Source organism: Condylostylus longicornis, unplaced genomic scaffold, assembly GCF_029603195.1.
Source record: "Condylostylus longicornis isolate FDR11 unplaced genomic scaffold, ASM2960319v2 ptg000013l, whole genome shotgun sequence".
Lineage (NCBI taxonomy): Eukaryota > Metazoa > Arthropoda > Insecta > Diptera > Dolichopodidae > Condylostylus > Condylostylus longicornis.
Window position 1 is genome coordinate 16148308 of NW_026577982.1, and position 60948 is coordinate 16209255.

Genomic DNA, 60948 nt, shown 5'->3' on the forward strand with positions numbered 1-60948 from the left:
AAATAACAATAAAATTGAGCTTCTAACGTATTTCAAAAATTTTACAGAAAACACTGGAATTAAATAGGCAATCACTCACATTGAGAATACTCGTATTAATAGAAATAATAATAAAGTTAAAAACAAATGGAGCAGAAGAAATCCGAAACGTGCCACTTATACTATTGAAAGCTAGAAATGTTGTCCCTGCTCATCAGTCACAAAACAAATACGGTAAAACAAAGAAATCACAAGAAATTGGAAAGTGGAAGCAAAGGATAGTCCACAGAGTGCCTAGGGTAGATGAAAAATTTTAATCAAAGAAAAACAGGCAAGTTTTTAAAAGAATTGAGTGTGCACCGAACATACAAACTCATTCAAATTGAAAATCGAACAGTCATTAAAATATTGCATATAATAGATTCAACTAAGCGGCGCATCACGTATGGCCTGGATCACATAAGATTAAGATAAAATCTCTATAAAAATCACTTCAATCGTGACAACGATTCGAGATAGACAAGAATAGTCCATATCTTGATCGCTGAAGGTACTGGACAAATGTCTGAAAGCAATAGGAGTACACAAAAGGGAAATAACATGCCAGCTCAGACAGAAGCTTCATAGCATGAAATATGCGAAACCTACGAAAATTTTGAATACTCGGGCAGCGTGCTAGGAATTAATAGTGAAATCAAATGAAAGTATTAAATAGAGAATATCGAAAATGGGAAGTATTTTTGGAGGGCTATAACTGGTATAGCCGTCTAAAACAAAAATTTTCTTTCAAAAACTAAAATTGGACCAAATAAAAATTTTAAGAAACATTCATTGGTAATCATTGGTCTCATTCGTTTGAAAAACGTCGTTCAGTTATTTTTATATTTGACAAGGCTTCTGTTAACAGCACCTGCTTTTGTTTAGCTTTTTCAATCAGCTATATGATTTTGGAAAAAAATGATAAAACTGATGTCAATCAAAATTTTTATTAAAAAAGCCATGTAACTGATGAATTTCGGATAATCACCAATATCGTTCAAATTATTTTCAATTGAAGCCCATAAGTGTAGATAAGAAAAAATTAATCATTTCTCAAACCCAAACAAATGACTTGTCAAAAAAACAAGCAAAAACAAAGACGCTTTCTCAGACGAATTGAGGCAATTATTACATACTTATATTTCCAATTATAATTTTAGTATAAATGTTCACCATAGACACAAATATTTTATATCATCCTCCTTTTAAACTGGTATCCTTGTGAGACTTGTTGAACCAATTTTTAATATTTCTTTCTTTTTGTTTTTTATTTAAAAACTAAAATGAAATATTCGAAAAGCATCTAAATTATTTTTGTAGACAAGAAAATTGGTCAATATATCTATCTTATGGGCAGAATAATTGCTTTCGGTTTATTATTCTTTTACATACGTATATACAAACGTAAGAGGAAAAATATTAAGAATAATCATAGAGTGTGTAATTGTTGAGAGTTTAATGAAAAAAATCCGGAACACATGTCATTCTGATAATTTACTTGGACTACAGACTACAGATTTAAATGCTCGGAGATTTTTCTCATGCTTTCACGCGAAAGACTCCTTTTTAGAACTTTTCCAAAAAATTTTTGAAAAAAGTGCTTATTAGTTTCACTCTGTCCGTCCGTCCGTCCGTCTGTCCGTGTGTCTGTTTACAAAACTTCTACACCCTTGAAGATAGAAAGCTCAAATTTTGTATGTACATACATCTTTACTAGAAACTTATTTCTGTAGAACAAAATTTTTACCTATCTCCCTCGCTCTAGAAGTTATACCCCCCAAAACCCTAAAAATGGTCTTTTTTAACTATTTGTTGCAATGAAACCATAAGCATTTTTGAAATTTTGCAAATGCAGAAAGGCAGCGGCTTGCTTCCCCTAGCGCGGTATACTATAGTTAAACTTTAGAAAAACAAAATGGCCGTTCAAATTTACCGTTATCTAAAGTCCTTTTTTTTCAAATTTTTGATTTCGTTTTTCTTTTAGACTCCAGACTGTAGAAATTTGAAATTTTAGGGGCTTTTAGACATTAACAAAGAGTTCATTTCGTCAGATTTTTTTCCATCTCCACCCCCTCTCAAGTTATCGCCTCTTGAAATTTGTAAAATTTGAGTTTTTGACACCTCAAAAAAGAGTTGAGTCAACCACCGGAATTAATTTAATAAAAAGCTATTAAATTGTAAGCATATTGCTAATCCCTACTTGAATCTAATACAATTAAAAAAAATAATTATAGTTTTAAAGACAAAAATGAAACACCTTGTAAAAACAACTTTGATTCTTAGGCGTTTATGCTCTTACATTGAAGTTGAAAAATCCATCAGAATTTTGTTCCTTTTTTTTCATTCTCCTTCTTTTTCAGTTTTCTTTATCTTATTGTTATTTGGAGGAACACTTTTATTTCAGAACTAAATCATAATCGTCGTCATCGTATCGTAAGCCTCGTCGTCGTTATCATCATTAACCCCATATCACTTACATCAATATCAACAGACATATCTACATACATACATATATACTTCTTCATAATACGCAATATGTATATAGGAAACAAGGATCATCAATGAATGCAATTTCATTCGCATTCGATAATTACCCCGCCAATGTGAATCAATAAATCTTCAAAATTCATTATTTTCTTTTTTTTTTTCATTTTTAATTTATTTACAAAATTATGAGAAATAAATTTTTTTTGGATAAAACCTATTTAAAGTCATTAGGAAATGAAACTCAAGAAATCCAAAGGGAAAAAATGAAAATCAAATATTTTTACCTTAAAGGCTTTTCCAAAATTCTTTGTGACTTAAAAAAAGACATCGTCTAAAATGAAATGTAGGAGAATTCGAAAACGATTTTTGAAACCTGTAATTAAAATGAAATTATTTATTTTATTAAAATTTTTCTATTTAATTTTTTTTTCTTAATAAATTTTAAAATATTTTATAACAGCAATGAAAAAAAAATTAAAAAAAAACATTCTTTACAATATCGTAAAATACTTTTTTATTGCTATGTTATTTTGTTGCATACAGCTAGGAGAAAATAGTATAAATTAAATGAGAAATTGGCATTATTGCCGAATTAGACGACTGTTTATGTGAATTAAAATTAATAATTGTAATAAATCATTTACCCGATATTTTAAGCTTTTCGAAAGTTTTGAAAGCTCAGACTTTAAAAAATAATTTTTCAAATTTCAAATGTTGTTGTATTTCAGACACTTTTGTAATTATGGCACAAATTATGTGAAAAAATCAAAAGACAAAAAAAAGGGATGTAAGACAACGATTGATTTGAAAGGCTGTTTTTTCACCGTATCGATCCTCTAGGCCTTACATAAACTAGATGGTTGTTTGCAAATTTAAAACATATTTATGTTGGTTCTAATACGATGAGTCAAAAGGTAGAATTTTTAAAAAATTGGAGAGGCAATAACTTTTAAAGAATGAAAATAGGTAAAAATTTTAGTATTAAAGAGGCTTGGTAATTCATTCATTCTGGCGTATTAAATTTTCGGTTCGTGTGAAAACTTATTGGAAATGCGCTAAAAGCCAACCATATTTTTCAAAAAATATTCAAAATTAAACCACAAATAATAAAAAATTCTGTGATAACTGCAAAGCTTGAATCACTTAAGCATTTTCTAATCGCCTCCACACCACATTAAAAAATGCGATAGACCAGGACCATAAATAATCTTTTAATATGAAATATTACAATTTGTATGAACAAATCCTCTCACATTTTTCATAAATCGCCAACTTTAAGCCATAATTTTGATGACGATTTTAATTACCTACATATATGTATTTCTTTCGAAACTCTTCAACAAAATTTATGCAAAAAATTCTTGTTCATTCGAAAAAATTATTAAAATTTACCCATCAAAATAGTAAAAAAAAATCATTGAAGATAAGAAACTATTTTCAAAGAACATTAACATTTTTATTTTATTGATTTTTAACGTGACTACAATGTATTTTTCTTATCATCAGACTAATAAATAAATTAAAAATAAAAACGACAAAAAGTCAAACAAAAACAATTCTAAATTTAAAACTATTTATTTTTACATCGATCGCCATTTTCATATTTACAATTTTCAAATTGTAAAAATATTCACCACACGAATATCTCATGAGATCTAGACGAATATAAAAATTTAAGTAATTCATAAAACATAAGAGTCCAGCGATAGAAAATTATATGTAAAGTAAAAGAACCAAAGAACAGAAAACTAAATGCGTAAGTCATAGGAACGCCTTTAATCCATAAATTAGCTTTATTGACCAACCCAATTACGTGTATACAAGTGTAATATATACATACATATATACTTTGCACTAGGGCATCGGACAGTAAATGTAAAAAATTCATACACAATAAATTCAATTCTTTGTCTAAAAGTAATTGTGGTCGCAATGACTTCAAAAAACATAAAAGTGATATGAAAGAATGATTTTTTTTTAGAAATTCAACTAAACCTTAGGATATGAACAAACAGAGATCAACTATTAAAAATAGGTTCTGTAAATTTTGAGTAAAAACTTTGCATCATGTACAAATCCGTGCCTGAGTCTATGTTTTCCTGACTGCATTTTCTATTCCAATCCTGGAAGTTGAGCAAAATACACAAAATAGTCTTTTATATAATTTTTACCTCAAACCTCATGTAAAACTCATGTAAACTTGAAAACAAAACATGAAGTCAAGTAAACTCTTGCTGCCTTTTTGGCATTTCCACAACAAAAATACAAAAACAAATGTCAGGACAAGGCAAAAAAAAAAACAAGAAACAATTTTTCTTTATAGCGGGAGAACCCCTTTCTGAACTTTACTTTATTTTATACTGTATACTAATATTGCTCCTTACTCTTTGCTTCTTTCTATTTTTTTAGGAAGATATCAATGTTTCAATAGTAAAATCTTAGCGCCATACACTCAAATACACTACAATTAAAGTGTAATGTACACTTATGTGTGTACACTTTCTGACTATATACGTTTATTTATGTCTGTAAGTAAGTACATATTTTGACTGGCGGTCAGCAATAACTAATAGCAATAACAACAATAATGTAATAATGCAAAAGAAACAAAAATAGCAAAAATGTAACAGAAAACTTGAAAAAAACAAGGAATATGACGATATCAAAAATTATGAGATTCATTTTATGAGCCTTAGAGCGGTTATACATTTGTGTTTTAAATTTATGGCCAAATGTACACAAATGTGAGTATATGATATTGCTTAATATACAAAAGGTTTTTCAATAAGCACTTTGTGAATTTTAAATTTCTCCCATTAGTTATTTGAAAAGCTGGTAATTTTTGCGGCACAATTGACTAAGGACACCCTCAAAATACAATTGTGTTCAATCTTTGATTAATTTTAATAAATTGTTCGAATTAATTTTCCTACCAGATTTATGTTGAATTTTTGAAAAATTTATCCGAACGGAAACGAAGAAAAAGGCTAAACAGCAATTTAATGAACATACTTGATTTAAAGAAAGTCTTGCGTAAATCGGGATCATATTTACCTGATTGACAGTTCAAGTGTAGATTCCATTAAATAACTGCCTACACAAAAATCACTAGAAATTCAAATGCGTCTCAATTTTCATTCACCCTGCTAAATAATTCACTGTTCAAATCATGTACTCGTAATATGTACCACTAGCAAAAGCAATTTTGCGTCAATTTTACAATCAAAACTTGAATAGACCGTTCCTGCTAACCTTATACATAAACATTACAATTTTCATAAAAATTAACATTTTCCGAGGTTAAAAACGAAAAACAAATATAAATGGGCTTGACTTCAAGAAAAAAAAAGAAAAAAATCATATTTTTTAGAATTACATATAGTAGATTGTAGATTGTAGATTCTAAGGGAACCGAGTGGGACAGGAGTAACCCCCCAAGTCACCGCAGCCATTTCTGACTTATTGTAGCCCCCCAACTCTCCCGTCTATAATATCCCCGTCCCAATCACAAAGCCGGAGATATCCCTAAGGGAGTTGGACAACAGTTCCCGAACACTTAGGGACCCATGTCCAAGATAATTGCGGCGCCGAACAGCCAGTGCCGGACAGTCGCAGAGAATGTGCACGGCGCTCTCATCGACACCCCCACAAAATCTGCACAGGAGGGAGCCCGACTTCCCCAGCCTATTCCTGCACAAAGTCAGCTACAGATCCCCTCTGCGCCAGCTCATCGGCAACTTCGTTGCCCGCATGGCCACTATGGCCCGGTACCCAAATGAGCGTCACTCTGTTCTCTGATGCCAATTCCATAAGTGCAGCAAGGCAGCTCCAGACCAGCTTGGATGTAACCTGAGCTGAACGAAGCGCCAGCAGTGCAGCCCTGCTGTCTGAGAACACATAGATGGTGCGGTTTCTATACCCCCTTTCCAAATTGATTCTCAGACAGATCTCTATTGCATGTATTTCGGCCTGGAACACTGTGCAATACGGGTCAAGGGTTGCAAATACACGCGTGTCCGGGCGGACACCGTATACGCCCGAACCCACACCCGACTCCGTTTTGGACCCGTCCGCATACCACACGCTCGAACCCGACCTAAGTACCGGACCACCCCGATCCCACGTCCATCGATCGGGAAACAGAACCCTGTACCTGTGGTCGAAGTTGTACCGCGGCAGACAGGTACGCAACATAGTTATTCTTAGAATCGCATCGCTCTCAATGAAGTCTCTGTGAGTTCTGTGGGCCAACTTTAGCCCTGTCCCATCCCCGCCAGAGAGAAGTCGGTAAGTCACTAGCTGAGCTTCCTTCAATATATGGAGGTACAGTGGCGGCAATCCGATCATCACTTCCAATGCAACGGTGGGAGCCGTTCGCATTGCCCCGGTCACTCCCAGGCAGGCCAGCCTCTGTAGCTTTTCCAGCTTGGCCCGCACACCCGCCCGCTGAGCTCTGTGGCACCATACAATCGACGCATAGGTGACGATGGGCCTAGCAAGGGCCGTATATAGCCACAGTGCTATTCTGGGACTAATTCCCCAGGTCCCCACGATGAAGCTCCTACACGTCCACAAGGCCGCCGTAGCTCTCCCGATAACTCTATCTATATGGGTATTCCAAGAGAGACGATCATCCAGGGTTACCCCCAGATACTTCACCTCCCTAGAATAACTAATACGTTCACCAAACAGAATTGTGCTCGTTAATCTATCCCTGCTTCTGCGTCTGGTGAAAGCGATTAAAGTGCTCCTGCTTGGATTTATATTTAACTCAACGCCTTTGCACTACCTTTCCACAACACGTAAATTTTGCTGTAGAAAATCAGAAATAGTGCTCTCAAATTTTCCCCGCACGACGAAGGCCACATCGTCGGCGTATCCCCAGACACGTGCCCCGGAGCCCCTGAGAACAGCGATTAGATCATCCACTACAATGGACCACAGGAGGGGCGAAAGAACCCCGCCCTGCGGACATCCTTTTACAGCGGAGATGAAGAGTATATCGTCAGCTATGGTGGACTTAATAATCCTATCCTGTAACATCCGATTAACTCATCTACTAGTCGTCGCATCAATCCCTCGTTTGTGCAACGACTCACAGATGACATGATATGGGGTGTTGTCAAAAGCTCCCTCTATATCAAGGAAGCAGCCAACTGCCACCTCCCGCACCTCCAGTGAGTTTTCGAGGACCCCCACCAGACTCTGCAAAGCGAGTACAGTAGACCTTCCCGACTGATAGGCGTACTGTGATTCATGCAAGGGATTGCTTCCCAGTGCATCGTCCCGTATAAATCTATCAATCACTTTTTCCATTGCTTTCAATAGAAAAGAAGTAAAGCTGATTAGACGGAAAGACCTTGGGTGGTTGCTTGGTCGCTTATCCACCTTCGGAATATACGTCACTTTAGCCACCCTCCATGCCTGAGGGATGTAACTCCACGCATAGCTGGCACGAAAAATTTCCAACAGTGCTCTGGGGATATGTTGGAAACCCCTCTACAAAAATGCGCCCCGTCATCACCTGGATATTTGAAGGACCTGAAAGAGAAAACAGCCCATCTAATCCTGCCCATCGTGAAGACTAGACGGGACCGTTGCCAGTCATCCCTCCTGGGCAGGATGCCCTCGGTTCAATGACCGCATTTGAGTGATTCCGAAGAATCTCCGAGTCAGGAAAGTGCGTTGACGCCATAAGCTCCAACGTCTGCTTTCCGTTCTCAGTCATGGAGCGTTCCATGAGGCCCAACCCGCTAGCGTACTTTTTGGAAAGCACCCTGTGAAGACGCGCACTGCTGGAGAGTTCATCAATGCCCTTGCAGAACGCCCTCGACGAGATTCTCTTCGCTTTCCTAATTTCTTTATTGTATTTTGTTAGTAAGTCTTTATACTCTTCCCACGAACTCGACGCCTTGGCCTTATTGAATAGCTTTCTGGTCTTTAGTCTAAGCCTTGAAAGCTCTTCAGCTTTCGCGGCAGCTCCCGTGGTAGGCATTAGTAATAGCCGCCGTCAGGGCCTCGTTGGCCAGTTCGATATCCATCATCGTTCTGACATAAGCAGGAACGGATCCAATCCCGTCCATGAGGAGCATTTCGAATTGACTCCAATCTGTGGATTGGGGTACCCGATATATTTCTTCTGCCAGGCCCCCGGAGACCATGATAGCAAACCTAATCTGCCTATGATCGGACATTGATGTCTCATTTGAGACATGCCATCCACCAACCCTACTGCCGATAAATTCAGTGCAAAGGGTGATGTCAAGGACCTCTTCCCTAATTGCATTTATGAATGTCGGCCTATTGCCCTCATTCATAACCATTAATTTATTGCTATATATAAATTCAAGTAGGCACTCACCTCTTTTGTTTATATTGCTGCTTCCCCAGACGGTGTGGTGGGCATTGGCATCACTTCCTATTATAAGTTGGAAGTTCCTCCTTCCACAAAAGTCCACTAGATCCTTCATTGGCTCGTCTGGGTGGGCACAGTCCCCCGGGAGGTAGGATGAGCACACAATGAATTCTGTCCAGCCCCCGGAGGACTTCACCTTCACCAACGCAGCTACCCTATCCTTAGAACAGTAATCTGGAATGGGAAAATACGTTAGCCTTATACTAAACAAAATGCAAGCCCTAGGCCTGCCCGTCCTTTGGTACGTAGGTGACAGACATGCTGTTTGGGCATGTCGTTGCCATCCAAGGCTTTATCTTCCTGTAGACACTGGTTATCCACTCCCTGGTGTTTTGGTTGTTGCATGTTACGGATATCCATCCGTCCCTTTGTAACGCTGCAGTGAATTGTGGATGAGAGTCCACAACTTTATCCATTGATTTTCCCCATCTGAACTTCGGATAGCCTTTCCTCTGGATGCAGTCTATCAGGGATGGCTATCTTGACCTGTGCTACTGCATCCCTATAAGAAGTCATTTTCGGGTTTTGTTGAGGAATGTTCCCAGGGACCTTTTCCTCAACATTGCCCTTCATCGACCTCTTTTTTGAGGGCCCTGCATCAGGGGTGTTGCTTTCCGACCTTTGCTTCTTCTGGGGATGGTTGGCCACAACACCCGATCCGCAGGCCTTCAGCTTTTCCAGCCTTTCCTTCTCATATCTGCGAGCTTCCTCTGGGGACATGCCATCCCTGATATAAGCCGCGATACGCCGCTTGGATGCACCAGAGAAATATTGTTTTTTTCCCCTGATGTCCAACCTTTTCAGGTTCTCCTCAGTTTGTTGGGTAATAGGTCTAAGAGGATCCTGATTATCCGTCCCCATCGGAGGCGCCGCCTTTTCCTCTACTGGCGTGAGAAGGAGTTCGTCCTCTGCGTCAGTCGAGAGAAGCTCTGGTTCCGAAGACCCTTGAGCACTAACTGGGTTTATGTTGTCCTTAGTATTGTTGTTGTTGTTGTTGTTGTTGTAATTTTCACTGTTGTTATTGTTGTTGTTGTTGTTGTTGTTGTTGCAGTTGTTGTGTTTGTCACAGTTGTTGTTCTTGTTGTTGCTGTTTTTTCTGTTATTGTTTATGTTTTCCATTTTTTGGTCCCACGAATAGCACGGGAAAGTAAAGTCACCCATGGCGGAGCCCGGCATACCATGGGAAGGCCCGTTTAAACTGGAGGGCGCCTGGTATTCAGAGTCCGCATACTAACGGCTAAGCTCCCCCTTAGCCACGCAGTCATCGGCATATGCTGTTTCACCTTGACTTGGGACGCCTGTCGTCAGCTGACGTATAGATATAGGGCTGAAACTCACAAAGTAAGAGGCTCGCCGCGAGACATGACCACGACACGAACGTAACTTTGATCGTTTCAATCACCTCTTTATCCTCCGCCATTACCAGGGCCAACCACTAGGAAATGACAGTGCTGTTTTGGGGCTCAATACATATAAAGTAATTACATATAGTAAAAATTTCTTTAACTTAAAATAAAAACCGGAAAAACGCATATTCTACTCATCCACCATAGCGAAAATAGACTAAACATAAAGTACTCCTTCAACCTACATTGCACACACTACGACATATCATGTTAAGAATGTTTGTCCAATAATAATTTTTATAAATAGAAGACCACCAAATAACTTGATTGCGTTTGAACTTCCACAAATTTGATGATCGAATTATAATAAAAATCTTAAATGGAATTGTGTGTCTAATTTGACGCTTAAAAGATAAATAGATTTCAGGAACTATTAAGAAAACAACCAACAACAGACTGGTTTGAAAGGTTTTAGTAAACATCCAGAACTTCAATACGCTGATGTACCCGATATTTCAATTAATGCAAAATAAGTAAGGTAATCTACTCTTATATATTGTATCGCCTTTCCTTTTAGGTATTTTAATCACACTTATATATCATATACGTTACTCTATTTATGGCTTATATATGAGTTTGTAAAGTACAACAATTAAAACTTTATTGCTTATTAAGTTAACTTCAACTTACAAATGCATTAGCACAGAATGACTGCCAAATATTTTTTAAAAATTAAAATATTTTCAACTCTGTTTCAAAGTATTAAAAAATTTGTTCTCTTTCTCTTCAAGTATTTGTTCTCTTGACATTTTCAAAATTGAAATAAACCATAAAACCATAAAAAAATAACAAAAATTCAAAGACTCACCAATGATTTATAGATTTAATTACTAAATATTGGCCAAAAAGTAGCCGACAAAAAAATTAAAGCAAAAACTCTCTTTAATTTTCAATAATAATTTTTATGTAATTAAAGAAAAAAAAAGGCTAAACGGCACTAAACTTTTTATCCCCACCCTAAATCAATTAAAACTCAATCACTTTTTTTTGAAAAACAATTAAATAAAAACTCATAACTTTATAAAAAAACAACAAAAAATTAATAATATTTACTTAAAAAATACCAAAGTTTTACTAAAATGAGAAAAACCCCATAATTTCGAGAAATTTTTATTATTTTTATATTTTCTTTTTTCCAAAAATATTTGAGAGTTTTGTGACCCCCCCTTCATCTCTTTAAATGGAATTCTCATTTTACCTATCAATCACCCCAAACAAATTATTGCTGAAATCAAATCATAAAAAAGTGTGATCAAATCCCTGCCTTCAATTAAATAACTAATAATTTATCATCCCAAAAAAAAACTTTTATGACTTATAATAATTTTATATTTTTGAAAATAATATTTCTGTCTCAGTCTTACCGTATCGCAGTGCAATATGTGGGTTGTTTTCTTTTTCGTTCAATTTCGCTCTTCATTTCAATTTTTCATTTTTAACTCTTCAATCATAAATCAAATATTTTTAAACCCCTTTAGCAATAATTTTTTTTTATTTTCTTACTTAAATTTTTTCTTCAATCATCTATCCATCCATCCGACCATCTATTCAACCATTCGTTCATTCGCCAATCTATCTTAAATCTGGTAACTCTCTTTAATTTTCAATAAATAATTATAACGATTGGTGCTGCAATCTAATTCATTGGAATGTGTCTATCCTCATAGTAATCTAAAAATACCTTATAGCAGATGCTCCATTCAATTCAAGTGAAATTTAAAATGTTTGTACATCACAAACTTACATGTTATAAAAGAAAATTGTATACATACTTTCATATACCTGTTTATCCACATGGATGAAAAAGAATTTAACAGTAAATCAAAGATTATTATACGTTGAAGAATTGAAGGCTTTTAAAGTGTAGTAGCCATCTGTTGGTAAATATCATAAAATTTATATTTTTCTCTTTTAACAATGGAAATAATAATAGATCGCAAAATTTTAAATAAAAACTTTATAACGAACGAAGTTTTAGCTATAATTCAAGGAAGAAAAGTAAAAGCAAAAAAGAAAAAATTGGAACCTGATGCACAATTACTGTTATTCAAATACAAAATTTACAGTTATTTATAGGATTATTAATTTATAATCCGAAACCATCTTGTATTTAAAACTGAATGATTTTCAAACTGTCAGAACTTTATAAATAACTTTAAATTAGATTCAAATTGTGGGGTTTTTAAATGAATATCCAGTTATAAATTTAAAATTAAATGCTAAATAATTAATCTATAGAAGTTATTGCTTTTGCGCTAATTTGAATTGAAAATCAACCCAAATATTGGGATTTGCAAATCCCAAAATGCGGGATTTGCATACAAAAAAAAAAGCAAACTAATAAACAAAAGGGAAAAGTTTATTAGAATTGCAAAACTGAAAGCTCAGAATTTTCATAAAAACTTTCTTCCCTAATAATTACTTGGAAAGCGTTATTGATTTCATTAATGATCGGGTTCTTTTCAAAGGCTCATAAGAACGTCTCTTGAATCATAGGAAGTAGTTTACCAATGTTTATGGTTGCTAATTAATTTTTGCTTTCATAAAGCACGACTGCAATAAAACATATTGCACTCGATTTACAAACCATTGGTCAGTATTATAGGCCTTAACAAGTGCATAAGCACAATTACAAATATAGCCCTATAAACTACTATACCAATCACATTTTTTCATGGAATTATCCTGTTTTCAGGTTTATACGACATTCTTCTACATTGAAAACCACTGAATTTGCATTTGTTAGCTTAGAATTTGCACAAAATTATTAGCTGAAATCCAGAAGTTAAATAAAAAGGACACTCAAATATCCTGTTAAAAAATTATAGTATAGATTGCACTAATCTTAATATTTTTCTGATACTTTTAAAAATTTCTAAAAAAATATTCAGTTTCCTCCATTTTCCGTTTTTCCTCGTATTTTTCTTCTTGATATTAAATCATATATGACTGTCATGTTGACTAAATTAATTCAATGAAACCATACTATTTTCCTTTCTACTTCAAACATCTTGATGATTTTAGGTTGTCAGAAAGCATAAAAATTTGTGATCGGTTAAAAACTGTGTACGACAAAAAGTGAAATATGGCTGATAAATTTACCGATCGAATTCAGAATACCAAAAATAAAAAATCGACAAATAAAAAATTTTTTTTTTTGCCAAAAGCAAAACAAAATATTTTGGTTTTTTTTTTTGAAAAATATTCTCACAGGATATTTTGTTAGTACCACGGTTGCTCCTTAGATAAGTGTACATGGACGAATCCGTATCTATTTTACGATCTTATAAAATTTTTTTATTTTTTAAAGCATCCCAGATCGAAATTATTTTCATAAAACATTTTATATGATTATCAATAAATTGCCATAATTTTCTGAATGAAAGATTATCTCCAGTCAAGATATTAAAAATCATGAGTTTCCTACATGAGGAATATGCACATACATGTATCATACTTACTGGATATTTTGCAACGATCTTTAAGTGTAATTCCACTACGGGCATTTCAACGATGATGATTTAGAAACAATGATGAAAAAGAACAACGAAAACAAACTTTTTTTTTTGCGAAGGAGACTTATACGATACACGAATAAAATATTTTTAAGACTACAAAATTTCATTCTATGCCTAAGGCTGTTTCTTATAAAAGTTTCCACTTTTTGGTGAATCTTACAGAAAAATGTTTAAACGAAGAAACGAAAAAAGAAAAGATTTTAAGAAAAATTTATTTTGTTTTTAAAGTTGACTTGTCATTAGATATGTAATAAAATGATCATCATAGTGTTGATGTTGATTAAATGATGATCAGAATGATAATGATGATGATGGTATATGTAATGGTGTATGATGTTTCTTTTCTTCCTCTTCTTTTTTGATTTATGTCTGAGCTGAAGTTTGTAGATTTCTTTTGTCTGATGGATGAATTTCCCAGGAGGTCTATTAAATACACCAATAATATTTTACGTTATGACTCTATATGTATAATAAGAGAAGTTCATTCTAAATTATTTTCGAACTAATGCAGGAAAATTTGTCTGTATGACTAATTGTGTATGATTAACTTTAACACTAAATATTATTCAATTGACAACACTACAATGGCAAACCAGTATGGTATTATAGCTTACGTTTGGAAGAATAAGTGAAAAAAAAAATAATAACCAACGAATTAACTCTTTCATTAGTAAAAAAGTGTTACAGGAACCCTTTTTTTAGAAAAACTTCCAAGATCTTATTGGATGTAATTTACCGTTTTCATTTTGCTCATAAATGAAAATTTTAGTTGTAAAAATTTCTAAGAGAAACCTGCCTTTTTAAGTACTTTTTAATATTTCTTCACAATTAAAAAGAAAATATATCGATAGTAACAGAATTTCGTAACTGACCACAGCCAAACTAAGTTTTTTCTTGTACAACACGATCAGATAAAATAAATGTAAATTTAACAAATACACTGCCGATACTCTCAATTTCATTCTACCTGCATTCGAAATATTATATGGCTAAACTGTTTCATAATCATTTAGGCAACCGAAGTTACAAATTATTAATTAGTTTAGAATAATTTTGTTTGAAAGCAAATATTAGGAACGTTATTAGTTTATCACTTGTTTATGCATACTAGAAAGAAACAAGTAAAAACGTTTCACTCGGTATAAACCGATTGAATTATACCCTGCACCTTTCGTTATTGTATAGCAATTACTCTAACCTGTGAAATCAGTCTATAGAAACTTCACGGATATGTCTGACCTATAATTGTACATCCGACTACCAAGTTTCATGAATCTGACTTTATAATTTTTCCAAATATTTAAAATTAGCTTTTGGAGTTGTATGGCACGTACCTGAACCCGTCAAGCAATTCCATCAAAAATTCAGAAATATGTCTGACCTATAATTGGACACATGACTGCCAAGTTTCATGAATCTGACTTTATTATTTTTCGGAATATAAAAAATTTGCTTTTGAAGTTGTATGTCAGCCACCCGAACCGGTGCAGCTATCCCATTATAATTTTTAGAGCATGTGTAGAATATAATTGGACACATGTATACAAAATTTTATATTTATAGCTTTATTAGTTTTTGAAATATTTAAAATAAACTCTTTGAGTTGTATGGCAGCTACCCGAACCCGTTGTCCGAATTAGTCCAATAACAATAGGGCTCGTCCTTGGCACAAAAGAAAAAACTTGTGAAAGTTTGGTGTCGATTGCATTATTCGTTTTTGAGTTATCGTGCGATCGGACGGACGGACGGACGGACGGACGGACGAACGGACGGACGGACGAACGGACGGACGGACGAACGGACGGACGGACGGACAGACGAACATGTCTAAATCGACGCAGAATTTTACGCTGAGCAAGAATATATATATATGTCCATACCGCAGATGACTCCTTGAAGTAGTTACAAACTCCATACCAAAGTTAATATACCCTTCACGAAGTGCATGGTATAAAAATCCAAACAAAACCATTAAAGCTTCATACTTGTTTAAGTATAATTACAGAGCAATTTTTATATTAGCCTTGATATTAACAATTACGGGAGAACGTAATATGCTATTAACGTTTTATATGAGATCATAATAGGTTAGATCAGGTTAGTCTAATGCGGTTATCAGAGAAAACACTTAAGCCAGATAGGCCCGTTATGATACCGTTGGAACTTCTCCATCCTTATCCTAACTTGAATCGCCCCGAGTACTTTATCATTTGGTTTACACCATTTTGCCACCAGCTGTTACTATTACTAATATTTTTTTTACAAAATATTTTATTTTATCCTTTAAATTTAAAATTTTTCTACACAAGTTTACCAATTCACAGAGCGTAATTTTTTTTGCATTCATCTGACCAAAATGTTTTACACAGCATCAACTTTGTTTTAAATGTAGAAAATTACTTATTCATATTGCAATACCTCACACCACATACTAATTGAAATAAATAAAGGAAAATTTGGCGACCAAAATGATAACAAAACAAAAAAAAACAGCCAAGCATGATGTCAAGTGCACAAAATGTTATAAAAATGCTAAAAAAAAACTGTTTAAAATTCATGAAAATGTTGAAATTCCAAAAAATCTAATGGAAGAGAAAATTCAAAATAGCTACTTACCTTAAAACATATTTTGACTAACGGAATAAAATGTTTTACATTTTGCACTGTCAAAACAAACGTATTCTATCACCACCAATTCAACTAAACAAAAAAAAAATATAAACAGTCTTGGATGTTATAAACAAAAATATAAACATAAAAAATTTAAATGAGAAAAATTTCATGTGCACAAATTTTTATTCTTTAGGGTCAGAACAAAAGTTTTCCGGATTTTTCATAAAATTACAAGATATCTCTGCACTCTTTCTTTTAATTCTCGAATAACTCCAGTTATCTCCGTATATGGACTCTGAAAATTTGAATGTTTTTTTGAATGAAAACATTAGAAATAAACAATTATGACACAACATTAAAGCCGCAGATCAGATTGATTAAATCAACTAAAAATTTACTGCTTCATACTTTAGTTTCTTCGGAAAAATGTTTTTTATAATTTGACACAGTGCATATGCTCATTGCTTCATAATACTTCTGCATTCGTCAAGAAAACAAGCTAAAATTATCCAAATAAGTTTCAGTCAGCAAATATTTTCTTAAATAGATTTTCCCTAATTGAAAGGTATGAAAATGTTAGTTTTCTTCTAATTATTATGCCTAAACTATCATTAAATTTCGATGACAGCTTACAAATTTCTAATTAGGAACATATGTGTATATACATTTGAAAATTTGTTTAAGATAACTGCAAGAAAGTATACAATCGACCCTGTTCTTAGAAAAATTAAAAAAAAAGAATATCTGAATATTTCATTTTTTTGACTACGAACAAGTCTTAATTTGAAACTTGCATTATCATCACAATGCAAACTTCTCAAGTGGAAATGTACGCTATATAGCCCCATACACATCTACTTACATATGTATATATCCTCTTTTTTGCTGAATAAACTGATTACTTATTATATTCTTGAATAAATATTAGAATTTTTCTCTGAAACTCTAAAGATTTCTCTATATTAAATCTCATAGGGACTTTTATCATCTTTTCGATTATCCTTATTTTTTAACATTTATGATGACAACAAAAAAAAATTTTCCTGCGTATACAATGACAAATACAAATGAATAGATTCACAAAAAAAGAAGAAAAAATCGCATAGATGTCCTTTTTTATCAGATATTTGAAACTTTTAAGAATTCATTATTTTATTTTGATACATTCATTTAAAAGGATATCCTTTCGAGAGTGTATCCTGTCTCTTGTTCATATTGTTGTATTCGAATTTTTCTTTTTTCAAATTTTCAATACAGCAGCAATTTCCAATACCGTATTTTTTATTATTTTTTAGCCAATATACACCTATAAATACAAAAAAAATTGAATAATAAAATAAAAATATTTCGATTTTGATCAGCAAACACAATTTTTCTATTAATAAATAAAATTTATTCGCTCTTCTTTTTTCATCATTTTTTTTTGTAATTTTGTTTATATTTTTTTGCTAAATTTTTAGTCCTTTTTCTTGTTACTTTGTTAATATTATTTTTAAAAATGTATTTAATCTCTATAATACAGCAGAACCCTATATAAATTTTATTTTAGTGGAAAGGAAGAGTGCTTCAAATTTCATGCTTTGTTATTAGAAAACGATGATGATACAATATTGCCATCGAATCGAATTGTGACAGGTTTTTTTTTATTTTGTATTCCGGTTGAAAGGAAATGCAAAGATTGTAATATGATACTCGTTATTAATATTTATGATGAACCTTCAATATAAAAGTATGGTGACTAATGAAACTGAACGAAATGTATTAAAAGTACTAAACAAAACTGCGGGAATCTTTGCGTCAATGAATGTAATATTGTACCATTTACGGGAATTTTATTTTAAATTAAAATGAGAATAAATAGAGTTGATTATACGAGCGCTTTGATACGCGGCCGAACTTGTTGTTGACGATTTTTTTTTTTCTACTAGGTGAAAAAATTTTCTCTATATTTATTTTCTAATTCTATGTGTTTCTTCTTTATATGCTCTTTCCACTTTAGCTTGACATCTAAAGTCATCCCTAGGTATTTTGCTGAGTTATGGATCGCTACGTTCGTTCCATTTACGTTAATTTGTGGTGGATTCACTATTTTCCGATTGGTGAAGTTTATGTGAACCGATTTTGCTTCATTCAACTTCTCCTTCCAATCTCTAGTCCACTGGCTTATTTTGTTAATTGCCTCCTGTTAATTTTTTTGTCGAATCGTCAATGTTCGCTCCTACTGCCAATATTGCAGTATCGTCAGCAAAAGTGGCTATCGTAGAATTTTCTATTTGTGGCAAATCACTCGTGTAAAGCAGGAACAACGTTGGGCCCAATATACTGCCTTGAGGCACACCTGCCCTTATTTCTCTTAGCGTGGAGTATTCAGCATCTTTTTAATTCTATTTAATTCTAAATAATCTATCAGCTAAGTAAGATTTCAAAATTTCTACAAATGACGATGATAACATTTGCTCTAACTTAAGTATAAGGCCCTTGTGCCACAACCCGCCGAATGCCTGTGCTACGTCTAGAAACATAGAAGAGCAGATTTCTTTATTTTCCAAGCTTTTTTCTATAATATTAGTTATTCTATGGACCTGGTCTATTGTAGAATGATTTCTTCTAAAACCAAATTGATGGTTCGGTATTAGGCCCCTGTTTTCTATTATTGGCTTCAATCTCCTTAATAGCAGCTTTTCAAAAAGCTTAGACATCATTGGTAACAGTGAAATGGGTCTGTAAGACTTCGTTTCCCTTAAGGATTTCCCGCGTTTGGGCACCATAATTACCTCCGCGGCTTTCCAAGCACAAGGAACATACCCAAAATCCATAGCTGCATTCATGATTTTCGTTAGATGTTCCAATGCCTCGTCTCTCTTCAAGGGATCTTATCTCTTCCGTAACCTCTTATTGAGTAAGTGGAGCTATGCTGTCTGCTTTATTTGCGATAGATTCTACCAAACCCACATCTGAGGTTATTCCGTTTGGCGTGAATATACTTTCCAAGTGATCAGCAAACAATTCGGCCTTCTCTATATTGCTCCTCGCCCAACTGCCTAATCGGTCTCCTTTTGCTCCTTGCCGCCTTCCATAAGGAATAATTCGTTTCCCTCGTAGCTGACAAGTTCTTTATATAATTTTCGTATGTTGCCGATTTAAATTCTTGGATTTTTCTTTTAAGCACCTGAGAAAGTCCGTTTAAAACAGTTTTATCATCTGACGCGAACGTTGCCATCTACGTCTGGCCCTTCTCTTTTCACCTACTAAATCAGTTATTTCTCGAGGATAGCTATTTGCTGTCGGTTTGTACTTTGACATTTTTGTATTGTTCCATGCAGCTCTTTGATTTTAATAAATCCTTCTAACTCCACATCTAATTGCTCTCTTGATTGTATATTAATATTTACGTCAATATTGTTTATTATTTCGTATCTAAAACTCACCCAATCTGTAGTGCTATTTGTTAAATTGGGCCTAAATAATGTTTTAGTTATTTTTTCACTTAGTTTAATATGACAGCGGAGTGATCCGAATTAAAATCATAGTTATCTTCATAGCTTAGAAAGTTTTCTGATATTTTTTTGGTTATAAAAAAGTTAATAACATCTTGTTAGTGTCAGTAGGCCAATAAGTAGGAGTGCCAGTGGAGTGATAGCAACAACTTAGCTCTTGAATAGCTTTTCTTAGCTCTCTTCCTCTAGTTGAGGTGATTCTAGAACCCCAATCTGTATGTTTGTTATTATAGTCACCTCCTATTATATATCTGTGTCCAAGCTTATACAGGAGATCTTTAAAAGTATTTTTCTTAATGCTGCAATTTGGTGGACAGTATACAGCACCAACACTAAAGTCCTGTTTAGTCGATTGAATATTTATCGAAATAAGCTGAATTTCAGCCGTTTCTATCTTGAATTCTCCATTATGTTCTATACTTTCTTTTATTAGTATTGCACTACCTCCTCTTGGCTGATTGCTGGGATGTACCGCTTTATAGCAATCATAGCCTTTATTTTAAGACTCGTATACTCGTAATATGTCAAATGAGCCTCCGAGAGCAAACAAATACCTATATTTCTGGTTTTGAGAAAGACCTCCAATTCTTGTTTCTTATTAAGAATACCATTAGCATTCCAAGTTACTATACGTACCTCATTTACGTACATCTTTTCTTAACTTCTTTGGTGTCCCCGTATACATCTCAGTGTATGCATTTTCTATTTTTAATAATCTTTTAGAGATCTCGTCAATTCTAATCAGCATACTATGCATTATTTGCATAATGTCTGCGTCAGTTCTTTTTATTTGTGGGGTTTTGTTCTCAGGTTCCTTCATTTTCCTTTTTTGTGGAGTTTTGCTTTGAAGCGCTTGTGAATAAGATACTCCCTTTAACACCTTACTAGGTGCCGCCATTCTGTCTATTTTTGGAGTTCTTTGTTCATTAAATTTAACTTGGTTTTGGTTTTATTCTTTTTCAATCTTCTTTTTTGCAATTGTTTTGCAACCAAACAGCCTCGATAGCTATCAGGGTGTGCCTCATTGCAGTTCGCACATTTGAGCTGAAAATTATCCTTCTTGTTGCACTCCGCTGTCATATGATTACCAGCACATTTTACACATCTAGCCTCTCTTTGGCAACAAAGAGAACTTTTGTGTGTGTCCAAATCTCTGGCATCTCTTGCATTGAGGAATGGATTTGCTGCTTCTAAGAGCTTCAATTTTTACTCTCATGTGCTGTAAGTATTCTGTTTTATAGATCTTGGTTATCTCTTCCGAATAGTCAAAAGATAACATAAAGAGCGGAAGTTTTACTGAAATATATTTTCCATTTTCCTTCTTCCTTTTGATTTTATTTACAACTTCTAGACATTTAAAGCCTTTGCTAATAAGCTCTTTTTTTATATCCTCTGGCTCACACGATGGATGGAGATTTCTAGCCATAACTTTAACTAGCCTCGTCAGTTTATTATCATACGTGTGCCACTCCAGTCTAGCCTTATTTATAGCTTTTGTTAGTAATCTGTATTCATTTTCATTTTCCACATTTATTTTTAATTACTCATTATTCATCATATTGACCTTAACGTTTATTCTTTCTTCTTTTAATATCTTAACTATGTGGGAGTAGTTCTTAATGTTGTTCAATATAACCGGAGGAGGCTTGTACTTTTTTGGATTTTCACCAATTTCCGGTATTTACTATCATAAATCATTTGTAAAAAGTTAGTGAGCTTAGCATAATTAGTTTTTGAGCTATCGTTTAGACGGACTTACAGACATGGTTAAATCGAGTCTCAGACAAATTTATGATACTTTTCCAACATTTGTTCAATTGGGTATAAATATGGGATATCATAATTTTAGTTTATGAAATGTGTATGGTGCATGTAAGACGTGCGGAAATTATTTTTGAAATCTCATAAATTTTAAAAATTTCTGAATATTTTTTGCAGAAAAAGAATGGGGCCAGTATGTCTCATGACCGGGGCCCAAAACCGCACTGTCACCTCCTAGTGGTGGGCCCCGGTAATGGCGGAGGATAAAGGGGTGATTGAAACGATCAAAGTTACGTTCGTGTCGTGGTCATGTCTCGCGGCGAGCCTCTTGCTTTGTGAGTTTCAGCCCTATATCTATACGTCAGCTGACGACAGGCGTCCCAAGTCAAGGTGGAACAGCATATGCCGATGACTGCGTGGCTAAGGGGGAGCTTAGTCGTTAGTATGCGGACTCTGGATACCAGGCGCCCTCCAGTTTAAATGAGCCTTCCCATGGTATGCCGGGCTCTGCCATGGGTGACTTTACTTTCCCGCGCTACTCGTGGGACAGAAATGGAAAGCAACAACAACAACAACAAGACAAATAACAACAGTGACAACAACAACAACGACACTAAGGACAACATACAACCACTTAGTGCTCAAGGGTCTTCGGAACCAGAGCTTCTCTCAACTGACGCAGAGGAGGAACTCCTTCTCACGCCAGTGGAGGAAAAGGCGTCGCCTCCGATGGAGACGGATAATCAGGATCCTCTTGGACCTATTATCCAAAAAACTGAGGAGGACCTGAAGGGGTTGGACATCAGGGGAAAAAAACAATATTTCTCTGGTGCATCCAAGCGGCGTATCGCGGCTTATATCAGGGATGGCATGTCCCCAGAGGAAGCTCGCAGATACGAGAAGGAAAGGCTGGAAAAGCTGAAGGCCTGCGGATCGGTTGTTGTGGCCGACCATCCCCAAAAGAGGGAAAGGTCGGAAAGCAACACCCCTGATGCAGGGCCCTCAAAGAAGAGGTCGATGAAGGGCAATGTTGAGGAAAAGGTCCCTGGGAACATTCCTCAACAAAACCCGAAAATGACTTCTTATCGGGATGCAGTAGCACAGGTCAAGGTGGCCATCACTCATAGACTGCATCCAGAGGAAAGGCTATCCGAAGTCCAGATGGGGAAAATCAAACTAGCCATCATGGATGAAATGGATAGGGTTGTGGACTCTCATCCACAATTCACTGCAGCGTTGCAAAGGGACGGATGGATATCCGTAACATGCAACAATCAAGACACCAGGGAGTGGATAACCAGTGTCTGCAGGAAGATAAAGCCTTGGGACGGTTGCGATGTCGTGGTACTGGATGGCGACAGCATGCCCAAACAGCATGTCTGCGTTACCTACGTACCAAAGGACGAGACAACCGTCAGTCTCTCCAGGGACAAATTTCTAAGTAGGATAGGGAAGCAAAATCCCAGCCTCAAGATAAGTTCCTGGAGGGTGCTGAGGATGGATAAGGAAAAGGACGGGGGCTGCTCCATCACCTTTTCCGTGGATGATTCCGGATTGGAAGATCTACGGAAAGCGGAGTTCCGACTTTTCCTGAATTTCTTCCGTGTTACCGTTCGGGTTAAAGGAAGAAAATCCTCTCAAGGTGCTGGCGGCAGGGCAGGACAAAATAAAAAACCAGTGCCCACCGCGACAACGACAACGACGAGCACTTCAGGCCAACCAAAAGAGCCAAAACTCATTGGAAAGTCTGAAGTCGCTCCGAAAATGGCGGCAAGGGAAACGGAAGGACCATCGACCAGCACGCCAAATACAAGCGTCCCGGGGGAACCAAAAGGGCTCAAGCCCATTGGGAAGCCCGGAAATGCTTCGGTATTTGCTGTTGGAGGGGCTAGCGTGGCACCTGGGGCGGCAAAAGAGGCTGTGGCAGGGCAGGCGCCCACCAAGATGTGTAAAAAGGCGAAAATGGGAGGTAAGGCTCATGTAAAGCCTTTGTCTAAAGGGCCAAAGCCCATAGACAAGAGCCGGAGGAAATAATATGGCTGTGAGGTGCATCCAAATAAATCTACAGCATGCTAGGGCATCTACTGATGTTCTGGCTCATAGATTTATGAAGGATCACCTCGATATCGCCCTTATCCAAGAGCCTTACATAGTGAAGGATCAGGTTAAGGGCCTAACAGGTGAGCTATTGTATGATAATACAACTGGGGGCAGGCCTAGGGCTTGCATCTTGTTTAGTAAAAAGCTAACGTATTTTCCCATTCCAGATTACTGTTCTAAGGATCAGGTAGCTGCGTTGGTGAAGGTGAAGTCCTCCGGGGGCTGGACAGAGTTCATTGTGTGCTCATCCTACCTCCCGGGGGACTGTGCCCACCCGGACGAGCAACTGAAGGATCTAGTGGACTTTTGTGGAAGGAGGAACTTCCAACTTATAATAGGAAGTGATGCCAATGCCCACCACACCGTCTGGGGAAGCAGCAATATAAACAAAAGAGGTGAGTGCCTACTTGAATTTATATATAGCAATAAATTAATGATTATGAATGAAGGCAATAGGCCGACATTCATAAATGCAATTAGGGAAGAGGTCCTTGACATCACCCTTTGCACTGAATTTATCGGCAGTAGGGTTGGTGGATGGCATGTCTCAAATGAGACATCCATGTCCGATCATAGGCAGATTAGGTTTGATATCATGGTCTCCGGGGGCCTGGCAGAAGAAATATATCGGGTGCCCCAATCCACAGATTGGAGTCAATTCGAAACGCTCCTCATGGATGGGATTAGATCCGTTCCTGCTTCTGTCAGAACGGTGATGGATATCGAACTGGCCAGCGAGGCCCTGACGGCGGCTATTACTAATGCCTATCACGGGAGCTGCCGTGCTAAGCCGAGGCGGAGCAATAGGAAGTGCCCGTGGTGGAATGAGGAGCTTTCAAGGCTTAGACTAAAGACCAGGAAGCTATTCAATAGGGCCAAAGCGTCAGGTTCGTGGGAAGAGTATAAGGACTCACTCACAAAATACAATAAAGAAATTAGGAAAGCGAAGAGAATCTCGTGGAGGGCGTTCTGCAAGGGCATTGATGAACTCCCCAGCAGTGCGCGTCTTCACAGGGTGCTTTCCAAAAAGTATGCTAGTAGGTTGGGCCTAATGGAACGTCCTGATGGCTCCATGACTGAGAACGGAAGGCAGACGTTGGAGCTTATGGCGTCAACGCACTTTCCTGACTCGGAGATTCTTCGGAATCACTCAAATGCAGTCATCGAACCGGGGGCACCCTGGCCCAGGAGGGATGACTGGCAACGATCCCGTCTAGTCTTCACGATGGGCAGGATTAGATGGGCTGTTTTCTCTTTCAGGCCCTTCAAATCTCCAGGTGATGACGGGATATATCCTGCATTTTTGCAGAGGGGTTTCCAACATATCGCTAGAGCACTGTTGGGAATTTTTCGCGCCAGCTATGCGTGGGGTTACATCCCTCAGGCATGGAGGGTGGCTAAAGTGACGTATATTCCGAAGGTGGGTAAGCGACCAAGCAACCACCCAAGGTCTTTCCGTCCAATCAGCCTTACTTCTTTTCTATTGAAAGCAATGGAAAAAGTGATTGATAGATTTATACGGGACGGTGCACTGGGAAGCAATCCCTTGCATGAATCTCAATACGCCTATCAGTCGGGAAGGTCTACTGTACTCGCTCTGCAGAGTCTGGTGGGGGTCCTTGAAAACTCACTGGAAGTGCGGGAGGTAGCAGTTGGCTGCTTCCTTGATATAGAGGGAGCTTTTGACAACACCCCATATCATGTCATCTGTGAGTCGTTGCACAAACGAGGGATTGATGCGACGACTAGCAGATGGGTCAATCGGATGCTACAGGATAGGATTATTAAGTCCACCATAGCTGACGATATACTCTTCATCTCCGCTGCAAAAGGATGTCCGCAGGGCGGGGTTCTTTCGCCCCTCCTGTGGTCCATTGTAGTGGATGATCTAATAGCTGCTCTCAGGGGCTCCGGGGCGCGTGTCTGGGGATACGCTGACGATGTGGCCTTCGTCGTGCGGGGAAAATTTGAGAGCACTATTTCTGATCTTCTACAGCAAAATTTACGTGTTGTGGAAAGGTGGTGCAAAGGCGTTGAGTTAAATATAAATCCAAGCAAGAGCACTTTGGTCGCCTTCACCAGACGCAGAAGCAGGGACAGATTAACGAGCCCAATTCTGTTTGGTGAACGTATTAGTTACTCGAGGGAGGTGAAGTATCTGGGGGTAACCCTGGATGATCGTCTCTCTTGGAATACCCATATCGATAGAGTTATCGGGAGAGCTACGGCGGCCTTGTGGACGTGTAGGAGCTTCATCGGGGGGACCTGGGGAATTAGTCCCAGAATAGCACCCTTGCTAGGCCCATCGTCACCTATGCGTCGATTGTATGGTGCCGTAAAGCTCAGCAGGCGGGTGTGCGGGCCAAGCTGGAAAAGCTACAGAGGCTGGCCTGCCTGGGAGTGACCGGGGCGATGCGGACGGCTCCCACCGCTGCATTGGAGGTGATGATCGGATTGCCGCCACTGCACCTCCATATATTGAAGGAAGCTCGGCTGGTGACTTACCGACTTCTCTCTGGCGAGGACGGGGCAGGGCTAAAGTTGGCCCACAGAACTCACAGAGACTTCATTGAGGGCGATCCGATTCTAAGGATAACCATGTCAGATACCTGTCTGCCGCGGTACAACTTCGACCACAAGTACAGGGTTCTGTTTCCTGATCGATGGACGTGGGATCGGGGTGGTCCGGTACTTAGGTCGGGTTCGAGCGTGTGGTATGCGGACGGATCCAAAACGGAGTCGGGTGTGGGCTCGGGCGTATACGGTGTCCGCCCGGACACGCGTGTATATGCAACCCTTGACCCGTATTGCACAGTGTTCCAGGCCGAAATACATGCAATAGAGATCTGTCTGAGAATCAATTTGGAAAGGGGGTATAGAAACCGCACCATCTATGTGTTCTCAGACAGCAGGGCTGCACTGCTGGCGCTCCGTTCAGCTCAGGTTACATCCAAGCTGGTCTGGAGCTGCCTTGCTGCACTTATGGAATTGGCATCGGAAAACAGAGTGATGCTCATTTGGGTGCCGGGCCATAGTGGCCATGCGGGCAACGAAGTTGCCGATGAGTTGGCGCGGAGGGGATCTGGGGCTGCCTTTGTGCAGCCGCTGCCTTTCTGTGGTCTGCCTTCTTCCGCCGTGGGGGCCAGGCTTGCCTGCCTACTCGCGGCAGAATGCAGTCGTCACTGGCGGGACACGAAAGGGTGCCGTCATGCGAAGGTGTTTGTTCCGGCGTGCTCCGGCGGATTCGCTGCGGAGTTGCTGGGGATGAGCAGGAGCCGGGTTCGCACTATTGCGAATTTCTTCACGGGGCACTGCCCGGTGAAATACCACCTGCACAGGCTGGGGAAGTCGGGCTCCCCCCTGTGCAGATTTTGTGGGGGTGGTGATGAGACCGCCGTGCACATTCTCTGCGACTGTCCGGCACTGGCTGTTCGGCGCCGCAATTGTCTTGGACATGGGTCCCTAAGTGTTCGGGAACTATTGTCCAACTCCCTTAGGGATATCTCCGGCTTTGTGATTGGGACGGGGATATTATAGACGGGAGAGTGGGGTGGCTACAATAAGTCAAAAATGGCTGCGGTGGCTTGGGGGGATGCTCCTGTCCCCACTCAGTTCCCTTAGAATCTACAAATCTACAATGTCTCATGACCAGTACAGACCGTTCGACATTCCCTTTCACGATACCGATCAAGGCAGATATTAACCAACAAAAACAAAACCAAGGTTTTGATTGCAGAATACCTCGTATCATGACACTTTCTCATTTTTCTTTCTTGACTTGTGTATTAACAAAGCTGTACTCTTGACAATTTATTAATACTAAGTCTTATACACAAAATTTTGTGAAGCGGTGCATAGCATTAAACTAAACCGAATGGAAGCGTTTACAAAAACAATTTTTATTTTTATTTTATCTGCAATTTTCTAATTATTAATCCTTCACATACTAGAATAAAATATTTCTGATCACAGTTCTCGTAATCTTCTATTAAACTAGCCAAACATAAGTAAACAAAAAATTTCTACATGTTTATTAAACACTATCAGTTTTCCCTTCAAAAATTTCAAATTTTCCTTTTGTTTTTTTCTTTTCTCCATTTTCTTATTTAATTCGAATTTTTACCAATTAAACTTAATTTAATGTTAAAATGTGTGAAATTTCATCTTTCAAAGAAATTTCCAATTAACTCAAAATCCAATTAATACGCTTAAAAAAAAATGAAAAAAAGAGAAAACAACAGAAAAAAAATCATTTGGCGCCACTATCATTAAACTGCTTCATAAAATTTTCCAATTTTTTTTTTTCTCAAATTGAAAATCGAATTTTTTCTCAAAAAAAAAAATACAGCTCGAATGATGTGACGATTTGGTGTACAAAAGTGAGATTATAAGTCTTGCTTACATCAGCAAATTATTGCAGTAACTCTTTTCCTTTTTTTTTGTTTTACAAAATTTACAGCAATCAAAAAGAGAATACCGCCACTCCGTAGTATAAATAAAATATAATAAAAATGAATTCATTCCCAAGACTCATGTCGAAAGCAATTAATATTATAAAAATCCGCTCCATTGAGAATTTTCTAATTATCTATTAAAGGAAATATTCGAAAAAAAAAGAAATTCCTTAAAAGAAGGTTAAACCATCAAACCTGATGAAAATGTGAATCGAATTGAAATCATAATATAAAATGAATTTTATTTTTTTCACAGTGCTTAATTTAACAATATTTTTTTTTAAACCAAAAGCAACGTTGTTTGATGAAGTTTGTAAAGTGGAGAATAATAACGTTAAAAATTTTCGAAACGTCATTTTATTCGTTTTAATTGCCAAAATAAAAAATATTTATGCGTGGGTATTTCTGAGGCATTTTGCTGTTTCAGTTTATTTTATCGAAGCCTTAAATCTTGAATTTTAACGAAAACTCCAATTGCAAAATTTCATGTACTCAAAACTCAATATGAGAGCGAATCAGGGCTAATAGTCTAGATAACCATGGTCCATCTTGTTGAGTCATTGGGTTTTTAACCAACGGGTTGATGAGCCTTGCCGTAGTTTTTTTCCTTTACATTAAATATCAACAACCTTATATTTATTGCTTTATTTTGCTGGTATTTAATATTGGATATTATGGAAGTATGATAATTAGTAAATATTAATTTTTATTTTATTTGCAGTGTATATTAAGCTCTTGAATATAATATTTATAATAACCTGGCCGGACTTTACACCCGAGGCTCCTGAATTAAAGGCGCTGGTCCTTTAACTGCTGTACCATCGGTCAGGGCCATAGTTTTTATTACAAATAATTTCAAACATTTATTGGCATCAACTTCTGCGTGTTTTAATCTTCTTTGAGCTTCCTATACTTAAATATCGACTTTCGAAAATAAGTTTTAACTAAAATTTTAAAAACCAAACAAAATCCATTGATTTTATTACAAATTTAAAATGGTAAAATTTTAAACAGCATTTTTCCTTTTTTTCTTATTTTGTAATTTTGATTGACAGCAAATGTCATTAAAGCTGCCGCCACTCTTTGTATGCAGAATTATATATTAACAAATCCAAAGTATAACCAAATACCAATAAAAAAAATCGAGCAACAAAATGTTGCTTCATCTCATTTTCGAATATGAAATCATTAAAAAGATTTCGTTGATTTCAGAAGATTTTGACACCTGTGCGTTTTTGCTTTTATCTCTTTCTTTGGTATCTTCTTATTCAATTTCAAAATTAGAAATATAAAAAGAGAGAAGAGAACATTTTGTTATGCGTATGTAGATTTTTGTATCAATTTGTGCATCGCAATCATTACTCTCATACAAAAATAAAAAAATTAATGAACATTTTTTTTTTGGATTTTTCCTTTTATTCCTGCTGATTATTGCACTAAAACTACATAAATGAATTCGGTTTTTTTTTATTCCTAAATGCGAATGCTTCAGTCATAACTGAAGTTGATTTAAAAATTTCGGCCGGTCAAAGTATAAGAGATATTACAATGATGACTATATGGGTTTTAATAAGATGAAGGTAAATAAAGAAAAAAAAAAAAGTTGAGGGTGATGCACTAACTTGGTTGATTGATTGATGGATTGATCAACTTTTCATTTGGTTGTAAAAATATATAGAGTGAAAAAAAAGAACAATGTTTTATTTTGCTTGTCGGTTCTTTTATGCTTCAGAGTGACCTTTTATTAGAATTTTAAACATTATTATAATTAGATTGTCTGCATGAATCTTTATGGTATTTTTATTTAGTACTTCAGATGGTTTTTTATAAAAGAAGTAGGACCTTTGTGCGTACGTCTGTCCTTCAAAACCAAAATTATTTGAGAAAAAAGAATCTACAATCTAATTCATTTAGCAATTAAAATTATTTTGCTGAATAAGTCAAGTTAGCATTAGAATTCTTTTTTTAAATCTAACCCTATACGAACGAGAATTCTCTGATAGTATACTGGTATTGAACACTGTTGCAATATTCACATGTTTTATGATAATGTATAATATATGATTGACGTTTATATGAATGTCAAAAACAAAAAAAAAATAAAACGTTTTTTCGTTCCAACAAAACAAGGCTTGTAATTGAAAATTCGAAACCATTGCATATGCCGCACGGAAATTTTTATATAAAATATATGAATCAATTTCTTTTTGACAATCACATGCCGCGCGCAATAAAGAATAGCTCTTGACAAAAGTGGATCTTCGAATCTTCCTTCTTGAGTTTACGTTTTGTTAAGTTGGACTTACTTTAGTCATAGTCAATGAAATATGTTGCACAATATCAGGCGAATACAATTTATTCGTTTGTGGGAATCCCCAAATTTTTATTACAAATCGCCTTCATAACAAATATTTAAAGCACCTTCGACATGAAACTGAAATTTTTCTTTGACTAATAACAAAACGCCAAAGCTTAAGCGTCAATCACAAATACACAATATTTTTTTATTGTTTTAGGAACAATTTGTAATTAATTTAGTCTTAACTTTCTGCACCATAGTTACACAAAAAAAAAAAACTCACTTCTTTTGTTTATTGGTAGATCGATACGAAAAAGAAAAATAAAATTCGATTTTCTTGGCGCCATCATTTGACTTTTTGTTTTACTTTTTTATTAATTCCCAGTTAATGCGACCTTCATGACAATCAGCTCACTGTTTCCATTGTTTAACATTATCAAAGTTAAAAATCATTAGTACTTAATAAAAAAAAAATAATTGTAAAAAATTATAACAAAATGTAGGCACCCTTCTTTATCGCCATCCCTTTTCTTCTTACTTCTTTAGAAAATTTGGAGTACTGCTATACTTTTCTTTTATTTTCTTTTAGCCCTATTCTAATTGTTGTTCTTTGAACTCATGAAATGCATCACCAACATCATCAATTCATTTTTTTAAGATAAAATCAATTAGACAAGAAAATTTTGTTCAAATCAGATTCACTTGACAGGTTTTTTTTAGATAATTTAAATAAAAAGAATCAGAAAAAAAAACAAATCAGATATTGAACACGTTATTCACAATAAGGTAATTAGTTTTCGGTAAAACATCAAAAAATCCGAAATACAGTTAGCAATAAAAGTAAATTATAACCTAAAAATAATTGAAGAACAATGAAGGAAAGGAAAAATAACTAATCTAATAAATTTTGTTTTTGAAATATTTCGGTCTTCCACACCTTGAACTAACTGACTAACGTCAAATGAAAAATTTGAAATAATCTATCAACGTTGAGAGTTGTCGTCATATGAAATTGATCACGTGTAGGTTGGATATAATTTGACATTTTTCCATTCCTTTCAAATTTTGCGACATGATGAATTACGATTGCAATTCTTCGATATTCCTAATGAATTCTTGTGGTCTTTATTGTGTACCTGCACTTGTTTGAACCTACATAAAATCGTTTTATATATTTAATTATACTTGGTAAAAATGATGTTAATAAGGTCTCACGTATTTAATACATTCCTTATTCTTTTCTATGCTATAAAAAAATTTTACACTTCTCTTCTATGCAATTCATTATCACATTTCCAACGAGATTGCCTACGAGTTGGCGCGAAAGGTATGTCAGATCCCTTTTGTTTGGTTTGGGCCCTTCTTTGAAGTGTCAATATCTGACATTAAGATAGAGCTGACGGTCTGGTTATGGGAGAATGAATTCTTCGCTGGGGGGCTATTGAGGAATGTTATCATGCGAAGTTCTTCTTTCATCTGGTTCAAAGAAGTTCCCTTCAGAGCTGTTAGCGATTGATTGAAAACAGGTTCGTGCTATTACTAGCACTGGCTATTGTTCGGCCAAAAATATCATCTGCGTGAATTGGGTAAATCGGATTCCTCTTGTGTAGATTCTGTCAGAATGATGAGGAGACGGACGTACACATTCCTTGTGACTGTCCAGTTCTTGCCCTCAGAAAGTTCGAATGGTTCAGCGGGGCTTCTCAATATCAGGGAGCTCACATCCATCTATCTAAGGGATACTTCTGGGTTTTTACTTGGGACCGGGATAGTAAAAAACAGATATGGGAGTACTAAAATCAGCCTGGGCTGGCGCGATGGTCGTACGGAGGGTTTTCCTTAGTCCATATCTCTCTTCAGTAATCTACAATTTACACTTACATCAAAATTCTTCAAAAACTTAGAAAAAAAAAACAAAGAACATAGCAATTTAAATTTAATTTGAAAAACGTCAATTAAATATAAAAAAATTCAAAAAGTTTTCAATAATTCTTAAGATCATTATCGCCCCACGATTATGTGAGAAAAATTAAAATGCGAAATAAATTCAAAAATTGAACGAATCAACTTTAAGATACAAGAAGACCATTGATTTACAGCAAAAATTTTGAAACAAAAAATTAAATATAAGAGGTCCCTTTTGCTTAATCTACTATAGTATTGATTTGATTTTACTAATTTCTTTAAAAAAAAGAAGGCATCACTCTAAAATATAACCTCGCTCGTAAAAATGGATTATATAATTCGGGAATCTCTGCATGACAACCGAACTGATTTCAATTCGAGATTTTGAATTCAAACTCCAAGCAGAGTATGTTAAAAACAAAAAGTGTTTTATTGTTTCCGAGGTTTTGTACAAACCCAAATACATTCAACAAAAAAAAATTTTTCGTTTAAATTCAACCTTGCCGTAACGGTGATACTTCGTACTGAAGTTTCGTTTTAACCAATAGTTCAAACGCAATACCAATTTTAACATGCGACTTAAAAAAATTGTTCCACTTGAAATTTTTATTTCAAAACTAACCTCAGCAATGATGTTCCCATACTAAAGATAACCCAAAGTAATTATCAAAATATAAAAATTAAAAATTAAATTTGCAGGATCTAAATTAATATACGAATGATAACAAGAAAGAAGGGATTCCTTAATTTGTTCTTCACTAAAAACCCTAAACTTTTGCTCTTAGTATGTGTGTATATAAATGAACAACAATTAAACATAAACACTACAAGTATCAGAAAATTTTAAATTTATTAAGAGGAACATGAGAAAAAGGGTTCAATATCAAAAAATGCAATTTTATACAAAACAAAATGAATTAAAAAGTTCACATATTAAAAATAATATGGGAACCTTTTCTCAATTTGGATCCTTGAATTGAAAAAAGAAAGAGCAAAAAATGCTTCTTTTCGTGAAACTCTGACGAATAAAGCAAATTCAAAAAATTACGACTAAAACGATTTGAACTACAATCCAATTCTTAAGATTTGATTATTTCTTATATAGGTTCAAATAAATTTAGTTCTCACGATATACAAATCGCGTCTAGACAATCAACGGGTGCTCAGTATATAGAGGGTAATATTTAATGGGTTCCAATACACTAAAAAAATTTTATGCAATGATGTTTGCAACATTATTATTTCTTGATTTCAAAAAGTTTACCGAAAATTAGAAAGAATTATGTGAGATTTAAACTAAAAGATAAAAAATTTACACGCCAAATGTGTTTGTATTGTTTTATCACATATATTGTTAGATCAATACGCCAATATAATAAATAACCGCATGTGTAATAAAAAATTCAACTTTAGAAAGTAGAAGTACGATTCAACCTTCAGTTACAAAAAGTATAAAATTAAAATGCATTAAAAGAAGTTTAGAAGGTTTAAATTGTTGAGGTTTTTGAAAGTATTTCAGTTTTGAGAGCATTTCATAAAGTATAATGCTCTTTGAGGTATTGATCTTCAAAATTTCATCATAATTCAAATATTATGAATTATCTATATGTACTGACAGTGGCAACATTTAGAGTACCCCTTTATAAGGCTTAACTTCTTAAACCTTTTTATCGTAGATGACCATATAGTAAGCTGATCTTGTTCAATTGAATACCATTTAACGTGCAAGAAAAATAATCATCTCTGTTAAAATTTATATTTCATAAATTCACTTGATTTCTCGAACGAATCAAGTGAATTAATAAAATTACTAACAGTACGCAGATATCAAAAGAATTGGCATATACCCTATAGGTACTCGAACAAGCTTCCTTCTTTCTTTGTCGCTACAAATAGCCGTAAAATTTACTATTTATACTAATTTATTATACACATACATAGGTCAAGATAAAGTCTTCTTGAACCTATTCCTAGATTATAAAAGAAGAAATAAAAGGGTTTTCTTTTCTCTAGCAAAAAACAGTTTATTAAAGAAATATTTTCCATAAGAAAATTTCTAGAGCTATCAATCCATTACACTTCAATTCCGTGCTGCTCTTTAGAATAATATGCATTTATTCTGTTGGGTTAATATCAATAAATTCCACAATTACTATAAAATTTAATTAAACAAACTATTCAGTTTTCATATTAAAATTGAAATCTCAAATTATTCGAATTTAAAAATATTTTTATTCTACTTGAGTTTTATTCTGTGCAATTGAAGAAAGTAAACTCGAAATTTAAAGACCTTTCTGAATGTAAGCTTATTTACTTTATTTTTTTGCGGTTATTTGGTGCGTGTGGTAATCACTTATTTTGATTATACACTTGGAATCATAATTTTTGTTTTACTAACATGTTAAAGCCCTTGTTTAGGCGGCGTTAAAGGTCATTACTGTTGATTAGTTAAATTGGATTTAAACTGCTTTTTCAATCCTATAATTCCCATTTTTTTACGTCATACTTGACTCTTTTCATTTTCTTGTTTCTGGATTTCATTTTATTTCGGCATTTTTTTTTGCACAAAATACTACTTTTTTTCGTAGTTTATGGTTTATTTATACTCGTATTTTCACTTTTTCTTCGCTTTGCCTTTTCATAATATTAGGCAGAAAACAAATGCGATTTGTTGATTGAAGATTTTGTTTTTATTTTGACAACATTTTAGAGTTTGTCGGCAAACCGTTAATTATAAGGTTTTTTTTGTTTTAAATTTTTCTTTTTCCATCTTCAATGTAGGGTTTTTTCAACTAGCATTACAAAACCTAATCTAAATGAAATTTAGTTAGGAACGAATTTTAATATTCTCAAAGCGAGTTATAATCCAGTTTTAAGCGTCATAACTGATATTTGTACTGCAATATATTCCTTAAACTGGAAACAAATTGCCAAGATCATCCAGGTAAACTTAAAAACAAAGGAGAATCAATATTGATCCTTTTTTTTGGCAGGGTTTTCTAATTTCAGTTGAAGCGATTTTTATTGTAACAAACGAAAAAGGGTTGGTCTTAATAGAAAACCAAAAAAAATTTAATTAAATTTCTTCAGAATCTGGGTCTGTTTCTAAAATTTTCATTTTTAATTAAAAAAAAAATATATGTTTGATTAAAATTTAATCACATAAAAGTTGTATATTAAATATGAAAGCACATTTTATTTTATTCAAGAATTTGAAAAGTTGGTTTTATAAGAAACAAAGCGAAATGCCAAAAATTTTAATTTTTAATATGAAAATTAAAACCTATTTAAAATAATTATAAAAACATCATAAAAATTAAGAAATTAAAAATGAGAACTTTACCGTTATTTCATTAATTTTCTGAATTCTGAATATCTTATTTGGAAACTTTAAATTTCACAAAATTGCTAAAAAGAATCCAATCAAATCATTTTAATTCTTATAGATGTTGGAATGTAAAATCTTACCGCATAATATTCTAGACTTTGCATCCCAGATTGTAGATAATACATTTCTTGATTACGTTTCGAAGTACTGCTATATTATTGACAAAGTCATTGAGGATAATTTGATCCACTGTAATCATTAATTTCATAGTACCCCTGCTTTTTCCAATAACCTGAAGATAGTGCACAATCAATTGGACATAACTTCTGAACAGACTTATGAATCTCATTTATAGAAGTTTTTTTCTAGTCGGCAAATCACAGGTGAATAATACAGTTTATCGCCATTCGTTTCGGCAAAATCAAGAAAAATTATACCAGGTAATTTATTTTAACTACACTTTGTCGTAAATTTTAAAATTTAATTCGAAATTAATTTCTAAAATCAAATTTTTCAATTTTAATATGAATAGAAAAAATCAAAATTCACTCGAAACTTTTTTCACCCCAAATATCAAAACAAAATTTTGAGTAAAATATAAAATCAAAATCGAATAAATCCAATTCATAGGCAATTCAAGATGTTCATTGAAGTGAAAATTCACAAAAAAAGAAACGAAATAAAAACAAATAAAACAAAAACAGTATGAGCTCATAACATTTTCGTAATCATCTAATTAAATCCTTTTCATTAAATTGTTATATGATTCCAATATTGCCATTATATTTAAATAATAAGCCAAACATTCAAACAATATTCATTAAACATTGCTTTTTGAAAATATCAAAGAAAATTTTTAAGCAACAATTTTGTTGTCGCTTTTTTTATTATTACAAATTTTTCTTTTTTTTTTTGCAAATAACTTGTGACATATCGTAGTCGTCGTCATCATCGCCGTCACCAAGAACAACAGCCTATTAATGATGCTGCCATCTCACACGGCCAATAAATAAAAAAATTATAATAAAAAAAAACGTTCTTCTCCAATTGAACTTCTTAAATTATTACCGAAAAAAAAATCATAAAGAAAAAAAATTTCAGGTTCATTGTGTGAAAAGCTAATAAATTTCCGCTTCATTATATATGCATACACACTTTGACACACACTTCGTATACACTCTTCATATATTGTTATATATGAAGTAGAATTGAAAATATTTTCAACCCTTTTTTTTCTACAAAACAAACACCCTAAAGCTAATAAATTTTCCGAATTCAAATACTTATTGCAATTGTGTTTATGTGTGTATGTTCATAAAATTACAATACAGAGTTTTATATAAGGCCCGGTTTGAAATGGTATCATTAAAGGATTTAAATTTAGATTTTTTGTTTTTTTTTGTGAGCAAAGGATCGCATGAATAAATCCTTTGATTTTTCATGCATTTGAATTTAAATTATCTTTTCTTACTTTTTAATAATTTTCTTATTTTTTCATTTCGATTGAATAAATAAAATTACTTTAAGAAAATTCGAAAAACTTAAAATATTGTTCGAAATGTTTAGGCCAGAATAAGTTCTTTTACCTAAGAGAGTCAAAATTTTTCGAGATAGATACTCGTATGAAAAATCGTAATAGAAATTTTGCACTGGCAACTTCTTAATGCAAACTATACAAGTATCAAAAATTTTAAATTTGTGCACATTGTATGACTCAATGAGAGAATAAGGTTCTACAATAGCACCGTCAAAGACATTGAAATGATTATTTTTTGAAACTACAACGTTTTGAACGAAGTAATCCTGTTACATGGATGTAATCAAGAGATGCTTGTGTTTCAGAAACCTTTAACCAACAAAACTGTTCTCAAAGAGCTGTATGCATACACGTTTCCCTACTTAAAAATAAATGGAAATCATAAAAAATTTTAGATCAATCAAATAAAAGTTTATAAGAAGTAAAGGTGGTAACATCCTAAATACACAAATAAAAGATTAAACAGAAAACTTTTTCAATTTCGAAAATCCAGAAAAAAACTGTTGGAAGGGTACAAATAAAAAGAAGCGTGATAATGCGGAAAACTTATATTGCTTTTACATTGTACACACTTTATGTATAACTTTATTACCTATACCATTTTTTAACTCTTTTATTTTCAATTGTGATTTTGAATTTATTGAACTGGAAAATTTATACGATTTTTCGTTTAAATTAAATGCAAATTTTTTGAAATTTTCATTAAAATGAAAAAGAGTTTGAAATTTAAAATTGTATTTTTTTTATTTTTTATTTATTTTATATGAAATAATTTTAAAAATTTTATCGGGGTTCAATTAACGAAAAGTTAAACTTACTGTAAAACATTTATTACAGAAACTACAGTAATTTCAGCACAATTTAAAAAATTTTCCAAATTTATAGGCAACAAATATTACTCTTATGTTCCGAAGAGATGTAAAGAGAAACTTGACTATGAAGTGTGAGACGGTAAAAATGCCTCAATTCAAAAAATCAAGGGATTGCATATTATTATGCTAAGCAATGTAAGCGAACATGATACTAGATTAGGACTACTTTTTTTATTCACATTGCCATCAAAAAACTCATTTTCCTTGAAAATGTCCGATCCTATATCGTGTATCCGCAATACTTATCATTCTCTTGCCTACATGATGTTGTAAACAATCAATACATATAATAAAATGATAATATAAACAATCAATACCAGTGAGTCTAAATATAAACAATAAATATCAAAAAGATCGAACACATTCTATTTCAAGACAAAACCTTCTGGCGATCGAAAACAATGGTTTTAAAATTGGGAAAGTTAAGTCTATATAAATATTGCAGTACTGTTATTGATAGTAAATTAGCCTGGAATAATAATATACAATCACATATGGTATTCAAAATTATGAATAAAAAAGTGCCGCTCTCTATGAAAATGCCTTTGTACTACAACATGTTCCATCTTCTACACGATTATCTACCTCGTAGCGGTGGAGGAGCCGAGTAGGGTTAAGGAGTCTCGGGAAACATCCCCAGATGAGATCTGAAACCAAATGATAAACAACTCTTCTCCTAACATATCCCTCGTATTGACTCCCTTCACTCCAAATTCCCCTGGGCCGGATTAAGGTGTTATACGACCCGTGCCGATAATCAGCTTGGCTGGGGGCCCAGACAAATAGCCCAGTCGCGAATGGAGTATATGGATACCTGGCGCCCTCCGGATTATTTAGCCTTGTCTAGGTACTGCGGATCTCTGCCTAGATGGACTTTCTTTCTCCGCAACTCGTGGGACTAGTATGGAGAAAAATAACGGAAAAAACATCGATGAGTCCGGTACTCATAAAAAGCCGGAAAGGAATTTGGCCAAGCACAGTAAAACTGGGACCTTGCAGAAGGCGAGTCCACTACTAAAGCCAGAGGTAACCAGCAGAAATGCGGTAAGCACTGTTGCGAAACCAAAGGTGAAACAGGAACCCCAACCGGGACCAAGCAGCAGGGCACGAGACTATGACAAAGCCAGGCTCAGTGCCAGCAGTAGCACATCGGGTGCAGTCACGAAGACTAACCGGAGCACAAAATGGGCACCAACAACAACAATCAAGCCCTCACAGAGAGCCTACAGGGAACGGCGATCGGCTTTCAGAAATCTGGAAAGGATCGGCCGTATTCCGGTAAAACATAGGTCGGATGAAGAAAGGTCCACAAACAACTGGGCAAAGAGTATAGTGGACAAGCACGCGACCGAGAAGGGGGTGGCTACTAAGCGTCAACGCTCCACAGAGGAACCACCTGGTGAAGCTAAGAGACCGAGGCCACCGAATAAACCTTCCAGCGTCACAAGGCCGTTCAATGAGATCCTGAAGGGCCATCTAATTGTTGCAGGGTAGACCAGGCAAAAGATGATGCCAGGATCTCAGCAGAAAACTGGCGGAAGGTGGAAAGTCGGCTTATGGCAAACTTCCCTCAAATCATGAGCGAAAATCCAGGCCCATATCCCTCGTGCAGAGATCAAGGTTGGCACCAGGGATGTGTGAAACTTGTGGCCTGTGCAGATAGTAGGTCCCTGGACCTATACACGAAGGCAATAGTGAGGACTGGAGAAATTTGGTCCGGCGCAAGACTCGCGGTCGTTGCAAGTCAGCTGAGATATGGATAGAATCTTAAAGCTGGTCCAGCTAAGAAAGACAAACCTGCCAACTGCCAACTGGAGGGTGGCCAAGCTTAAAGATAAGATGGACGACTATAGACAGGCCCTCGTTATATTGAATAAAGAATCGCTGGCTCCTCTGCAGAAGCAGGGGTTTGTGAGCAACTATGGGTTTTCCTCTATAACACTTAAGGTGTACAAAACAGACACTAGGGTAGAGGGGACCCAGAAGTTGGAGGACGATAAAGGACCAGCCCCGGAACGGGAGCCTGTAGTCGTCCAGAACAGGGAGGAAACCGCAAAGGCTTCTGTTCAGACACCGCTTTCATCAGAAGCAGAAATGCTGAATGAGTCGGATCTGACAGACGACGACGTCATGCATCTCGACCTGGAGGGGGCCCTGCTGGACCTGAACCTCAACGACGATGCAGAGAAAACGTTGGTGGGGGTTGACGAAAGCAGTAATGCTTCGAATAATCCAGATCAACCTCCATCACTCTAAAGCGGCATCGGCTGCGCTCCTTCTCCGCCTACAAAGGGGAGAAGAAGACATAGTTCTGGTCCAGGAACCCTGGCTGGCAGGTGGAAGAATCTGCGGACTCAGGACGGCGAACTATAAGCTGTTTTATAGCAACAGCGACGGAAAGGTAAGATCATGCATATTAATTAAAAGTAACTTAAATGCTTTTCTGTTGCCTCTTTACAGCAATGAAGATTTGACTGCTGTCAGTCTCGAGGTCCGTGGCAGGATCCCCTGGTGGGCCTCAGTATACCTGCCCTATGAATCCCAGGGGAGGCTTCCACCTAGCAATCTGAGAGACCTGGTGGAGAAGGCGCGGTCTCTTGGCACTGGTCTTATCATTGGAAGCGATTCCAACGCACATCACGTGATCTGGGGAAGCTCGGATACCAACACTAGAGGTGAGTCACTTTTTGATTTTATCTTGAGTACTAACCTCACTCTATGTAATAGAGGCTCAGAGCCCACATTCGTTACTAAAAATAGGCAGGAGGTTATAGACATAACCATTGCCTCACAAATTATTTTTGGCTCGGTTACGAACTGGAAAGTATCGCAAGAGCATTCCTTTTCGGACCATCCCTATATAGAAATTGAATTCGTTGCTAGGCACAATTCTCCTTTGACTTTCAGGAACCGCAGGCGGACTGATTGGGCATGGTTCCGAGACTCGCTAAGCGATCTCCTTGGACCCGGGGTCCTTTCACGTCCTGGGTGGCCAGCGGACCTCGACAGTACGGTTTCTACGCTCACTGGAGCCATAAATGGCGCCTCTAAGGAGGCGTGCCCGTTAACTTGGATAAGAGGCAACAAAAAACCACAATGGTGGTCTGATGGGTTAAACGCCCTTCGTAAAAAATGTAGAACTCAGTTAACCAAGGTGAAGTTCACCGGGACACCATCTGATTGGTGCGCTTATAGGGATGACCTAAGGAAGTAAAAGAAGGAGTTAAGGAGAGCTCAGAGGTCGTCCTGGAGGGAGTTTTGCGGCAGGATTGGAGAGACTGCGGAGGTCTCCAGATTTCGCCGGGTCTTGGCAAGTGACCCAGCCGTGCCGAGCTACTTGATGGCTGCTGGTGGCTCCTGGACCAATTCCGCTTCGGAGTCCGGAAGAGCATGCTCCGAATAGTGATTTTGGCGAGTCCTGCGCGTGAGCAGTGATCACTGAAGGGGGAATACTCTGGGCCATTTGCGGCTTTGATCCATTTAAGTCAGCTGGCCCTGACGACATAGTGCCAGCAGAACTACAATGCGCTGCGGAGGTCATCCTTCCTTGGCTTAAGATCATCTATGAGTGCTGTATAGACTTAACCTACATTCCAAAAACGTGGAATGTTGCTAAGGTGGTCTTCATCCCTAAGGCTGAGAGAAGTTCTCACAGCTGCCCAAAGGATCTTAGACCTATCAGCTTAAGGTCTTTTCTATATTAAAGATATTGGAAAAGTTGATGGACGTATATATAAGGAGAAACCTTAACCCAAGGCTTATATCTCCGGCACAACATGCGGATCGTAAGGGGAGGTCAACGGAAACGGCCCTCCACTCTTTGATACACTACATTGAAAAATCTCTGGACAGCAGAGAGTATACGATGGCTGCCTTCCTGGATATTGAGGGCGCATTTAACAATGTCGAGTCGCGGGCTATCACTCAGGCGCTGTCAGGGCTCTCGATTCATGGCTCCCTGATTGCTCTGATAGGCAACATGCTGTCAGGTAGAACCATCAGGGCTAGCTTTGGGGGATCATGCATTGAGCGCTCCGTTGGCAGGGACACCCCGCAAGGAGGTGTGCTTTCTCCTCTTCTCTGGAACCTCGTTATTAATCAATTACTGGTTTGCTGGAGGGGGAGGGCTACAAGGTGATAGCTTACGCTGATGACTTGACTGTTGCGGTGTCTGGAAAGCACCTTCATGCCCTAAGTGGGCTGATGCAGAGGGCCCTGAGCCTCGTGTCTGGCTGAACTGTCGGCTGTGGGTTCCACACTATCAACCCACAAAAGACGGAACTAGTTATTTTCAGTAGGAGATATAAGATACCAACAATAACTCAGCCGACACTCAACGGAATCCGCTTATCCTTTAGCAGGAAGGCTAGATTCCTGGGTCTTATTCTTGATTCAAAGTTGAACTGGAGGTCCAACGTTATGGAGAGAGTAAGGAAGGCAACTATTGCGCTTTACTCATGTAAGAAGGGCGTCGGGAAGAAGTGGGGCCTGAAACCAAGCATGGTTTATTGGCTATACACCGCAGTGGTGATGCCGATCCTAATGTATGGCGTTCTGGTGTGGTGGCCAGTGCTCCACACAGCGGGGGCGTCAGGCTAATAAGTAAGATTCAAAGAATGGGGAAAAACCTACAAAAATATAGAACACCTATATTACATTTGTTTTTTCTCTTTGCTTTTGCTAACTGTATTATATTTTGCATAATCTAGTTAAAACATATCAGTATACATATTTCAAATAATTTGTTTAACTAAGAATATTACAAGTAGTTGTTAATTTGCACACATAATTAAAATGAACTACACCAAAAGTAGAAGTAGATCCAAAAGAAAAAAAATTATACGTAATACACAAAATTCTTGTAAATTCATAGATAAAACATTTAGTCGTTAAATTATTTTCTTCCTTTCTGATTTTTAATCCAAACTATAATTTAAGTGTTTTGTCTTTTTAGACTTCTTTAAAACTATTATGCCAGTTTTGTCTATTGAACCAGCTTGGTAAAATTTTCCATTAAAATTTCTTTTAACATTTTCTTTTTACAAGGAAAAACAACATCCTTATTGATAATTATAGGACACAATAAACCGACTTGTTAAGAAAGGAAAATAATAGTTTTTTTGAAAGGACTTGAATGATTTTCTATTATATTTCCTTAACTTTAAAACAGCTTCTTTAGCGGCATTATCGATTATTAAATAAAGCATAAATTAAATATAACCATTGTTAATCTCATCATCATCAACATCATTAATTTCATCACCATCATTTTTACCATTTCAACTTGTCAATTTTTATTGAATTTTCATTTTGTGCTCCTTTTTTTTCTCATTCTTTCTCTTTTATAAATTTGAATGGAAACCGTCCAATAAATTGACCGAAAAAATCATTACTAAGCATAAAATTTGATAGTTTCCAATCATTTTAATATTTTCATCATCATTTTAACTTAAACTATACAAATTCAGTTTAAAAAACGAACAAGTACTAGACTATATTAGAGTTGTTTTATTCGAAAATTATCAATAAAAAAAAAGATCATAAAAGTTGCGATACAATCTGTCGATCACTCTTAAAAGGATTTTTATTATTGTAATTTGGCCATCTATAGGTATACCTCAAGCTCGTTACAAAATGATTGAATACTGCGACTAACAAATTGTAAAAGCGCATTAAATGAAATTGATTGCAAATAGCATTTCTTATTACAATGTACGTGCACTAACCTCTAGAATTTAAATGCAGCACTATGATAATGTGAAATTATAATTCATTATAACTAATTTGAACAATACTTTTAAAGCAGACCATTAAATTGTAATTATTTCTAATATTATATAATTAAACGAAGTGTGAAAATATGTGAATTAACTTCCACTAAATATACTGAGATTATTGTAAATTTTTATAAAGATCCTTCAATTTGCATTTGGATTTTGAAAATCTTGATTGTTTACAAGTGAAGTTGCTATACCGGTATTGATATCAAAGCAATGACACTTAAAATTGTAATATTGCACAAGATGATTCTGTTTACAGGCTCATTTACTCCATAATCCGCCACACAACAGCAAACATCAAAAAGTTTTATAGATCCCGAATTCCTCGAATTACTCTTAAACAAAACCTGCTGAAGCAACGAGGAGGATTTCACAGTTCCAAACATAAAATTATGAATGACTGCTAGAATTTTACACAACACAAGTGCTACATGAATCACAGAGTGTAAATATTTATTCAAAAAACTATAAAATTCAGTCATTCACATATTCAATTTTACTAAAATAAATAATTAACTTATAATTTAAGTCGTATATTCCATTTGATTTAATTAACAATTTTGGATTAACCATTTAAGAAAATTGACTAAAAAAGGAAGAAGATCTTTTATAATAATAGCTGTTTCTGCCATTAATTTTATAATAATAGTTGTTTCTGCCAATTTAATTTTATGCTATTAAAAATCTCAGTAAGCGAATTTCTTTTCGGTAATTTCTTTTACAAGATTGTTTAAAGGCTTTTGATTGGCATCTGAATCCATTGAGTAAATTTCAAACTCTTTATTATATTAGCACTATATGAAAAGCGAATAAAATACTTTGCTTCCAAAATCACACCGTTATTAAATTTATTAAAAATTTCATTGAATGTCAGCGTCAATCAATCAAGGTACAAAATAAAATTTCAAAGAAATTACAGTGAGTTAAGTGACGTATAGAAAAATATATTTTTTTTAGCGTTTTAAAATGTAATTTATAGATGAAGATTGAAAATAATATTTAGAAATACTTACTGTTACAAAAATATTTTTCAATCAATAATTTGTTGAAGCTAAAAGATTAATTCTGCAAACTACGAACAATTTTAAGGCAATGATGGAGTTGAATAAGTTTTGAGAAAATTCCTGACTGCAATTAGTGTATTTTCTGGTGTTGGTCACTATCAAGTGATTTTGATTTTTGTTTATGGTCTAAGAAAAAGACAGAAAAATTGAAGGACAACTCCTAAGAATTTTCCTTATAATGTTTTGAATTGTAACATAGTTAATTAACTTCCTTAATATAAAATGAAAATTTTATTAAACCATAAGCATCTAAAAAATATTTTTCCAAATTAAATTATTCTTTTGATTTTTAGATTTCTTTTTCATTTTTAAAGGATAATTTGATCTCATTATGGCATTTTGTTCTCATTACTTAACTTTTTTCCTGTTCTCGAACTCATATATCACGTAAATTCATTCTTTTTCTTCTGCAGATTAAATTATGCTCATCCTCATATTTATTGAATCCATGTTTTGTTGTTTTTTTTTTTTTTTGCATTCTAATTTCATTTTGAATTCAATCAACGCGCGTGTCATTATCTTATTTTATTACGTTCTTTATTTTATTTTCTGCTTTGCAAATCTTATGTATATGAATGACGCTTTAAATTTCAAAAAAGATTTCAAACGTTCAAGAAATATTTTATATGTGTATAGTCAGCAAAATCCTTCAGCAAGGACATTTAAGTAATTTTGATTTCTTCTTGTTGTTTGTTGTTTTTTTTCTTGTTTTTTTAAATTATATTTTTAAAATTGATACATACACACACAATTCTACATAATATATAGAGAACATTATATAATTAAATTGAACAGAAAATCAAATTTTTTCAGGGACAATCATAAGATTCAAATTTCAAAATAACTATTAATTTTACATTTGCATAGATGCTCTTTTTACGCCTCTGGTAAATTTCAGTATTACAGTTATGCCGAGCCTTAAAAATTCTACTTCATTTGCGGAAATAGTCCACTGCATTTTCTGGAGCTTTACAGCCGCACACAAAAAATGATGTCTTTAAGCGGATCAAAGTTCCCGAACTCCTAGCAGGTATTCTGCTCTAGACCTTATCTTTTCTTTTGAAAGGCTGGCTAAAGAAAGGCTATCCTCGGAAAGTACATCAATCAGCGATCCCAAATCTAAAAGAACGAATACAACCGATACTTCCAGCGTCCTGCGTGTCTAGCACACAAAAATCTAACTACGACGTCGCTTATAAACTTGTAAACTTATGGTGATTGCAACAAGCAACGATCAAAGGTTCAGTTTAAGTTGAATAAAAAAAAACTATTGCAAACTTAAAAAAATTTAGAATGCAAATAAAATCTCATTTTCTTTTGAAGATTTTAAAAAATTTTCCACATAAGTGATACAATATGTTATTTACGATGCTACACCAATAACAAAACAGCAGCAAAAAATAAATCACAGTATTCTTAGAATTAGTAGTTAATGTTCCATTGCCACCCGTTTGTTCTCTTACCATCTACACTTTCATTGATATTAAAATTGCAGTAGCACGAAAAATTATTTTAAAAAAAACTTTTATGAGAAAAAATTTGTTTTTTTTTTTTTAAAAATTTTAAAATTTCACCCCTTGTTATCTCAAGTACCCTTTCTCGCATTTCTTTTCAATATGTTTTTTTTTCTTTTTGTTTCTTTTTATAAATTTTGTATGAAATTATTTGTTTCAATGACTTTAAAGGTCACGTGTCATTATTTTCTGTATACATAGAGATCTCCTGTCACTGATTATGATGACATTAATTTTTTTTGGTTTAAATAAAGATTTGTATAGAAGATTAATGATGATAATATGTAGAGAGAGCTCTGATGATTATATTCTTTAGTTTATTAATGCTATAATAGTAAAATTACAATAAAAATAACTGTTAATGAGAGCAAAAGCATTAAATAAAATTAAATTTCAATAGCGGCGTGTATTAGGAAATTAACAGAAAGGAAGGGAAATTAATTTAAATCAAAAGGATGACAATAAAATAACAATTTGTGTAAACTTCAAAACAAATAAATTGTAAAATTTAAAATTAAATTACGTATGTGTGTTTGTATGTGTGCACAGTATAAATGAATAGAATTTATTTATTGCATGTGTATGTACAAACTAAAAATGATACTATATTAAAGTCTTGTCCAAAATTGAGTGTTAACCCTTAGACAATTGAAATAAAATTTGTTGTCATTAAAATTTTGGATTTTAACCTTTGAATTCATGTATGTATTCGCAAAGTGATTAAAGAATACCTTATACAGCTTCGATCTGAAACGCAAATTAATTTTTTAAATGTAACCTTGTTTTTGGGAAGATTTTAAATATTCAAAAGATTCATCGTTATCAACGGCATAAGTTCTTGCAACATTTATTGAATATTGTTAAAGATTAAATTCTTTTACTTTTTGGAAATTTAAGATCCTCCTGCTATAAATATTTTCATTTGAAACTCAAATCAAAGTTCCTCTTCTAATTTCAAAATATTTTTTTTAATACATAATCTTGTTTTGACCCAAGTTCCACATGATTGTCTTTAGAAATTTATCTTTGTCGATTTCTTTCTCTATATAGAGGTCGACAATATTATATTTTTAATGTGTTGCAGTAAAACTGCAAAATTATCTACCTTCTAAAGACAAAATTTAAATTATTTATATGCTCAATAATCCGCTGAGTCAAAGAAAAATTTAGAAAAACAAATCATATCAGAAAAAAAAATGTACTTTGATGCGGAAATTAATAAAAATGATTGTCAAAAATTTTTCAATACTCTAAACGCCCATTATTTTTTTTTATATTCTTAAGATTTTCTTTTCATCCTCTTGTTCCTATATAATTTTGTGACAAAAGCCGAATGAATGGTATGATCTCATTAAAATCGAACACAATGTGAAAAATTGGAAAATTTATTTTGTTTTTCTATCTTTTACGGCTTATGTAACATAACAAAAGATTAATTTTTTTTCAATATAATTTCGTTCAAAAAAAAAAAACAAAAAATAACACAAAAACTCTACATATACCTTTTTCTAAAGTAGTTTTCTATTGTTTATTTTGATCTTATAATAGACCAGGTATAACGATTTTTTTTTTCAAATATCTAACAGTGGCTGATTAAAAACAAACAATAAAAACCGGTCAGTATATGGAATAAAAAAAAATTATTTAAAAAATAGCGGAAAAAACAAAAGAAACAGAAGCTCCAATTTAAAAAACCAAAAAATAAACAAGACCCCAATTGGACTACGATGATTACTAGACGTAGTCGATAATCAAAATAGATTTTTTTTTATTTTAATTAAAATGTTAAAAAGTTCAATTCCAAATTCATTGATTCTGTGTAGAAAGGAACACAAACTTGGTAGTTTAAAGAGGAAAATTAATTGGAGAAAAATAATATTGAAGGAAATGGAAGGCAGAACTGGGGAACTTAAATTGAGAAAATAATTTTTGTTAACTAATTTTCTTCTCCCATGCTTTTCTCTTATGCTTTTCTCTTATACATATTAGACTTTTATTTAATGCCACCTTACATTGCCCGCTTATTTTCTGTTGAATATTTCTGCCTAATTTTTATCCTTAAACCTAAAAGTATGCAATCAAATGTAGAATAAACTTTTATATTACAAGTGCAAATTAATAGCTAGCCATATTTTTGAAAACTATAAAAAAAAAAAACAAATTTTTAATTTATTGATTCATTAAATTATTTTTAGATTGAAATTATTTAAAAAAAAAATTAAAAAATTTATCGATTGCAATGATTCAAAATTCTTTCGTATGTGTACATACATAGGCACACACATTCAACTTGTTGTTTTTCATTAAAAAATTTAATATATCATCGCAATAATATCGACTTTATTAAAAAGCCAGTCATATAATTTTTTTTTTGCAAATTATAATCCACTTGTATATAACAGTGTAAAATAAAAATTTTTAATTAAAAAAATATATGCATGTATGTATATATAAAGAAAATTTAATATTTTTGCTTTGATTATTTTTTAATTTTTATCAAAATTTATTTTCCCATATCAAAATTTTCAAATCTTTACATCAGTTCATTAAAACAACAGCAGCTCTTACACAAACCGATATACGATCTAAATAAAAATGTATTTACTTACATATAGAAGTACAAGTATATTATATTGTATGATGTGTACAAATATGTACAGGGTGTATTTTTAAACATTTAAAATATATAAATTAAAGTAAACTTACTTTTCAAATTGACAATAGAGATGGTTTTCTTCTGTTCTTTGAAAATACTTCTATACCTTATTAAACGAAGTTTCAGAAAGCAGCCGTAAATCGAAGTCATTATTTTTTACTTAAGATATTTATTCTAAATGATAAGACTGGAGTTCAAATCAAGCATTCTTCAGTTCAATGACTGGCCCCATAACAATTCTCTGATTGGCCCTTTTATGAACTAGTAAACATTCATAAAGGTTCAATGACAAAGGATACTTGAACTTGTGATCAATTTGCAACAAGTGATTGACAGTGTTTTCATAAAAATAACCGAATATGAGATAAATTAATAAACACTCTGTAGATTACATTTAAAATTTTCTGATATCATCAATTTAAACTTTATTAATTTTATATGTGTGCATGTGTATTTATGTATATATTTTTGCACATTATGTTGTTTTTTCTCTTTTATGTTTTGTGGACTCTTAAGTATACAAAAAGTTTGAAAACATTTCGTTTTAATTAACAAAGAAGTACAGAGTGCGCTCCTATCATTGCAAAATTCACTTTTATTTTTTTTTGTGTTCTTTTTTAATTTTCTGTCTTTTTAATTTTTCACATGTTAAAAAGAGTTAACTAAGTTTTTTAACTATCATAAGTGGTGAACCTGTGCACATAATGTGAAAAAAGCGGCCTTTTTCGTATACAAGAAAAGATTTGGTCAACACAAGAAAGAAAAACTACAAAAAAAACAAAAAACTTTTAATAAATTTTAACTTTTTTTTTTCCTTAGTTATCCTATACATAGTGATATCATTACGAAAAATCGATGCGTTAAAAAATAAATTAATTTTATATTCCATTCGCGGATTAAATTTATAGAAAAAAATGTTGTTATGTGAACATTAAACGAACATAGAGTTTACTTGTACCTACATGTTTACAATTCCAAACATATATATTATGCACATACATATATGAGATTTTTACATATTATGTACCTTTATGTACATGTAGTTAATATACTTATTGAACGTATAAAAATATGGATGAAGAGAAGATGGTTTAGACTTGATCTCTTAAAAAATAAAATCTAAAAAACATACTAAAAGAAAACTAAAAGATGTTTTTCCTAGTAGCTAAATATATTCTTAGATACCATCGAATAATTTAAAAATTTTAAGGGATTAAAAACCAAGTATTTTAAACATGGAAATCATAGAAGGCTATAGGTATTCTATTTTGGCATATATTGAAACACACACGTCGATAAATAAATAAAAATACAGCGATTCGTTACTCGTACTCTTTATTGCGTGCACTTTCATGTTTTTAAATTTTAAAGCACTACGATTTTTTTTCAAAATGTTTCGATATGTAAATACTTTTTTATTGTTGAAACTGAAATTGAAATTTCCGTTTTTTCTTCTTGTATTATAAAATTTGAAAATAGGAACTAACTTAAGAAAAGCACTTCCTTTTATATATGTTCCTAACTTCGAGCTCTTACTTATAATCGATTACTCCATATACCCAACAATTCTCCGGAGGATGCCCATCGTCATAATATAAAGGGCTCTGAAAATAAAACCGCAAAGTTTCGTGTTGTAAATTTTATACTAATGAATGAAAAGCACGTTCGGGTTATGAAGTTTCTGCTATATCGAACATTTATTAAGTACATGTACATTGTTTTAATTTTGAAAGGAGAAAGCTAACTTTGTTAAATAAAACAATTAGCTATAGTTAGCAACATTAAGACTAACTTCATACATTATAGATTTTAGCCATTTCATATATAAATCGAATCAAATCAATTAATGCAATATTTATACAAAACAGCAAAAGTTTACGCCATGTTTTTTTTAATTTTATAAACTTAATTAAAACTTTTTTTTTATTTTTCTGTTTTTTTTATACTAAAGAATTAATATAAAAAATGCTATACTAATTAAAATTTCAGAGAAATCTTACAGCAATTATTATAGATTTAGCAGATACCAACCTACAGATTATGCTTCAAAGCTCATAATAAAGTAATGATGAATTGAATTCGCAATGGCAGATTGACGTCAAAAGTATGCGAAAGATATATTTCAACTCAGTGGGAGAATACTTTTGCTTTATTGAGCTTTATTAATTTTTTGTTTTAAAAAAATCTGCGTTAGCTTAGGAGTCTTGCGCTTATAATAGACGAGTCTACGTATGTACATGGGAGTCATAACATGTACGTACGTAGACTCATTTTACACATAGTAAAGCTAAATACTATAAAATTCGAAAATTGTCGACTTGATTACACAAAAATTCCAACTATTGAACTATTTGATCCGCTGTTCTTTTAACTTGATTTAAAAAATTTCTGTGTGTTTTGCTGCATAGAACTAAATCTTGTTCCATAAATTTTAATGAAAACAATAGTTTAGATTGAATTAATTTTATACTTATGTATGAATATATTTAAATTATTTATGTCCTTCTTTCTTTATGACAATTTATTCCATTCTCATGTTTATAAATTTTTTCTTGTCAATCTTAATATTTCATAATTTGATTTTGTAATTTTCCTATAACATTAACAATAAAAATATACATTAATATTTAAAATTTTTAATATTTTACTTTTCGTATAATTATTCTTAATTCTATACTTAATTATTGTATTATAGTTTGTAATTGAATAATTTTTTTTTAATATATAATTTTTCCTTTATAATAAATTTATTTGTCAAATTTTCACTTTTTTGTTTGTTATATTTTTATAGCATTTTCTAAAATTTTATACATTTAAGTCATAATTACCTACGTCAAGGTTAATAAAAATTTGTTTTTAATGATTTCATTAATTATATCGATTAGGCTTAAAATTAAAAAAAAATTATTTGTTATAATTATTATTAAAATAAAAAAAATGCAGTGAAAATTAAAAGATCACATAAAATTTACCAAAAAAAAAAAAACAATTTTTAAACGTCGACAATACTGTCAGTCGTAGTACTGCGATTCTCATACAGTCAATTGTCAAAAGTAGAGAAAATTGTAATATAATCCCAAATAGAGACCGTTAAGGCTATTATTTGTTAAAAATTTATTTAATACGTATTACATTCCAACAAGACCCACGCTGGTACCATAGACAAGATTATTTGTTCAAATCAACCTTTTCTTAGTAAAAACTAAGTTATATTGTAAACCAAAAAGCATAGCAATTTAGCGTTAAAATCTAACTTAGAATTCAAACAAGCGTCTTAAAATATAAAAAATTATAAAATAAACAGTTATGTAAGACCAGTTTTGTTATAATTGCTTTTCTCAATTTTGAACAATAGTTTGACAATTGAAAATTTGATTAATCCGAAACTCTTTTTTTTTAATTTTATTTATCGGTTTTAAAACTACATTATGTTTGTATGTGCAAATGTAAATTAATAATATAACAAATTGAAAGTAAAACAAAATTATACTTTTAAAACGTAAGAATTTATGTACATATATATATGTATGTGTATGTGTACATACATACACATTTACTTTCACTATATTTAATAATTATTTACACTTTAAAGTTAGTTAAACTTTTTTGCATTAGAAAATTTATGAAATAGGGGAAGCAAATTTTTAGATTTTATACTTATGTATATTTAATTATAAATGTTTTTAATAAATTTTAAGTGTTTTATAACATGAGTACTTAATATTTTCAATCCTATTACTTTACATATTTTCGTATAACATCGTTGTATAAAACATCATTTGCATTATTATAAATAACTGTCCATTTTTGACAAAAAAAAATGGAAGTAAAATTAATTTCTTTTTATAATTTTCAATATTTTTTAAAAAACAAAAATCATTTATGAGTATTACAGTATTGAATAAATATTATGAAATGCAATTAAGGTAGGCGTGAAAAAAAACTTTGAGTACTCGTATATGTAAAAATAAAAAAATAAAATAAATAATTTTGACACAATAAATGTCATTAAAAAAATATGGCAATTTAAATACATTTTGCTCATCTTAATTTTAAGAAAACTTCAAAAAATTATTGAGTATTCCAACAATTTTGTCTATATTTAACGATAAATGTGGTAAATGTCTAAATGAGTTCAGTAATTTAAAATGATTAATTGCAAATTTAATGTCTTAGTTTAAAATTTATTAAAAAAAAGTTTTCTTTTCATTATCAATCGTATACTTTCCTTTCCAAATTTAATTTCAATTCATTTGCGGGTGATGAGGATAATTAGACCAATGTGGATGATGATATCCAACCGGCATCATACCATTTTGTGTAAAATCAGTATATGATGCATAATCAGGACATTTGAATTGTGGATGAGTTAATGAAGTTGATGATGAATAGTTACTTGGATCATAATAGTTAATACCACAATTTGCTGTAAGAGCACCGGTATCGGATGAAGAATTTTGTTGATGTTGTTCTTGATTATTATTGTTACTATCAGAAGTTACTGCTGGTCCACATAAACCATTATAGTTATAGTTTGATTGCTGATGGAGATTATGATGCGATGATGTTGGTGGTACTGATGAAACACTTGTTGTAGGTCCACCTAAAGGTGCACCAAAATTTAATTTAGAACCCATAGAAAGATGCTGCTGTTGTTGATGTATAGAAGAAGCACTAACAGTGTTATTATGAACCGACGTTGTTCCAATTTCTGAAGACTCATTATTACGATTATATAATATATTCGCGGATGGTGATGTAGATGTTAATGACGATGATGATGATGGTGTAGGTAATACTGATGATAAATGATGGTGGTGATGATGATGGTAGCCTTGTGGAAAAAGACCTGATGTTGAACTATTATTACCACTACAATTACTATTTAATATATTATTGCTAGATAAATAATTTGAAGAACTAGTAAGACAAGAAGATGGAGATAAAGATTGAGATAAAGTTGATGATGTAACAGATAATCCAGATGATGATGGTAATGATGATGAATACATTGATGAATATGGACTTACTGCTGATAAATAACCTGAAGAAATTTGATTTGAATGTGAGGTAGATGGCGAGGTTGGTTCTGTTTTCATAAAGCTTGTTGATGTTAAAGTTGTTCTTGACGTAATATTATTATTAGTATTATTATTAATAGCGGAATGAGCAGAAGAATTGTTAATTTCTTTAGATTGTTGCTGTTGATGATGTTGTAAAGTGGATATATTGCTATTTGAATTACTAATTGCGCTATTTGTTCCCATTTGTCTAATTGTATTTTGTGCTAAACTATTATTATGACCACCAGTCCTTTGAAGTGGATCATGATGTGATTGTACTTTATTTCTTTGAGCACTACTAATATTATTATTAATGTTATTATTACTATTATTATCAGCATCTTCTGTTAATCTAGATGTTTGAACATTATTATTGTTATTGTTTTGTCCTGTTGATTCCATTTTTTCCTTTTTGATTAAAGTCGACGATGATGTTGATGAATTCGTTTGTTGTTGTTGCTCCTTATTCTCTGCTCCTTTTTTGTTTTTCTTGTCTTTAAAATGAGTTTTTTTATGTTTACTTAAATGATCACTTCTTGAAAATTTTTTAGCGCATATTGGACAACTATATGGTCTGTAGTTTGTATGTGTTCTGCCATGTCGTTGCAATTCATCAGATCTGGAAAAACGTTTACCACAGGTCAAGCACAAAAATGGTCTTTCACCAGTATGCCATCTCAAATGAGTTTTTAAATGACTGGCTTTCCCATACAAACGTTCACAACCAGGAATATGGCAAATATGTTGTTTACGACCGCGTTCGTCTGGTCCAACTATTGGTGGAAGCCCAGACATTTCATTAGTACAATTGGGGCATGTACAACGTATGCTACGACGTTGCAATTGGGTTTGAAAAGCTATATCATCCAAACTTGGGAAACTATTATATGCAGCAGCCGGCCAACTTGAATATAAACGATCCTGTGAAAACCAAGCTCCTGCAGCTGCCGCTGCCGCCGATGTCATACTCATGTTACCATAATAATCTGAGGCGTATTGTGTATATGGAAATTGTGGATGTGGTCTATATAATAAATAATTTAAAAAATTAGTACATTGATGACATAGTTTTTAAATCTGAGGCGAACTGCATTCACAAGAAAGAGTTAAATACAAGAAAGACCAGAGAAAAAATCCGGAACCAATTAAATTTAATTAAACGGTAAGAATCTGTTTTTCAATAATTCCAACCCTCTTCGAACAAGTCCCTATGAATTATTTAGTTGTTTCAAATTTTTTATTAAGTTTATTACTTCATAAAAAAACAAATGAAATACAAATATTGTTCAACTGATAAAAATAAGTTAAATATATTCAGGTATAATAAAACGGATTAGGTTAATCTTGGCAGACTATTCAAACCCTTTGTTACAATTATAGAGAACAAAATGAGCAGATAACTATGAAACAGCTTATAGCCAACTTTTTTTGTTGCTTTTCGAAAGTTCTCTATTTAATTTATCATACAAAGCTATATAAAAAGATTTAAGGTACCCATAAACATATTTACTTGATATATATGTGATTCTGCATCAAAAACTAGTTTTTGTCGCTTCTCTTTCTTGTTTTAATGCTACCTTATTAATTATTGAAAATTCAAAGAATTTTGATAGTTTGCATAGAATAAATATTTACATACCTTGACGATAAACCATAAGTATTCCAGGTGGCTGCATAACCACTGGTAGTAGCACCACTGTTACCACTACTGCTATTAGTTAAATCATTTTGTGATGTAGATGAACTTGATGATGAATACGATGGTGATGGAAAAACAGTTGGCGACGCGCTTGCAGATAAATTTGAATTAGGTGACGCAGAACCAGTTGATGACGGTTGTGGTGGATATTGATGTGGTTGGTGAACAGTTTGTACTCGACATGGAGTTGTTGGTGATAGCATATTTAATTTATATAAAGCTGATGCGTTTTGTGTGCCAGCAGCATTTGTTGATGGCATTGCTAAAGAAGCTGCCATTACGGCAGCAGCTGCTGCCGCCGTTGATGAGGATGAAGGGGCTAGCGATGAATGAGTAACAGTTGGTGTTACAGGTAATATCGGCTTATATTCAATCGGCGAAGGTGGTTTAACACTCTGAAATTCCAGAAAAAAGTTGTAAAATTAATACGTGCCTCATAAAATACAAAATTAATACTCATTTGATATTTATTAATGTTCAACATTTATTTAGCGCGTTACGAAGGTAAAAGTTTTAAATATCACGATAAGCTTTGAAACGTCGTATTTATCCATGAAAGTAAATTTAATTTTTCGTGAATGATAGAACACCTTATGTTTGACGAAATCGGAATACAGAGCTAAATATCCAAAATGTACGATTGCGAAGCATGGATTTGACTTAGTTATGGTTAAAGGATGTTTTACTGCATCGGGACCAAAAATTTTTTAATTATTTGAAGAGGAAATATACCAGAATATTAACCTGCATATCCCTGCAGTTTGCTGTTGCAAACCAGTTGGAAAAATTAACTCTTGGAAAGAGTTATCTGTTATACCAAGAGAATGACCAAAAACAAAATTCTTTTAACGGACGTGATTTAATGCAAATTAGGCAAAAAAACACCGAACCACCACATTTCTAGTAAATAAGTCAGTTAATAGCTGTGTTACCTAAAGAATGAGGAAAAATTTATAGAAACTACTGCAAAAAGCTATAGTTAAATCTTCGCTTTCTAGACTTTAAGTCTAGTAACTATTAGCTAAAATATGAATTACATGCAAGTATTGTTAATTATTAAAAAATATATTTTTGTGTTAAAAGTGTACGAGTTTTTTTTGACGACTATTTTGGTACCTTTTACTATATTCTTACCTATGTTGATAAAAAAAATAAAAACTTTTAAAGTATTTGTTTAAAATATTATAAGTAGAATCCAAATGGGCATAAACATTTTTTTAATGAGTTTTTAGGTGTATGAGTTTAGCTTGACGTGACTATAAAATTTTAAAAATCAATGCGATAAGTAACAGTCATGTATAAAAGTCTAAAGGACATGCGAGAATGAAATTTATGTCTATAAAAAAGTTTAATTGCCAATCTTTTTAAATTAAATTAATTTTAAACAATTATATTGAATTTTAACTTAATATTAATTTAAAATTATATTTATGTTAAATAATGTTAAGAAAAAGAAAGGTGTGTATACATTTAGGTAAATTCTGCATGTTGCAAAAATATATACAAAGAAAAAATTTTCTCATAAAACTTTACCTGACTATCTATAATTGTGTTACGGCTTAAATCCAAATTTAATTTTGTATTCACTGATGTTATTGCGGCACCAGCTGTTGTCATATTGCCAAATGGTGTACTGCCATAATTAAACGGTGTTGCTGCGTCAATCATTTTATCACTCTATTTTTTTTCCTCTTATGAATGATTTTAAATATTGTTATACTTAATATTTATAGCGATTTACTTTAAAAACTTTATCAAAATTGTAACAAGCAAATTCTATAAAAAATTGACACATAATCCTTTATTTCGATTTTGTGATATTTTATTTATCGGTCATTTATTTATTGTAATGAACCTCAAATGATATACTTTTGGAATCACTTCGTGTTTAAGTATATCTGTTATAATTTTTTAGTTAATAATAATTTGTGTGTAGTTCTTATTGTTAATTTTATTTAGTTTTCCTTTGTTTTGTTTTTTGTGTATATTAACCTTTTTATTCACATATATATTATTATTTATTTATTTATTTCTTCTTTTTATTTTGAACTTTAATCATATTTTATTAATAACACGCGGTATGGCGGAATTTTCTACATTTATACTATATATTATTTATATAAAGGTGTATACAATGAAGAAGTATATATCTTGTTTTATAAAATGTAAATAAAATATATAATATATACACAAGATGTTAGTTTTTTTACGTTTTGTTTTGCCTTTTAATTTTATTTTATTTTATCCGTTCTTAGGTTTATCTAAGTATAGCGTAAATTGATTTGATTATAGCCCTTGAAATCGCTTCACTTTATTGCTTCTGGTTTTGGCTATTTTTTGTATGTGCAAATTAAAAAAACCAAAAAAAAATTAATAAAGAGCAGTCATTTATGCCGTTTAAAAGGTAGTTGGTAGTTAGTAAATTGTTGTACTTATGCGGAAATATTTATGATTTAGAAGAAACTGCCAATAGTTGAATTTTTTCAAATGATGATTTTGATGAATTCTTGAATATGTAAGTTAATATAATCCTTCGGAGTGCTTACAAAATGAACCCGAAATTTTACAACATTTTTGTATTCGTTATTCTTCTATTTACACAAAAAGTTGTGTTTTTTTAATGTTTTAGATATTTCTTTAGTTTTATTTTTCATGAAAATCTAATCTTCAATTATCTTAAATTCTTTTCTTTCGTCATTTGTTAGATGTAAAAAATTTTATGTTTATATTTATATACATTCAATAAATATTTATGTGTTTATAGATTATATATATTTTTATATAAGATATTGTCTTAATAAGAGGTGAAATTTTGCGTTGTTTGAATGTTGTTTTTATATGCGATAGTTTATTGTTTGTTTTGATTTCTGTCTTTGTACCTTAATTACATTTTATTAAATATTACATAACTGTTTTATTAATATTTTATTACTTTTTTAATATTTTGAGCTTTTTACTCAAAGGCACATAATGTTTATTATTATTACTATTTATATTGTTTTTAATTATTTGTAAAGCATTTTTTGCATATCTTTAAATGAATAAAAATTTTATAGATGATTTTCATAAAATTTTATGTACGCTTTATTAACTTTGTTAAACTAGTTATTAACTTTTTAAAGTTTAATATTTTCAAATATAAATTTTATTTATTCTATTTAATTAAATTTCTGAGTGTTCTTTAACACTTTCTAAATGTTGAAAAACACATTCTTAATCCGTATTTAAAATATTTTGAGAACCATACACATACGTTATGAGAACAACCAAACATTACACAAATGTTATAAGAAATATTAAAATATTTTTTAAACTTCTCAACACTACTTTTACTGTTCAAATGGTTTATTCATATATTTTTGACAATAAAATTAAAAAAAATAGCGACGGATTTTTATATATGTAATTTTCTCCAAAAATATTATTAAAAAACTAATTTTAATTATTTTTAAAATTGAAAATATTATTGTATGTTTTTAAACAATTACAAGGAAATTTCGACATTAAAATTAATTTTAATACATTTTATTATGTATATTTATATTTATTTTAATATTTTTTCATTACACTTATTATTATCATTTTAAATTACAATTATTTATTTATTTAATTAATCTCTTTATTTCTTGTTTTTTTTTATTATTTCTACACAGCAATTATGATTTTAACCCCGAAACGGTTGAACGGAAACTGATTTTTTCTTTTTTATGTTTTTCTGTAACTCTATTTTTGCCCTCGGCAGCAGCAGCACCAGCAGCCAGCTAGTACACACAATATAGTACAATAATAACAATAATAAACACAGAGAATGACTGAGCAGAGCAGAATAACAAATGAAAAAAAAAAAAAAGAATATACAACACTGTATACAGTATAATGTATAGCAACAAAAAGAAAAAGAAAAAAAAATATGTAGTACTATGCTATTTATACAGACGTATCATAAAAAAGAAAAAATTAAGAACAAAATCGTAAAACAGAAAAAAAAAATATATGGATTTTCTCTCATACAACAAACCATAGACTACACTATTCTTTTCATATGCTTAAGTATAAACTATATACAAATGGGAATAGAGAATTTAATATAATGTATCTACAGTTTAATATTATTGTGTTGTGTGCCGTATTATAATGTAAGTACCTTTGTATATACTAAAAGCGTACTATAAATATAATTTTTAATATTATGTTTCAGTACTTATGTGATACATATTTAATATTCCTTATACATACATGATGTTCACCTACATATGTAAAGTATAATTCTAAGCCTAAACGAAAATATTTACAGATTTTGAATTATGTACACGTATACAATATTTATTTAGAGATTTATCATTTTTTCTCAACTGAACCTTTGGTTGCACAGCTATACATATATGTATCTGTTTATGTATAAATTCAATGACGGGGACTATTAAATTGCAAATGTGTACTATGTACCTATATTTTATGTTTACCATTAGATCATTTTATAATTTTAACATACTATGATGCACTATTATACTTATAAACGAGATAAAATGTTTACAAAGATAATTTTATATAGCACAAAAAAAAAATAAAACTGAAAATTATAAACATAAAAATATGTGTACAAATTTAGAGATAAATGCAATAAAATAACAACAAATATGTTTTTAATGTTGTCAAAAGACAAAAGCTATCGTAAACATACACAATACATGTTAAATTTTCTGTATACATTGTACGCAAAGAAATGTTGCTAAACTGCTCCTGAATATTTTATACACATGTATATTTGGTTTTCTCTACATTATTATTATTATTATTCTTTTAATGTATACATTTTAACAAGATATCGATAATGTATATAATTATGATATGTTAGTGTGCGTAAATTGCATATTCATAATATATTGATTAAGTTTGTTATACACCTATGTTTATATAATTAAATATTTATAATATTGAAAAATATGGTATTATTTTAATAAT

The 60948-nt window shown here is 33.0% G+C and overlaps 1 protein-coding gene across 1 annotated transcript; it reads right to left on the reverse strand.

Moving 5' to 3' along the window:
* Positions 1–53468: 53468 nt before the first annotated feature.
* Positions 53469–57654, reverse strand: LOC129605189 (transcription factor btd). The gene is made up of 3 exons (XM_055514787.1): positions 57520–57654; positions 55927–56381; positions 53469–55311 (listed from the first exon to the last, which is right to left on the reverse strand). Exons 1-3 carry the CDS (start codon positions 57652–57654, stop codon positions 53469–53471), a joined length of 2433 nt encoding a protein of 810 aa, XP_055370762.1.
* Between the last annotated feature and the right edge of the window lie 3294 nt (positions 57655–60948).

Excerpts from the sequence above, each read along its gene's own strand:
- LOC129605189 (XM_055514787.1), bottom strand. The coding sequence starts at position 57,654 with ATGATTGACGCAGCAACACCGTTTAATTATGGCAGTACACCATTTGGC. Across the intron at positions 56,382-57,519 it reads ACACAATTATAGATAGTCAG|AGTGTTAAACCACCTTCGCC; the intron begins GTAAAGTTTTAT and ends CTGGAATTTCAG. Across the intron at positions 55,312-55,926 it reads ACTTATGGTTTATCGTCAAG|ACCACATCCACAATTTCCAT; the intron begins GTATGTAAATAT and ends TTTATTATATAG.